The 71,173-nt window shown below is 46.9% G+C and overlaps 4 protein-coding genes across 4 annotated transcripts; 3 read left to right on the forward strand and 1 right to left on the reverse strand.

Annotated features, from left to right (window-relative positions):
* Window positions 1-11,056: 11,056 nt before the first annotated feature.
* On the forward strand, window positions 11,057-26,816 carry LOC8030724 (glutathione S-transferase). The gene is made up of 3 exons (XM_002402641.3): window positions 11,057-11,213; window positions 25,091-25,380; window positions 26,302-26,816. Exons 2-3 carry the CDS (start codon window positions 25,115-25,117, stop codon window positions 26,696-26,698), a joined length of 663 nt encoding a protein of 220 aa, XP_002402685.1. The 5' UTR covers window positions 11,057-11,213; window positions 25,091-25,114; the 3' UTR covers window positions 26,699-26,816.
* Window positions 26,817-38,630: 11,814 nt separating this feature from the next.
* Window positions 38,631-42,600, reverse strand: LOC121835718. Its single transcript, XM_042290167.1, has 3 exons — window positions 40,604-42,600; window positions 39,877-40,501; window positions 38,631-38,783 (listed from the first exon to the last, which is right to left on the reverse strand). Exons 1-3 carry the CDS (start codon window positions 42,598-42,600, stop codon window positions 38,631-38,633), a joined length of 2,775 nt encoding a protein of 924 aa, XP_042146101.1.
* Window positions 42,601-58,695: 16,095 nt separating this feature from the next.
* Window positions 58,696-60,066, forward strand: LOC8032803 (glutathione S-transferase Mu 4). Its single transcript, XM_040214638.2, has 2 exons — window positions 58,696-58,997; window positions 59,634-60,066. Exons 1-2 carry the CDS (start codon window positions 58,732-58,734, stop codon window positions 60,028-60,030), a joined length of 663 nt encoding a protein of 220 aa, XP_040070572.1. The 5' UTR covers window positions 58,696-58,731; the 3' UTR covers window positions 60,031-60,066.
* A 1,961-nt stretch (window positions 60,067-62,027) lies between these two features.
* LOC8032802 (glutathione S-transferase) lies at window positions 62,028-69,035 on the forward strand. Its single transcript, XM_029970261.3, has 3 exons — window positions 62,028-62,133; window positions 67,139-67,418; window positions 68,290-69,035. Exons 2-3 carry the CDS (start codon window positions 67,153-67,155, stop codon window positions 68,687-68,689), a joined length of 666 nt encoding a protein of 221 aa, XP_029826121.1. The 5' UTR covers window positions 62,028-62,133; window positions 67,139-67,152; the 3' UTR covers window positions 68,690-69,035.
* The last annotated feature ends 2,138 nt before the right edge of the window (window positions 69,036-71,173 follow it).

Here is a 71,173-nt window from a genome sequence, read left to right on the forward strand (position 1 = left end):
TTCTACTGTGGGTCTCAAGGCCAGGAGAGCGTCGACTTTTGCTGGCAGCATAAGAAGAGTGTCAACACTTTCTTTCAAAGAAAGTAGCATATCCAGCTTTTGGTTGACAGAGGCTAACTGCGCCGAGAAAGCAAGGGGGTCGTCTTGAGAGACAGCGTACGCAGCCCCTGCGCCCGAGCGACTGTCACCACTGCGACATCTCTTACATCTCCACTTCTCTCGTTTTGAGGCACCCATCGTCGTGAAGGTACCGTCGGCGATACCAGCACACTGCCCCAAATGAAGGACGCTATGACATTCCACCCACTTCATATGTCTTCCATCCGTCGGCACGGACACATCACACACACCACAGGCGGGAGGCGGGGACATTTTGTAGTGTCGAGTTCCCAGGCAGCAGCAAAGAGGACGACGACAAAAGTGCCGGAATAATAGAAGTACGGGCTTACCGGAAGCAGCCTGGTAGAGATGACACCACACGTCTCTTTTGAGGCGTCTCCGGGGACGACTCAAAAGTGTTCGGTGGAAATGATAGGGATCTTTCAGGCTCAGTCGCTCAGAGGCAGACAGAAGCGCACACTTGGCTGGGACTCAAACGGTGATTGACAGAGGCGATCTAGTAGAACAGCCACAGCTCAGCTATCTCAGCCAGTGGCGTCATAGATCCTGCGATTCCATTTACAGCGTAGATGGTTTGCACGGATTGAACAGGAACCATTGTCAGCACACACAATAGTAATAATAATAATAATAATAATCTTTATTTGCTCAGGAGAGCCGCGGCACCGCAGAAAGGCAACAGCCGGTACCAAGGAGGCCCGCGGTGCCGCGTCTAGTGAAGGGAATTATGTGATGATGTAATGTACAAGATGAAAGTGCTTATGATTAGGATGTGTGCGTTAGGCCTAATAGCATTCTTCGCGGTTGTGGTCTTCGCGGTGCTGCCATTGGCTGCTTACTTCTAGCAGGCCGGTCTCGAACACCTGGAGTGGGCTCCTCGCGTGTCCGACTTGCATAGTAGCCGGCCGAATTACCGGCGACGCAGGGAATCCATCACCCCTGCGGGCGGGCTCCAGGGGTTGGCACCAGTGTTGGCCGAGCGGCCGTCTTTACGAAAGCGGGCCTTGGAGTCTTTCAGCCTGCGGTCCAGCTTGTAACTGAGCAGCCTGAGCACCATGTCGATCGAAGACATGGTCTGTGCCACTGGTCCGGCTGGCTTTCGGACGATCGAAAAGACACATCTTACGCCCCCAGTTGGCTTCTTCTTCCACTCAAGCTGCCAATACAGAGACAACCACGGCCACATCGGCCCAAATAACGGAAGGCATCCAAAACATGCCGACCCAGAAAACCGTTGGCGAATTGGGCCAAATAGAAGTTGACAGGGAAGAAGGCACAGGTCAGCTGCAGGGAACCCAGCCCACCGGCCTTCAGACCGATCGAAGATTACCACCGCCGGAGGTGAGCCAACTTTTTCAAGTTCTGGCAGGTGTGATTGAACGCCAACCGGCGATCCTGAAAGCTCTGCAACAATTTGTTGTGCGATTTGTGCCGCTACCACAACAAGTCCTGAATGACCCGCCCCAGCATAAACATAGAGACCCAAGACAATACCCACGGTCTAAACGAAATAACGATAAGACCCGGTCGCCCATGAGACCAACCACTGGGGACCGCGAGGCAGAGTCCTATCAAGGAGTACAACAAATGGAAGATGATGGCCGCTTCCCATCGGCAAACCCGAAGCCACAAGATGACGGCTGGGCTTCTCAAGCTGGCGCGTCGACGTAGAGCAGGTCGCAAGGACCCACTCGGGGTCAATCCGTACCATCCGCACCGCTAACTGCGACGTCGGTCTCCCAGACAGACGACGACCAAGAATGGCCGCTCCCAGGCGCTTCCTCGCAGATAAGAAAACGAAGCCCACAGGCAACAGAGAAAGACGACAAATCTATACCGAGGTCACTTCCGGTACAAACTGTGGTGCTTCGCTCCGTGAGGAAGAAGGAAGTTGGTGCATTCACTGGCAAAGAAATCCGCGATCCTATCCAGCATGCCGGCATCCACGCTCAAGCAGACTTCAGCGTCCACCGGAATGAGAAAGCGAATGCCTTATTCATCACCACCAGGGACCCTAACATCACAGAAAAGCTCATGACAATAAAAAAAAATCCGGAAGGGGGACGAAGACAACACATTCCAACCTTACAAGGCCCTCGCCGGAAACGATTGCCGCGGTGTTGTGTACCTACGCGGTCAGGGTAATGAGGTGTCTCCTGCACAACTCCTGGAGGATATCATGTGCAGAACCCAGAAGGTGGTAGCAGCGCGCCCCTTGGGGAAGAAGGGCAACGTGATACTCGTGACATTTCAGGACAAGACTTGTCCTAAACGGGTGGCGTACATGCACGAGGTCCTCGCCGTTCGTGAGTACCACCCGAGACCGCTCGTCCGCTTTCAATGCCATGCAGTTGGCCACACAATGGACGTGTGCCCACGGAAAGGTCAGAGCTGTGGAACGTGCGCCTACGAGCACGATGGTATGGAGGAGTGCACGAAAGATCTAAAGTGCGCAAATGGTGATGGGGCCCACGCGGCCACGAGCAATGAATGTCCAAAGCGTGCAATGCCAACGCGGCGCACCCCGAAGAAAACTACGAGAACGGGGAAAGATGCAAAAAGCCCAAACCCCTACCACCTGCAGCTGTACCGGTGAGCCAAGATGCCGGCTTGTCGTATGCAGCAGTGACAATGGGAGCATTCCAACCCACTTCATTATTGACGCATTCACCCCAACAGATGAACATGCCGACGCAAATCCTACATCTTCAATCCGCGGGATTTGCGCGTGTTGAAAAACAACTGTCCGAGCTCACGGCGGCCATCCACAAACTCATAGGCACTCGTAGTGACGGATAGTAATTCTCATACACATACAATTACCCGAGGGGCAACACACATCCACAAACGCAACAAGCGTCGAGTGAACTCGCAACCACGGATTCTGCAATGGAACTGCGGTGGCTTACAACAAAAAATAATTCAACACGCGTCTGTCAATACTTAACAACAATTCACCTGACGTTATTCTTCTTCTGGAGGCTAACGTCATGAATCTTAAAATTAGGGGACAACACTTACATAAACCCCAGTATACAAAGACAGATATCAAATTTTGGTATTGTAGTTACACTTATAAAGAAAAAGCACAAGCAGGCAAAATTGAACTCCGAGGCCTCATGTTCTGATGACCCCGAAGTCGTCTCCACGCGGGTCAAGTTTGGAGACACGCCCATCAACATACATAACATATGCATAAGACCGTGCGGAGACTCGAAGGAGGTCAACTGAATAAAGGACTTGGTAGAAACGAACCAGCATATCATCCTAGCTGAAGACTTCAATGCCCGACATACCGCGTAGGAATACCCGAAGAAAAACGACCGGGGAAAACATATCAGGAAAGCATGCCTCGCAGGTGGGCTTCATCTATGCAACGACCCTGACACTCCAACACGGCTGGCCCAAGTTGCCAGCCAAAACGACATGTCCCCTGACCTCACTTGGGCCTCTCCACGGCTACAGGTACAATGGCAAGCCCAGACTGATCCATGCGGCAGTGACCACCTCCCCATACACATAAAGCTCCCCATCAGCACCTCGCCCAGGCGTCAAGTCACTTTTACAAAGTGGGACAACTTCCGCACCGCAATGAGCCGCCTTTCCAACGTCCCATTCACAGATCGGATTCAACAAGCCCTTCGGGAGTCCCGTGCAGAATACAATGTCAAGGAAGACATAACACCTCCCGACCTGCACCTGATCAAGCTGTGGGACAGGAGACTGGAGGCTCTCCAGCGCTACAGAGCCAGGAGATCACTCCGGAATAAGATCCGCCTAAATGGCACGACAGCAAAGGTCAAAAAATACACAGTTGAGCTCCACCGCACTATCTGGCGTAGCCTGCGCGACTCCTTTAACGAACGGTCAGACTACCGCAAGCTGTGGCAAGCCAACGAAGGTCTTGCCGGGAAAACAAAAATGTGCAACACCGGAAGCAATCTAGCACTCCGCCTTGACATCACGGAAAAGCAGCTTGCGGAAGATGCAGGAGATTGTTTCTTCCCCCAACAACCCGAGCCACCCACGGCCGAAGTCTACGCCCGGGAAACCATCGTGCACGAAGAGCCGGCGGACGCCCTTTTCACGCTCGCAGAACTCCTGGACGCTCTTGGTGCGACACGAGCAAAGTCGGCACCTGGACCAGACCGTGTAACCATCACCGCGCTCCAGAACCTTCCACAAGATGCCATGAAGGAGCGCTTTGACACATTCAACACCATTTGGGTGAAGGATGAACTCCCATCCGACTGGAAGAGGTCTACAATTATCCCTATCCCCAAGCCCGGCAAGACACCACACTCGGTGGCTAACCTCCGCCCGATCCTTGACGTCCACCCTTTGCAAAGTTTTAGAACGCATGGTCACAACACGCCTGACATGGATTCTTGAATCGACGGGTGCCTTCCATCCCATGCAAACGGGCTTCAGACCTCACCTTCCGGCACAAGAGAGCCTGCTCATGATACATCATGATCTCTACGAGCGCCGGCTTTTTAAAAGCCAACCGCGTACGCTCGTGGCCATTGACCTACGGAAGGCATTCGATTCTATACCACACAGCACAGTCGTGGCCGCCGCAAAGAAAAGAGGCATACAGGGCTGATTCCTGAATTTCATCAAAACATTCCTACAGGATCGCACGTTCCAGGTTTCTATCGGACAAACCAAGGGCCAACGGAGAACAAACAATATTGGTGTTCCACAGGGGGCAGTTTTGTCGCCTCTACTATTCAACACCTGGCTCTCGCCCTTGATGCCGTCCCACAGATTCGCTTCACCATTTATGCGGATGACGTCACCCTGTGGACGACGGCAGGTGGGGCGGATAGCCAACAACGCTACATGCAGAGCGCGCTTGACGTTGTCATAACCTTCGCCCTCCGATCAGGGTTGGAGTTATCTAAGGAGAAGACCACGTACATGGTTTTACCCAGCTGACGCAGGAGCGCCCGCACCGATATCCAACTGAGGGTGGATGTAATCCCCAGCGCCCAGAACAACTCCATAAAAATCCCCGGGGTCCCATTTGACCACAAAGGCGGTGCAGTCACCTGGCTTCGGAAAGTAAAATCGCAGTGGAAGGAAAGTCTAGACTTGCTCAGGGCTATCTCGAGGAAGGCCTGGGGTGCACACGATTATCTCCTCCGGCGACTCGTCCGTACCCTCCTAATCTCGAAGATGGTGTACGGACTGAACTACCTCCGCCTTACGAAGACTCAAGAAACCACACTAGTAACCATGCTGAGAGCGGCCATGTGGGTCGTTACAGGTCTCCCCCACTTCACACCGGTTGAACAGCTAGAAAGGACCTCGGCAATCCGTGAGATTGCCGAGGAGATGCAGATAAGCCAAGCTCAGCGGCTATCTCGCACTCCTCACGGACGAATTATTCTTGCCTCGATCGGCCGTTCCGACTTAATTGACGGCCCACTCATGCCTACACCGACGCCACCTTGGGATGCAGAGGCAGTCACTCCCATCAAGCCCCTCCCCAGTCATCAAGGACCTGATTACCCTGGACGACGTGCTACACAAGTAGCCATCCATCGCGCTGAAGTCAGTAAGCTTGCCGGGCACGTGGATGTCTTCTACACAGACGCGGCGAGAGACAACAACGGCCGCACTGCCATCGCCTGGCATTCCCCTACACGCAAAGAGACGAACCACACGCTTACCGCATGTACACGGAGCAGTTGCATGGCGGAACTTCTGGCAGTTTTGTTCGCCGTTGAAACAGCCACGAACATGCCACGAGCAGAAACTACAGAAACTCGAATATACACCGACTCCTAACAGGGGGTGCGTGCACTACATCAGTCGAGCACATGCAACGTTACAGTTGCGCGCATCCGCTAACTGGTTCGTCAAGCCGGGCTTGACAAACAATCACCATCGCGTGGATGCCGGCCCACGCAGGCGTTCCAGGGAACGAGCGGGCGGACGGGGCCGCGAGGGCACTGCTGCAGGCAAATACTCAGCACTCACAAGGCACGGTCCCCTCGCCTGTTCAACGGGACGTTCCATCTGACGAGGGCTTTGATTTAACCCAAAAGAAGAAAGAAGAAGAAAGAGCACGAAAAGCGCGCTTTGCAGCGCTCCTACCTTCTAACCCCAACCCGATTCCTCGCGGGCTTCCACGATGGGAGCAAGTGGCACTACACAGGCTCCAGACTCGGACTATGGTGACTCCATTTTGGCGTGCCAAGTTCTAGAAGCCAACAGATAAGAATGACACAGGTCCTGACCCTGGATGTCCACACTGTGGCGTCTCTGCGACTTCCTACCATCTTTTATGGTCCTGTGCAGGGACGTCAAGAACGGTTAGCGGCAATTAACACCTTACCACCGCACGGTAGACCAATTACCCTTCGGGAATGGACACATCCGAGAACCCCAGCACCCGCAGAACGAGATCTCATCTTCACATCAATCATCTCCTACCTCCGGTCCTCCGGGATCGGACGGTATGTCTAATCCATCACCATCATCACTACGCCTCTCCCACTTCCCCTTCCCCCATGCCACATGCGGTTCCATAGACAAGAGACATGGAAATTAAATAAACGTTTCAATCAATCAACCTATGTAACCAAGAATAGGGTTGAAATTACCGATCAATAAGGGTCTGAAGGAACAGCGTTCCCATGATTGTTTTAGCGCGGGCCGGGGCACTTGGGGGATATCGCATATGGTCTATTGGCGACGTGCGCGATCGAAAGCGTCACTGTGGTCGGCCTGCCGCAATTGGACGAATGCTGATTATGACGTCAGCAAAGGATTTCTCATCGACGGAAATTTATAATTGTAAGAACTTCAATTTTTACGGTGTTGGCAGTGTTGCTTTGATAGCGCTGTGACTTCAAGCTTTCATCACATTAATTACAAGCACCGTCGAACTTGTTGTCTGCAAGGTAATGACGTCACGAGAGGTAACCATAGGAAGTATTTGGGAGGGCGCTACCAAAACATCTCGCCGCTAATAGTTTGTGCATTCCGATTCGCAAAAGCCGTAAAAAGTAGGTTTTATAAACTTACTTTTTACATACTTTTTCCCCCTTGTGTGACACCGTCTTGGAGTAATTGAGTGAATCACAAAAAAACAGATATTGAAGTTGTGAGTAGACCCTTAAGTTATTGTTTCCATAGCGTGTCCGCAGGAGCTAATAGTGGCGAGATATTTTGATGGCGTCCTCCTCTGATTCCCTTTCGTGACGCCATTACCTAGCGAACAAGTTCGATGGTGTTTGTAATTAGCACGGTGGAAGCCTGAAATCATTGCACTCTGAAACCAACAACTGCCAAAATTAAATTTCTTCCATTACTGTTTTTTCCGTCGATGAAAATCCTTTGCTGACGTTATAGTCGGTATTTGACCAATCGTGGAAGGCCGACCACAGCGACGCTTTTGATCGCGCACGTTGCCAATAGTTCCTCTTTACAAACATGAACTTCCGCTGGCGTCCTTCTGTTCGCTACATTGTCTTTGTAAGCCTGTCGAGCTTGCATATATCGCCAGTTTTAAAATCCTAAGTGCCACAGGAACAACAAAGTTACAAATTGAACGAGGGCCTTCGGCTGTACAATATAGTCTTGAAGGAGGCAAGTTGTTTTAAAGGGGCCATGAAACGAATTTTGGGTTGGGATGAATGATTTTAAATTGGGGTTTTACTAATCGCATATCGTTTAGTTGGCCAAAAGAAAGAGGCTAGAAAGTCAAAAGCCAGCTTTTCGGTACGAAAATTTGAAAATATAGCGGACTCTTTTGTACCTTCTTGCCTTCGAAAGCTCTCCCTCCGCCTTTTCACTATGATACATCCGCGGTTCCAAAAGCGCGTCACCGGCGCCAAACTGTCGTCAGCAGAGCCAAGCTCACGCATTGGACACGAGAACTGCGTCACTCGGACGTATGCGCTCGTCAACAATCAATCCGTCAACGAATATTTGGATTCGCGTTTCGTGGCCAATGAGTGCCCTGACGGAACTTATTGTCACTGGAGAATGACAAGTTCTATGGTGTGCATAAAAAGAACGGTGGAAGCTAGGAGTCATCGCACCGGTGCCGAAGGAATGTCACGACCACGTGATTTCACAATTCGCATTTGAGTTGAGGATTAAAGCTAAGGAGGAAGAAGTGGGGAAATCATTTCATGACCCCTTCAAGAGAATATTCGAAAAATTTTAACAGATTTCGCGCTTCTTCGTTCTTTTGGCGTTCAATAGACCGATCTCACTAGCCAGTTTGACTACGCCACCGCTGCCGCAATGCATCGAGGGAGCTTTAGTCTTTCTGCACGTGCGACAACTTCGCTGGAGCTATGCGCGTGTGGAGCATAAGGCAGCAGGAGCCGTCTTGTGACTTTAGTGCACTGCTGCCTGCCTCCTGTGAACTAAAGTTATGGCGGCGTCACGCATGCGCCGAACGCTTGGTGAGATCGGTCTATTGGAGAATTCATGGTTAAACATTTCATTGATACTGCAAAATTAGCGTCTGTGTATGTTTATAAAGCCTGAACGTAGTCTGCCTCAACGGGCGACTTGTCTCTCAGCTGTAGATGAGAAATTTAGAACTGCGTTACAACCGCTAGCCTGGTGTATTTAACGTGTAACACGATGTAATGATACTCGACCGCACGCCGGCACGATGTTCATCCAGATTGAAACGGGCAGGGGTGTGGATCGAACAGAGGATCCCTGGATTCTGCAGCACGAGCCTTCGCTCTACGCTCTCCGATCTGGTGTGCGCTAGCCCACTTGGCCATCGATACCCCCTTTGATATTTCAAGCAGAGGTGATAAGGTGGGCTTTGTTCATTCTTTATCTAGATTTAAATTTATTTATGGTACTCCCAAACAACTTAACAAACTAAGTAGTGTTTTATGTACACATAGTCTATAAAATAAAAATAAAATAAACAAATATGGCAACAACCTAATTAGCAATTACTAATCGTACACATCTTTTTACATTTCAAAGGGCATAAAAAAAACGATATCCGCGTTATTTGACTTACATAGAGAAGTTGCATACGAATCACGGGAGTTTCAGATTTTGAGGAGCCTGAATAAAAAAAGTACCTTGTACATAGTTTGTCGTCGGGGAACATGAAACAAAATCTTACCAGCGGGCAAAGGGGAGAGAGATCGAGATAAAGAAAGAGAGAGATAACCTTTATTCAAGCCGCCCATGTCCGAACAGTGGCAACAAAGGGGCATCAATAAGAGCATTGAGTGCTTTGTGTAGGAACACTAAAACATGAATTAATCATCTCTCACAAAGAGGCGAGAGACAAATGGTTTCTGAAAGGCCTACGTAATCATAACAATGTTTACGTCCGATATGGCGATCAATTCAACAAGCCGTCGTTGCGCACATTCTAAATCATGGGTTTGGTTTACGGCTAGAAAATTTCATAGAGTTGAAGAAAGTTCAAACTTCGACAAAACTAGCGAGCGAAGAAGAGGAAGTTGACACGAGGGTGTAGAGCTGTGGATGTTTTGAGTAATGCGTGGTATTACGCCTATCAACCGAAACAAATACGCCCCCCCCCTTCCCCCCCCCCCCCTCCCCCCTCCCCCCCTCCCCACGAGAGCACCTGGTGACGCAATTTGTGAGTTCTTCTCTTTGCATTTAAAAAACACAGTTTTTCTTACTTTTTGTTTCGGAAACCTGTACACACAAAATTTGAGTGTGATAAATTTGCACCACCTACAGACACTTTGAAACTTTAATTGGGCATTGTTTTTTTGGCTTTTTATACCGTCCCATTTAGGACCAAATAGTATATGGGGATCTCTCTAGTATATTTTCACGGACTAGCGCATGTTCCTTTAGAAGTATTAGTTCGAGAAAATTTAACGGCAGGGGCGCTTACTTTCTCGCTACGTTTGTTGCTGCTTTGTGACTAACTTCTTATGACCTCCAAGGGAAATGTGCCCCACTCCCCCCCCCCCCCCCCTCAGACGCACTCAAACGCACATATTAGCTGCAGTTGCGCTCACCATTGAATACCACTTTTACATAAAGCACCCCAAGTGGTGTTCCCCCGATATTTTAGGGCGTGCCTTTATTTAAGTGTATATTACGTGAAACGGAAATATTACACTTGAACCCAGCAGTGCGCCATGGTTCGGCTATCGCTTTGTTAAAATCAATGCGTCGACAGACACTTTTTATCAGGTCCCTGGCTAATTAGTACGATGAAGAAAATCACGTCGCTCTATTAATGTAAAGGCAGCAGCCGAGATACATACCTTGTTAAATAAATATCGACGGCACCTGCTCACGATGGAGCGTATGAACACTTGTGACCCCGAGTTGAGGACGTTTCCATGGCCGAATATTATACGACGTTAATTTAAAAAACCATGCATGAAAAAGTAAAAAAAAAAAAAACAAAAAAAACATCATACAATATATTATGAACTTCGACGTCTTTCTATTAGCGGTTACCAGATGTGGAAGACTTGTTTTGCAGTTTCTTTAACCAGGCTTATCACAGTTTTTGTCTTTAACCGGCCACCAGACGGGGTGTTTAGCAACGCTCTAGTGCTTTAAGGCACCGGGGTTTCTTGCACAAAAGATGTTATAGATGCGAGGGTAATCTCGCTGTAAAGATTGCCATTGACCTCGACAGCTGACATCCCGACAGCTGAATGAGTGAAAGAGCAGTCACATTTTCGATAAATTTGTCCTTGAGCATAAAGCGGACAACTACGAACCATATAACGCCAATTTTAACGAACTTCAATGAGGAAACTCTTTGCGACATTCTATTGTTTCCTTTTTAGAGGAAACCAGAGGTAATCCAGTAGACCAAAAAACGAAAATAAGCCAAAAACACAGTATCGTATGATGAAGCAATAAACGAAACACGTTCTTTTCAAAGACGCACCCTTTTAAAGGAAAGAGTGCCGTGCTACCCCCTGCACGGTCGCGTAATTCCGCATTCCTCCGCGATGGCGGCTGTGGCGCCACCGAGTTCGCTTCCGGTCGAACTGGTTGAATGGGCGGTGGGCGGTCACGAGGAGACCGAGCAGTCGACGGCGGCACGCAGCAAGCAGACGACCTTCGCCCGACACCGCTCGAGTAGAGTAAGTGGCCTTCTTTTCCTTGTCTGGCTTTTCTTGCTTATTTGTCTACGCATTGTTGGTGATAATTTGATCGTGCTCGTTTGAGAAGCATACCACACCACTGAGGAGGGAGATCGCGAAAGGCATAAACGAGTTGTACCACGAATAGAGCAAGAGATAAGACGTTAATTAATGCGCACGAGTTGAAAAAGGTGAAACGATGTTTAAGGTGCAGAGAAGTGTGGTTGAAATCGATGCGAGTGTTACATCCTTTTTGCAAGGGTGTGGGAATAGTGGTTCGAATGAAATAGCATTGCGTCTTTTATTTACTTAGAGTGCCAGGAACACGAATACTGGCTCTCTTTGCGGCCTTGAAGCTAGGAATGACGGTGCGCTATTTGATCTCAAGCGGTATTCGCGCATTCCAAGGTTTTTACTTACATTTGCTTTCCCTCAGCCCGCAAATAATTGTAAACTCACTTCTATAAATGGTAACTATACCTTGCTCGCGAAGAAAGCGCACATTTTACTGAACAAAAAAACAATCAAAGGGCGATTGAAATATCGTGAAACTGTCATGTGAAAAAACACTAAGTTAGTTGGTACCAGAAGTTGCGGCTAGGGAACCGTGTCACAAAACCTGCTGCATGTGCGTGATTTGTTAATAGAAAGATTATTAAATCTTCCTAATAATAATCCTAAAATAATAATATTATTATTCGGTCGCTATTAGCGAGTGACATATTGGAGCACGTGGGGTATGTCGCCCTTAAAGAAGAGTTTAGTGTGTTCGAAAAGCATCAGCTGCAACTTTGTACTGGAAAGCTCGGTACTCGTACACGTTGCGTTAATTTTATTAGTGCATCTAAGACTTGCATGCTTCGTTTCGCCAGAAGGAATTGGGATCCTTTGGCATAATCTGCCAGGCTTGAAAGCTTACGATAAGGAATTGAACAAGCCAGTTACCCAGTTACATCATCAGAGATCCGGCGCAATTATGGGTAATAAAAATCCAGTAGAGTTCCTCTTAGACGGAGAAGATAAAACAAATGACCCGGACCGCGTCTTTTTATATTAAAAGGAGAAATAAAAAGGTAGATAAGAAAAGAGAGACTGTGTTGCCATGAACGACTGAATGAAACCGCTGAAAAAATGCACAATACACTCTAAAAAAAGGGTGTCGTCCTACACCCTTTTGTCCCATATAATGCACCCCAAAACTTCATTTCGACGTCCAGCGCTCTATAGTCGAACGGACGGCCCCAAAGTTTACGAGGGGCTTGATAACGGTGCGATATAAATTTTTAAAAAGCTAAAGTACGTATAAAAGAGCATAAAAACCACAGAATGAAACACTGAGATTTTGCGGTAGGGCAAAGAAAACCTCGATTATTGTTTTTGTTGTATGAGACGGCTATCAGGCCTCTTGTGAAAGTTAGTACCGTCAGGTCGACGACAGTGCGCTGTACGTAGAACTGAAGTTTTGGGGTGTATTATACGAGACAAAGGGTGTAAGAATACACCCCTTTTTTTTAAAGAGTGTACTCTACTACAAAAAAAAAATAATGCAAACGTCACTTTGTTTTTCTCACTTCGGGCGCCGTGAGAAATGTTCGTTTCCAACACAGAGAAGACTGCGTAGGTTTATGCTGTGGCTGTAAGAGGTTCTAAGTAGGCGATGGAGTTTGTTGGTAAAGCAAGAAAATAAAGTAACGGCAAAGAAAAACGCCCAAGCAGCGGAAAATAAGTTCACGTGCTTGTCTTTCACCTATATCAAAGATAAAGTCAAGGAGCACCCGCTAATCGTCTTAACAATCGACTTCCTTGCTAAGCGCCGTCACAAAATAGAAATCTGGTTGGGCATTAGTCATAAGTACACCGAGGGTTTGCGAAAAGACGCAAATATTACTCTTGCGCTTGGGCGCAAGGGAGCGGTTATGAAGTTCTCAGGGTACGGATATGAGAAAAAACGGCGTTCAAAGTCAAACGCATGCTGATCCTGCATTCTTAAAAAAAAAAAAAAAAAAATGTAGCTAGAGCGAAATATGTTGACAGAGTTGCTTTGCCAGGGGCTCGTTTTTGTTTAGGGAATGCTTTTCTAAAGTTTCTATTCGTAAACTTGTGAAAAAAAAGAAGGAACCTTTGGTTGTAGTTTTATAGCATCTGTAGTGATGCAACATTCACAAGTCCAAAAAAGATGTAACAGCTATCACACCTCCAGGCTATCTTAGAAAACTGTCAATTTATTATCCCTGCAAAAAAAAAAAGCAGAAACAGTTTATTAGAGTGCGGAATTCAGTTTATTTTGCCAGATCACTTTTTCCACACATGCGCATAAAAATAAAGTGTTTGTACTTTTCGGAGTTTAACATGCCCCACGGGTGAGTACCGGTAATTTAGCGAGTCACATTCCGAGTCCTATCCCTCATCAGGAATCACAAAAAGCGCGAAAGAATTTATGAACTGCGTAACAGCCTCCGCAAGGACTCGTTTCCTTCGTATGCATCGTTGAGCGCTCATCCGGGCTTTATTATAGCCGAAACAATGCCGCACGTTCATGGAACAGGTGCCATGATGAATAGGGCTTCCGTGAATAGGTTGCAGCCCAGAGCCGGACGTCTGCGTTAATTAGCGGGACCTGGGATCTGTCGCGTGTACCGTGAACCGTTCCGCCTGACGTGTACGGCTGTCACGAATGTCCTACATATTCGGGACAGTACTATGTGGCAGCGTGCTGTGGGCAGCGGTGCAAATCACGCAATGAAATCAACAGTGCGCTTGCGCGTTCTCAGTTCCGAACAAAGCTATTCACGCTCGCCTCCTCTATTTTTGTTTCACTTCCACTCCGGTAGCCTATTTAAGAGCTGATTTGACTGATGAAACAGGGTCTAAAATCGCAACGTCGTGGTGTTTGTCATGTTTCTGTACGTTCTCTAGATCCACTAAACTAAACCAATCATCTACAGAAAAGGCCCACGGTGGCTTCCGCTTTTGACTCGTAGGGTCCGCTCCGCCCGGGCTTAAGGCGAAGCAATATATAGAATAATCACAGCCCATGAACAACCTCGTCCACCTTTATGGAATGCTATTACACTAGGATGGGGCCGAGTTTGCAGTGGACCCCGACACCGAACGTCCCTCTACGCCTTGACTAGACACGATGACCAGCCGGAGGGTTACACAGCTCACGTGTCGAATTGGTGTCTGCATTTGATCTCACTGTGACGACATCAACAACCTATCACTCAGGCTTTGATTATTTCAAGTGTTTTTGGACTATAGCCCTGCGACCGTGACAAAAACCAACTGCGCGTTCGGCATTTCAAATTTTCTCAAGTCTTTTATGATACTGCGGCCAGCACTGCACTTCGTGGAACGAATTGTATGCCGCTTTGTGAAACATATTTGTGTGAGGGAGCAGTTTCTCACGTAATACTGGGTAATTGGGGCAAACCGCCAGAGTGTGCAAACTGCATCCGGATCAGAACCGTTGCCCAAGCTATTCGTGTGCGTGCCACAACGTGATATGCATCATGCCGGATGACACAGGGTGTGTGCAAAGCAAAGACGTGTCTCAAATACATCACAATACTGCGCTTTGTTTTGTTAAACGAACTACTCTGATACGAAATAGCACCGCGGTTTTGTTTTGCTTCTTTTTGTCGGGCATAAATGAACCGTTCTTGTAAACCAGACTTGCGCTTCTATGTTCAGGCTTTCGTTACATATATCAATACAAAATGTCTTCAAAGTAATTGAATTATATTTCTAAATATTCTTCCTTCTGACGATATGCAATGAAAGTAATTTAGTAGTGATCTAAATACTTTGTAAAGCAGGTATTTGGTAACAAGTACCTTGGATAATTTTGTCCTCTTTTCTGTCCAATACAGTCCTTGCTACGTTTGGAAGGTTTATAGAAAGAACAAGTTACAATACGTTTACGTTTTAGTCACGTAACCACGTTGGGCAAACGTAACGTATTGCAATTGAGGCTACAAAAACATAAACAAAGTGTGTAAGCGAGCTGGATCAATTCTGACATGGTAACCCAGGAGCGGGGAAAATCGGGTCGGACAACACGAAGCTTTCTGTTGCCTGTCCCGTTTTTTCCACGCTCCTGGGTTACCATGACAGAAACATCCACGTACGCATTAAAATCACAATATTAACATTTGATTGATATTCCCGCATATTTCCTCTAAATCGTGTACAGGCGAGCTGGTTCAATACTGACATGGTAAGTAACCCAGGAGCGGGTGAAAAATCGAGATGGACTACACAAAGCTTGTGTGTTCCGTCCCGTGTTTCTCCAGCTCCTGGATTACAAAAAAGAAACAATCATGTAAGCATTAAAATCGCAAAATTAGCATTCGATTCATATTTCTGCATATTTCCTGTCAACCGTTTTCGATTGAGCTTATTGAGCGATGCCAGGGCCATAGTGGCTATGCCAGAGCGCTCGAATCCGTAGCCAATGGCTACGGGCTGCCGGCAACTCTCAACGTGGACAAGGTGGAGGAGGCGACTGTTACCACAACAAAGCGCGTTCGATGGGAACGCACACAACGGGAAATGAAGGTCACTTCCTGTGGCACCAGTTTCAATGTAATACCAAGTGGAGAACGTTGGAATCAAAAGGCTTTTGTTCCCGAGGGGCAGAGACGAAACTTTCCTTGTCGGCGGCCTTGGCACCGACGCGGACGTGTGCAAAGGGACATATGCGACCACTCAGTCTCTACTTTCGCCGTAGTCGTGCCCTCAAGGGCAGTGGGCGGCGTGCCGACGTGAACGCTGCTTTCCTGGAGCTGCTACTTCACCGAATGAGCCGCAGTAGATCTCTGTCGGCTGGGGTACAAACCTGCCATTACGATTCTCATGAATTAGGAAACTGCGCGTCTTTCTTTCAGCATACGTAGGCGATACCGAAAGATAGGAGAAAAGAAAAGGGATAATGAGAAGTTCTGTAATATCCAGACACAATGAGGTTTGGTTTATATTGACTTCGTGGCCCACTTCGTTAAAGCACACAGAGAAAAAAAAAATTCAATTGAAGCACTGGCATGGCTTGTACTAAACATAATCATCCTGTGCTGTTTGTAATTTTGAGACATTCCTTCTGCGAAAATGCAAACTCAGCGTGCGCAGTGTATGCGGAAGAACGTACGTGCTCCGCAGCAAGGTTTGCACAATGAGTGCTGATGTGACGTCAGGGGAAACGATGTATTGTGCAGGCTAGCGCACGAGAAGAATAAAGCAGGGCGTGCACCATTTTCCCACTCGTGCACTAGCCTTGGTAAAGCGTTTTTCGATTGAAGACTCCAGCGAACTTGACGGCACTTTGCGGCTAAAACAGAAAACTGTGCCGGCAGACTCGCTCTCCAGCCTCCTCAAGCGAATAAGATATTCACAGCGCCTGGTGGTCTAAAGAAGAAGCTGTAAAAGTTGATTTAAAAACACGTGATGGTTTGTTTTACGAAGAGCAGCCTTGATGCGGGAGTCTGCTAGGAATTTTGGGACGGCGTCACTTCTAGCGTTTCTGTATTTCTTAAATACAATTTGATAGAACAACGAACAAATGCATGCTCGACTCTAGATTCTTATCACCGAAAAAAGAAAAGAGAATTCCATGCAGTAATTTGAAACTCCTTGTAATAATAAAAAAAAGATATGCGATTTTTTTTTTATCTCTTGGGCTGGCTGTTATAATTAAAGGAGCTGTGCAACGATATTCAGTTGGAATGTTTTTCTCTCTACACGAGCTTACTGGCACACCTGGGACTCAAGGATACTCACACGCAACGCCATTGGCCAAGAAACTCCTTTGTTGCGGTGTAATTTCAAGGACAAAAGCGATCATTTCCATTCAATCTCTCCTTTGCAAAATTTGATGACGTAACTCGGGGATCGCAGTACACCCAAGTGACGATATTTGAATGCGGTTCATAGATTGGACCCGAGCATTGCGTGGGCACTCGACTTGGGCTCGTGACAATTGCTAGCTCGAGAAGCATTCGGGTTGTGACCCGTGTCCAATCGCTGCAACGACGACAACAGCCGAGCCATAACAATGTCTGGAACTCAGCGCGTGTCCTCCGCTTTGCCAACCCCAGCGCGTGGCTATGATCAACACTGGCGGCATATAATCGGCTCCAGATCACATGGCCGCTTGTTCTGGCTGCGAGTTGAGGGGGTAAACGCTGCTCGTTTTTCTTTAATTTTTTTCTGGGACTTCTATTGCGTGGGGTGAAAAACGAACGCGTGTTTCATAGGTCATTAACATTAGGGATCCGTTTTAAGCGGTATTTGCGCAAAGTACAAAAATTGTTGCATTGCTCCTTTAATATTGTCATGGCAGAGGCGTTGTGGTGTGCTGAAGACATACCCTGTCGCATCGAAGGGTTCATTTTGAATGCTCTTTAAAATATATTATTAAAAGCCATAGCATGGTTTCAAATTAGGGCTGGGCGTGGATTAAAAGTTTTAACGCAATTAATTGTAATCCTTTAATTGATTAATTAATCGATTAATCGGTTGGTTTATTTTCCAGGTACAATGTCGCCAAAAGGGCAAGCGTACATTTTTATAATTTTCTTTTTTGTAATAAACGCCGCAATGCACATTTTCAGCTCTGGATAAATATGTTCGGTAAATAAAGTAAAAAAAACACACACAAAAAAAACTTGGATTGTTATTTTAGCTGCAAGGCATGGAAACTTTTCTGGTATTCTTTGACATGAGGAAATGTCTTGCGTCTTCATAATCATCGTTGATGCAGTATAGACAAAGGCTCCAGAGATGTTTTAGAAAAAATATATATCTTTAGTTTGTTTCCGCGTCATTGTATTTGAGTGACCGTGTTAATGATGTTTTAGCGAAAATTATGCTGTGAAATTGAGTAAAATGAAATAAATTCCCTTATTTTTTTAAAACACTGCTTTGGGACGCTTTTGCAAGCTACACAAATACCTTCGTGTATAGCTTGGAAGGGCAGAAGAAGAAATCGCGCAGCATTACATAGCAAGAAAAAGAAAATAATAAAGCGAAAAATGCAAGGTAGGGAAAATTAAGATTTGCGAAATTGCCGTTTTGAGAGCTGTTATAGTTTGCTACAGCATAAGATCAGCAGTAGATGCTCCGCCTCCAGGGCGAATTTTCTACCTTCCAGAACACTTCGGTGTACGCGACGCCAAACACACTGAAAGGCAACGAGCGCGTGCTGGATGCGTTTCATATCTACTACCGACCTCATGTTGCAACATAGAATAGAGTTCACTGGACGCCATATTTTCGAGCGATGCCTAGAGCGGATGAGTGAGTGAGAAATCGTGTTTATTAAAGGAATGGGATACATCACGCTTTCTTGCTCGGAAAGAGCTCACATCAATAGGCTGCTGAGACTGCCGGTCTTGATGGTGCGGAATGCATGTTGCAAAAGAACTGTGGAAGCTAGCCGTCAGCACGCGCTCGGCAGTCGCGCACACAGCTATGGCCGCCAATGACTACTCCCTATTGCCGACGTGAGCGATCGAAAGCGTTGTTGTGATCGGTCTTCCACGATAGGCCGAATGCTGACTATGACGTCAGCAAAGGATTTCCCATCGACGGAAATAAGAGGAATGGAAGAATTCAATTTTGACGGTGTTGGCAGTGTTGCTTTGATATCGCTATAATTTCAAGCTCCCACCATGCTCTTTACAAATATTGTTGTTCACAAGGTAATGACGTCACGAAAGGTAACCATAGGAGTGCGCCACCAAAAACTTCTCGCCGCCAGTACATAGTAGGAATACTTGCGTCTACGATATGGGGGGAGCGCGCGTTCAATGGGGGCATTCGATTCAAGTGAAATATTCGCGCTCGCGTGTGCTGCGCTCACGCCCCGCTCATACCAGAACTTTCCGAACCGGCGATTTGCGAACAAGGTTGATTGAGAAAACCGTCTTGGAAGGTGACTCTTATTTCTCCAAAGGGCCAGGCGCACGTTGGGAGACCTTAGACGAGCCTCGTGTCCGGCCCCTATGATGACGAGTTGAACTGTTCGATCGATCCCCTAATGGTTCTGAGATGCACAACTTCGTATAGACGTCTATGAGGGGCCTTGAACCGGGGAGACCAATTTCCGTCGGCAGTTTGCAAACAAAATTACATTATCAGCAGGCCGGATCAGTTTTTTTTTTCTGCTTGGCATTCCGCTACGGTAATTAGTTAATTCTTAAAACCCTTACTAATTCTTATCATTCTGGCCTTAGGTATTTCTCGTCATTGCTGCTACGTTTATTTATTTATTTTATTTTCATGAACAGTGACATTGCAAAGGGAAGCGGTGAGAAAACATGAAATAATAGTGGAAAATACAGGATGGCACAACAATTGGGAATCCATGGTTTGCAACATTTGAGCGAGAAGAACAAAATCAACATTTGACACAAGGGATTCAGAGAGATGATTCCATTCATTGGGAACTTTATGGATGAATTCTTTTATATGATTTGTTATAATATCAAAATGGGACCCCTTCTTTGTGGTGGTGATCCAGTTTGGGGGGGGGGGGGGGGGAGGGGGGGGACCAAAAGCGCCCAATCTCAAAAGCCCCACGTCAAATTCCCCCCCCCCCCCCCGCCATAAGCCCAGTTTTTTTTCCCCAGTATAAAAAAAATCCATTTTCAAAAGACCGTAACGCGAAAGCCCCCAATCTCAAAATCCCCGCGTCAGCACACATGGGCTGCTGACACGATTTCCCCATGTCAGTAGCTTATGTCTTCTATGTGTCATTGCGTTCTGCTTTGTTTTTTTTTTTTTTCTTCTTTTTTACTGTTTCCTTTTTTTCTTTGAGCGCACCCTGGGCCAGGGACAGCGGCTCGTTCGTCAAACGAGCCGCTGTTCCTAGCTTTTTTTTTTTGCTTGCTTTATGAACGAAGTAGGCTAGCGGGAGCGGTTCGTTCGTAAAAACACCAATCGTACCGTGACAATTCACCACCAGGGCAACCCAGAGCCCAACCTATTTATTCATAAAGTCTGCTTACAACACCTGCAGAGTTACAGGGGCACCAAGATTCCACAAAAACGTTGCATCTTCTGAAGGAAGCCATCCAGGTTGAGGGCACCGTCCCGCAGTCGTTCCTCAGATCTTTGATGCTCTCGCCCTTGTCGTTGCACCTCTTGAGTGTTTCCCTCGCCTGGCCACAGTTAGGCAGCTGGAGCAGGGACACCTAACTGGTGGCCTCATTTTTCTTCAGGAGATCGACGAAGGCGTAGATGTTCGGGTGTGCCCTATCGAGCATTTGGTTTATTTTCCTGCAATTAAAGAAACGTTTCTGCATATCCTCTTGAAGGCAGCGAGATATACATGCCCGTATAAATTCGACCTTTTGCTGCTTACCTATGCCAAGCTTCTTTCAGGTTGTTGGTGCGGGCTCCGAGGTTCTCATGTTGAACCCACTGTAGAATATTGAAATTATCCATAATCAAATGTATTGAAAATAAATAATTAAAGGCGAAATTTTGAGATCCGAAGGTGCAGCTAGCTACAGGTTGTTCCGTGCTACCCGCAGAAAATTCGGAGGTACGAAAGCGAGGCTGATCAGCTTTCTGACGAGGCCAGCAACTGAGGTGTACACCCGATACACCTTTGCGAACCCTAACTGTTCAACCTTTTGGCCAAATCGCTTGGGAGAAGTTGAAATGACACCCCCGGTGATGAGTTCCTGGAAAAACGAAGAGCAAGGTCTGTGCCGTTTCGAAGCCTGTTCGGACGAGCTCAAGCGAAATGGAGAGATTGCAACCAGTGAAAGCGTGTTTGAAATCCTCGAATGCATGAACGTACATGTCGCATTATTCTCCTGGCAGAAAGAAAGACGCAACATTGAAGCTGCATCCCTCTTTCACAATGCTCAATGTCATCATCTGGTAAAAAACAGAGGGACAGGAAAAGAAGGTTCCATCAATGAAAACTTCGTTCGCTTCAGAGAATTCAATGAGTGCCTCCGGTGTACCGAAGCAGATGATGCGGCCGGCACGGGCTGGCACATCAAAAAGTACAAATTATCTTCCGTTCATCGTTTTCGTGTATATGCAACCCAAACCTGCGTCCGCGGCACTTCCTGGTAGTGGAGGCTGGTTGTGTCTGTTCGCTCTGTAGATAGCGCTTCGTAAGCTCCAGAATGTTGGAAGCTGAGCTAAGACGTTCTCCGAGACCTAACGAAAGAGAAAAAAAAAATAATAAAAAAAGGTATATTCGACGTAGCTCCAACCAATATTTAAAGGTAAATACGTAAGACTGAATTCACTTGCTTGGCCTATAATGCTCCGTATTTGCTCAGAGTACATTTCTGGAGCGGGAGCGCTGGGTTCAGCAGCGGCGTGGTTTTTCAAGGCCGACTTAAAGCGTGTGCAGTTCTCGCTAGCAGCATTCGGCGCATGCGAGTGGTCGCCTTAAAATTGAAATCAATAAAACCATAACCCAATGCGCGGTGGTACAAAGCTTAGAAATTCCAGATGTGATCACCACGCCAGCATTTAAATGTATATTGGGTCATTAGAGAATTATTGGAAGCGCATGCAATAACCATCACCACGGGGCCAAATAGAATGGGGTCATTGAGTGCGGGGGTTTTGAAACGTGGGGCAAATGGCACGGGGCTTTTGTGATGATGATTTTGCGCCCGGGGCGATCGTGCTCACCCGTGATCCAGACGTGCGGAAACAAATGATGGTGGGGTTATCAACTAATTTTAGAGTACAGTGTTGTGATATACGATTTCGTGAAAGAGAAAAATACTACAAATTCTGCGACGACATGCGAGGCTAAATAGAAGTAGCGTTTTTTCTTTTTTTACTCTAGTCGTGCGATTATAATAAGCCAAAATAAAGCGCGCCGATGTGCTTTAAATAACTAAAATAAGTCAGTGAGGTAGGCGGTAACAGTAATCCCGGAAGGAGTCTGCATATTGAAAATTTTACCGCAAGAATAAAAAAACAAAGTTTCAACGATGAAGGGGTTACATAAAAAATACTTTTAAAGTAACCAAGCATACTTACTGTTCGCGTTATTGATCTCGTAATTAATCCGCAGATTTCAGGACATATCGGAACTTAGGATCACTCCTATATGCTTGTAAGAGTAATTCGAGCTCTAGTGTAGTGTTATTTAGGTTAGCCGTAGAAGTAAAACTAACCTTACGGATGATGAGCGCTAGCTTATTCTTGTTTATATTTAGTTGCATTTACCAGAGATCGTATCATTAAAAATAGAATTCAAATCACGCTGTAATTGTTTGGAGTCAGAGTTATAGATAGATAGACTCATAGATAATTTTATTAAGTGCCTGCCAACAGCTAAGTGGCCTGGGTGGCAGCGCGTTGTCCCATAAGTGAGTACATAAAATAAATGCATGCTTTTCAAATAAAATCAAACAAATACCATCGCCTAAAAACAAGGCATTATAGGTTTGTTGCAATCGTGTCTTCGGACAGATTGATCGCACGTTGGGTTAAAAAGTGTCTCGGCAGCTTGATCACCGCCCAGAGGGCACACGGAATCTAAAGGCCATCAACAACTCTGAACAGACAATAGCACTGTGCACAACCTGATGTAAAAAGTTCATATCTCTAGCAATGCTTTTATCATGCAGATTTAAATGATCGAGGTCCTCCAAAAGAGAGTTGTAGCCGTAAAAGTGGCAGCGGTCAATGTGTCTACCCTATGAAATTCGTATAAATCTACGCTGAACATTTTCAATTATATTGCTGTGTGACATCGCAATAGAGCTCCATATTACGGACGCGAACTCAAGACGTGGTCTAACAAGTGCAGAGTACAAGGTTAACAAACACTTAGGAAATCGAAACTTCCTTGTCAACCGCGAAATGACACCAAGGTAGCGGATACTATGACTAACAATACGAGAAATGTGTAAAATAAAATCAAATCTAGAGTCTACAATCACACGAAGGTCAAGGGCGAAAATATGAGGAGACCATACTGTAAAGTTGTTAATATAAATAAAAAAAAACGAAGAATTTAAAGCGGGCCCTTGAGGTACTCCGGAAGAAACAGATATAAAAGTAGAGTTAATGCCATTACAAGTTACAAACTGCGAATGATCTGTTAAAAATGCTACGACCTGGCCGAAAAAAAAGAATCTTAGTTTTTTTGTTGTTGTAAAAATCAGATAAATTAGAGTTAATTGATTTATATCACATTTAGTTAATTCAATTCAGATTTGTATGATATAAATCAGATCGAATATATTTAAATCACTGTAGCCGTAAAATAGTGATTTTTAATCACTTGATGTATCTTTAAAAAAATGTAGAAAATTGATTTATCAATTCGTCCAATCACGGAAAACCATGCAGAAGAAAAAAGTATTGTAAATCTAAAGTTCAACTTAATTTACAAATTGTTTTAGGGTAAACACCGCCATAGTAGAAAAAAAATGGCTTGATATTTTTGGGTTAACAGAATAGTCTCGAATTCCCTTTTATTTTTGCTTTCTGATTTTCTTTTAATAGGACATTACTTTTCTAGTGAGTTTATTTATTTAGTATTGTTATTTACTTGCAGTGGGAAGTTATGCAACTGACGAACGAACCGAGTGGCAAAAAGAAAGCTCAACGTTCCAATTTGCTCAAAAGACCACTGTTTTGTGCTGTATTGAACCTGATATAAACGTTTCTAGCTTGGTGACTTCCTTGATTTAAATACTAAACAAATGCACATTGAGCGCATCGAAGAATGGACAAACGATAAATAAAAAGATATTTTTGGGATCATTTTTACGGGAATGGCTTGATTTAAATCATCACAATAAAATGGGTCTGATGTAAATCACAATTTAAATCATCTTTATTTTTGTTTTTCATCCTGGATACAACACAATTAAATACATAAGGGTCAATGTTCAGTTTACTTAGTTTCTGAAGTAAAATATTATGTGGTAGCTTGTCAAATTCCTTTGCAAAATTAAGGATAGTGGAGTTCATCTGAGATGCTTGATGAAGAGCGTGGAAGTCGTTAGTTGTCTTCCCGAATAAATTGTTTTTTTCGAAGTCTATGTCGAGATGAAGAAAATATAGTTGGAGTCAAGGATGGCAACAGGTTGTGGGTAGACGACGTGTTCGAAGACTCTACAAGGAATGCTATTTGTCCAGATGGGCTTGTGATTTCTACGGGAGTGCTTATCGCCAGTTTTCTAACAAAGAATTACTTGTTCGTTTTTCAAATTATTAGGTAAAGCAAAGGTATTAAGTGACTGTTGGAATAGACTAGCGAATATGGAAAGATAGTATTAAATTCTTGCTTTAAAGAATTTGGAATTGATTTCGTCTATACCAGTAGCTGAGGACAGTTGAAAAAAAAATATTTTTTTTAGACGCCGTTGGGTCAAGAACAACATGGCTCATAGTGAAAAACGTGTTAACAAGAAACAAAGAAAGCATTATAGGGCAATGGCACGCACTTCGACTTTTGGCAGTCTCAATTATTTTTTTTTGTTGAAATTATAATATGCAATTATTTTCGTTGACATCTAGATCCACAGTTAGGCAAATGTGAGGAGGGACGAATAATGAGTATATTTATGTGAAAATAAAATGTAGAAAAGAAATGAAAAGGAGATATTCCTACTTCATTGGAAAACCCTTAAATATGACTTCACACAGAAATATATTTATATCAACATGCCACGAATTGACTACAATACATGCTGCTGTTGGAGTGTTTCGCGCAAGTATTCGAGTTGCTTTAAATGCGACCCACTACAAAAATGATCACAAGCTTACAAAAAAAATCGAGAAGGCCTGTTCTTGTAGCTTTGTTGCTTCTTGTCGTGCTTTTTCAAGAGATTCGACAGGTGTTGACTGACAATTATGGCTTGTTTTATTTTACCCCGCAGTTTTCTTGACAAGTTTCGAGAGCTATGGCGCCGATCCTCGGGTACTGGGATGTGCGCGGATTGGCCCAGGGCATCCGAGACCTGCTTATTTACAAGGGCGTCCATTTCGAAGATAAGCGCTACAAGTTCGGCCCGGAACCCGAATTCAGCCGGGAGGAATGGTTCAAGGAGAAGTTCAACCACGGACTTAAGTTTCCCAACTTGCCCTACTACATTGACGGCGACGTGAAGCTGACGCAGAGCATGGCCATTATCCGCTATCTTGCTCGAAAGTATGATCTGGCGGCCAGGTAAGATAACGCAAAATTACATTATCCAATAAACGCGGAACGCCCACCACCAAACTCTTTACATGCGGTTTAGCCAACTATTTTTGCACCACTAAGACGTCGGCGATGGTGACTTCTTTGGGATATAAAAGTTTGTATTGCCAGAAGTACAGCCATTGGTAATTAAACACATAGTACAGCAGTACAGTACAGCAGAAATCTATCGCATGGCAGAAAGTAACAGCTTTGGAAATCCTACACAAAAAACACAAAAAAACGTATACCGATTTCAGTCGCCAAGCGTGCTGTTACTTTGTAATATAGTTGTTAATAGGTGGCACTATAACCTTGAAGCATGGCTACACATTTTGACACCTTTGTACAGTCAAATTCGCTGGTATCGAACTTTTCGCTTATTATTCACTTGTTTTTTCTTGACGTGATGTTGCTTTTAGTTATGGCCTACAATGGCCTACAGCAGATACATTACAGCCACATTAATACTCTGTCCACACTGCAGGCAAAGCGGGACATACAAGCACAATAAGTATACCGTGAACAACGTTTCGCTGCACGAGCAACGCAAAGTTCCACTCAATCTATGAAGCTAGCTCGCTCTTGTAGGTTTTCTTTTACCCACACCATGTTGGGAAATGCAGAACTGTATCAACTAATTTGTATTATAGGATTGAGATCTCTCCAAAACAAACTATAATCTGCAGTCATTGGGGTGTTTCAGCAGATCGTATTTTTAAGGCTTTGCAGTGCGCCAAAAGTAATGTCGGCTTGTTAATCAGTCCTGGGGTCAACAAGGACCATTTCAAAAGTTCTTGCTGATGAGTTCCAGCTAAATATTGCATTAGTGAAGTACTCTTATTTTGATACAAGTTCTTCCTTCTAGGGAGTAACTTCAGTCTTTTTTTTTTTTTTTTTTGTTCTAAGGAACGAGGATGAGACCACAGAGTTGGACGTTTTGGAACAGCAAGCCAGGGACTTGGCCTGGGGACTTGCGATGGCCGTGTATTCTCCCTCCTACGAAGAGTCTCGCAAGAAGTACGAGGACAACTTGGAAAGTGTGCTCAAGGCCTGGGACGACCACCTTCAGGGCAAGCTTTGGGTCTTGGGGGACAGGCTCACCTACGTGGACTTCCTTTTCTACGAAGCCCTGGACTGGCACTATGAACTGAAGCCTGAAGCCTTCCAAACTTTCCCCGTTCTTGTGGCCTACCTCAAGAGATTCGAAGAATTGCCCAATCTCAAGCAATTCTTTTCTTCGCCGAAATTCAGCAAGTATCCGATCCTCGGTCCCATGGTCAAGTGGGGTTACAAGAAGGAATAATTTTTGCCCGATATTTTTTCAATATTTGTCATTAATAAACATATAATTTCTCTTTTTAGGGCATGTATCGATGAAAATATGTCGTACGCAAAGCAATAAAATTTTGAATGAGTGTAGACTTGGTGTCCCGATACCTTCGAGAGTAGCTTGACACATTTTACATTTCACCAGGTTGATCTTCAAAATCAGGTTAACACTGAGTAATAGCGTTTCCTAAATTAACATTAAAATGATATTCAGAAAAGAGGAGTTCACATTGTTTACAGTGAAAAACACCAGGATGAAATACAAGATACCACTATTTTCGGCGACTGACGAGCGAAACATTCCTGAAAAATATATTTTCTATTCTTTTTATAGATTGCGTTTTGAGGATTGTGTTCTGAGAATTGTGTTCTGAGGGTGTGCAAAGACTCCCTCGTGTGACGAAGTGTGTACCGCTCTTGGATTCATAGACATGTGACTGCATATTTTGCCTGCGCGATAAGCTATGGAAGGTATGAAATCTCGAACCGAATTTCTCCTCCCTTCGTGGAGGTACCAAGAAAGTACTTTTTCCAAAAGAAAAAGGTTGACTGGTGTTTGCTGGTTTTTTGGGTTATCCGGGTTTGATAGTACACAGAAAGTTTTCAGTTTGACGCCGCCCTTTTGATTAAATTTTGGGAAATAATTTTTTCAAAAGTGTTTTTCTATGAAGGTTGTCAAAAAATGACAAATTACAACCCAAAACAGCATCCCAGCCACGGTATACAATCGTAAAACGCGCGGTGAAACTAATGCACATGTACATAATGAGGCAGTAGTTTTGGTTTTAGAGCAGAGGTATCTAATAACTCTTTCCATTTGATTTAAGCTGGCAAAAACACCAAGCATAAAGACATTTCACCCAAGCAGACAGTAATTTCGTAAATGGCGTCCTTGGCACCAATCTGGAACTTTCCGGAGCTACATGTGTTATCACTGAGCCTATACTTTCACCTCAGTCGCGTATTCAAGGGCAGTAGGTTGTGTTGTGTTGTGTTCATCCCCTTCGGCGTTTCCTGAGTCTCGGGTTTTATTACCGTGAATCACTATCCGCTAGCTTTTTCTTTAAGTGGCAGTAGGCGTTGCTACTTTCCTCAATCTTATGGTGGGAGGCCGCAACAGCTGCGCCCGAACCATAAGTGGGAGCGCAGCCGTTACTAGGGGACGATGACAAAAGTAGCAGCGCTACAGTTGCAACGACATGTCATTTGTCGTCTTTTAGTAACTTCGAAATATCCAGCTAATTTAATCAAATGAAAAAGTTGCGCTGCTGCCTTGAGCCTTTAGACTTTGTCAGTTGTTTGAAAGTCCCCTAGCCATTTTAACGGAGCTCTGACAAAGGAAAGTATGCAATAGATCATCAAGCAGGGTATATAAACCACCGCTGATTGCCGGCCGCTGCGGGATGCAGATATGCCATTAAATTTCTATTATCCTTGAAGTGTTTGGATGGCGTCCTCTTATGTCCCTTTTTCGTGACGTCATGACGTGGATATACCTCGCCGTGACGTAACGAGTGAGTGAGGATACATATTTATGAAAGGAATGGCTACATTACGGTCTTTTGATAAAGAGATCGTGATGTATTCGCAACTCCAGCAAAACGGACGGCCCCTAGCGGGAAAACAATGAACTGGTCGGAACAGGTCCTTTTGCGATTTCTGCTCGTCTCTTGTGGCGTCCGTGATTACATGTTGTCGGTGGCTTGCGCGATAGAACTCTTCTCCCAGTGAGTCTGTCGTAAGTGTATAGCGTCATCTTTTACTCAGGTTGCTCTGAACGCAACCACCTAACCGCGTGAACCAGACAATTCGCATTTATCAACGTTCATCAGCACCGTACGGAAGGATAGTATAGCAGTCCTTTTATCGCGTCCTCAACGGAAGTCAAGCCTCTGGAAGCTTGATTACGCCAACACCCGCCACAGTTCTGAAAGGTGGAGGATTAAGGTCGGGGCAAACCATTTTGAGTCGAAATGCTTTTGCTTGCTGATGCCCAAGCGTTGTGCGTTGAGCTTGCACATGGCACGGCGCGACCTGTTTTCGACCGCCATATTTGCCCGACAGTGGCGTCCTCTATGGGTAGTTGGAGTTGCGAATACATTCCTTTCACACGAATTATGATACTTATATTCAGATGTGAACCACAAGTTTGATGGAATGCGCAAAAAAACACAAAGGCAGTTTGAAGTAATTGCGTTTTAAAACCAACACTGTCGGTCGATGTTGATAGTCTGATAATGCTAATGCGTCCGTTGTTTGGCCACTCAAGGTAAGTTGAATACTGCCACGTCTTTCGTCGCACACGTCGCCAAAATGTCTATTGATAAATTACCCACGCATCACGAAGAATGCTGCCAGTGTAGGTATACGCGCCACACGCTCTCTGCTTCTCCGTATAAAAGGTTCGAAGCAAATGACCAAAATAAGGCGTTGACAAACTCACCTGGAAGCTGGTTTTAGGCTTTTACTTTAGAACAGTTACTGCTGCAGGCTCCAGCGCGAGTATCCTGTATAACTGCACTCTCAGTATGCTCCCTGGTGCATGGTACTTTAGCAAAAGGTCTATGGCGACGTGCACGATCGAAAGCGTCGCTGTGGTCGGCCTTCCACGATTGGCCGTATGGTGACTACGACGTCAGCAAAGGTTTTTCCTCATCGACACAAATAGAAGGAGTGTAAGAACATCAATTTTGACCGTGTTGAGAGTGTTGGTTTCAGAGTGCTATGATTTCAAGCTTCCACCATGCTGAACACAAATACCATCCAACTTGTTCTTCAAAAGGTAATGACGTCACGAGAGGGAGCCATACGAGGGCGCCACAAAAATATCTGACCGTTGCAAGCAAGGCGACTGGCCGCCGCCATATCTCTGCTCGTTCGTACAAGCCCGTGCAATCGCAAGCCTGCCAAGGCTATGTTCGAGCGCAAGTTGCACGTGCTTGCACGCGTGGGGCACCGGTCGGCGCGCCATGCTTGCAACTGTTTATATACAATTGCAACCATGGAGCTGCGACTGGTGCTTTATGTCTGCTTGCATAGCCCCCTCTATACTGATAAAGCTTGGTGGATCGCCACGAGACTCGGCCGCCAAAAGTGAAAAGGTAGAGCGGCATGCAGACAACGGATGAGTGGAGAGCCATATAACAGGCTCCCCGCTGCGGCGAGACGCCGAAACACACTTCTGCTGAGCGATGGAATATCCGCCCGTGCTCCTCGCGTTTCTCACGCTACCGCTTCTTTTCTCGTCAGGTTGGAAAACCATGTTTAGGGTCCTCGCGGCTGCAAAAGCTGTGCGCAAAGCAAATTGTTGTGTGTACGTTTATACAGTCGGAAGTTAGTCTGTCTCAGTGGGCGTCTGGTGTCTCAGTTGTAGATGAGCAATTTAGCCAGTGCGGTACAACCGCTAACCTGGGGTCTTTAACTTATACAATCTTGTGCGCAGCAAGGACGAGCACAAAAGAAGAGAACAGGACACAATATGCGCAACTTTCAACTGAAGTTTATTGAATGCGTGTTTCGGTATTTATAGTCCGTGCACCACGCAGTAGTGATGCACGACCGCACGCCGGTACGATGCTCATCCAGATCGAAATGGGCAGGGGCGGGGATTGAACCCAGGGTCCCTGGGCTCTGCAGCGCGAGCTTTCGCTCCACGTGCTGGTGTGCGCTAAACCACTCGGCCACCGATCTGCGCGCTGAATACCAGATTCCCCTAAAGCCCCTTGATAAAGGCCGTTTTTACAAGTACCGCCAACCATTGTTGTGAAAACGCGCGAGATACGTGCCGCGAGCGCGTGCTCCGCCGCCATTCGCTTCCAAAGGCCGCTCATTTCAGTGCTGCACCGCCATTTGCTTCCAGGGGCCGCTCGAGACATGGGCCTCGTGCGCTCGCGCATTTGACGCTACTTGCAAGACACGTAAACACATGAAGGGGCTTTAGATTCCCCGAGAAATTCTTCCTGCTACCAGATTCTCGCACTCCAAATCTGCGACCGGGCACTCTATGACTCTGTCGTCGAACTGCCAGGCTTTGTGAGTGTAAAGGGGGCTATAATGCATGCACGTGCAGCGCGCGCGTGAGCGTAGGTTTGCCAAGCTTGCATTTGCACGGATTGGTCCGCACGAACAAAAACATGGAGGCGGTCACACAAACTTTTCGGCTAAGGAACCGGATTGGGTATCTTCTCTCACTCTCGAGGGCTGGAAAATAAAAAAAGATATATATGATGAAATACTAGATAAATAATCATAGATAAGCATTTAAATAAGAAAACATATAGGCGACTGAATACACTTAGCTTTTTTGGAAATTAAATGTTTAACTAATTAGGACATTACAGAATAAGTGTGACCCAGAACGTTCCACAGCCATAATTGAAAGTGCATAGGAAGTTCGAGTATTCAAACGGGGCAGAAGCCTGATAAGAACGGTACGCCTGATGATGATTATATGAGCTTATGACACAAGAAAAAGAGAACGATATATAACAGAACGCAAGATTGTTTTTACAGAGTTACTCAGACGTGAAACGTGGGACTATGAATAGTAATGCTGGCGCACGATGAGCAATAAATATTATTGGCGAGAAAAAACACTTTTCAACGCAGTTTTCACTCGTTCTTGCCTATATCCTCGTTAGCGTTTTTGGTACGCATCTCGGTGCCGTTTTTTTATGTATTTCTTGTTCTTTTTTTCGCACGCTTATTTCTGCGTTGGCAGGAGCCATTCGCCGGGCGTCACTGCAAAGACTGTGGCCATCTGCTGGCCAGCTCCAGAAGGCCTTGGCCGGCCGGATCTGGCTCGCGGTCCGGGATTTGGGGGCCCCTCCTGGATATACCAACTATGACAATACTTAGTTTCAAAGTCAGCGTACAAAACTGCCAAAACTACTGGCACGAACGCCTATTAATATACGTCAATTTTATCTCAAGCCTCATTTGCACGAGAGCAGGGGCGAAGGAGTCGATTTACTCCTATTTACCTGACGATGTACCGCGACGGGCAAATCGAGCTACCGTAGCCGATTCATATAGCTCGGAGCTTGTCACGCAACTTAGCGTGACCCCGCGTCGCTCTGCCCGACCTGAAGCGTTCGTGACGCCCTCCGAGCTGTGAATTGGCTCTGACTCGTAAACGAAGTCGCACGCTCACCCGAGTTGCCATGACAGCGCTGTACACTATGTAGGAAACAGAGTATATTGATATCTTCCATACTGCAGGCGCAATGTCCATCGATCCACCCTTCTACCCTACAAAGATCCATACACGATAGGCCGTAAGTTCTGAAGTTTTGAGCAGCGCTTCAGGAAGGTAAAACAGAATATTTCTAGGTCGCGTTTCGAATATGCGTTATTACGCTACACCACTACAGTTATCTATACTCCATTTGATTATAACTGCCAGCGTAGCAGACCTACAAGGGCGAGCTGCGAGTTTTCAGTGTCCCTGCCAAGGACGCCCGCTCGTGCAGTACGAGCATCGTTCAGAGGAACACGCTTTTCCTTGTAGTACAGGTAACTAGAAGATAGGGGTAGTGGAAAAAGCGTCGGCGGCGTCCCGTCGGCCGTGTGAAGCCAAAAGTGCAGACGGCCGCGAGTGGCGCTGTTGTAGAAATCCAGAGGACATGGCTAGTGTAACATGGCATCTGGCGTCGCGTACGTTCTCCGATGGTTTGGGTGGTGTCTATGGTCGTTTTCGCGATTTGTTTTCGTGAATGTCAAGTGCATAACATTGTGAATATTCATAGGTCCGGGGCGTGTCTCTAAGCAAAAAAAACGAAGAGAAAGAAGACAGATGCCCACCGGTACGCACCAGGATAGTGTGCACTAGAAGGTAAGAGTGGGACGAGCTAAAGGCTCCGCTCATGCTTTCAGTTGCACCTCAATATGTGGAAAGCGATAAGGTGGAACCAAGCCACTTTGATCGCAGCGCCACCTTCGCTGCGATCAAGCAACGACACAGGTCAAGGTCCAATGGTCTTCAAAGGTAACATCAAAGCACCACAACACGACGACGCTACGTCGTCATCGTCGACGACGTTACACGACGCCAAGATGCTGTCGTAAGGCCGTCGTGAGATCGCGTCGCGTTGAAGACGACACCGTGTGGCGACATCAAGTCGCCATCGTATCGCGGTCGTGACGTCGCGTTGAGGACTGCGCCGTTACACGACATTAAGTCGCCTTTGTGACGCGGTCGCGACATCGCGTCGCGTTGAGGACGACGCCGTTACGCGGCATCAAGTCGCCGTTGTAACGCGGTCATGACGTCGAGCGCCACATCGAGGACGACGTGGACGTGGTCATCGATGCCAACGTTGACGTCGACGCCCAACGCAACGTCAAACATCGCTACAACGTCACGTTAAAGTCGTCCTGACGTCATCGTGAACGTCAACGTCACGACGAAACCTTGACGGCGTGTAACGTCATCGCCTTCGCCAGCATCAACGTCGACGCGCAGTCACGACGAAGTCTTGACGTCTTGTAACGTCGTCGACGATGACGTCGACGTCGTAAAGCTGTCGGGACGTCGTCGTGACGTCAAGTTGCGTCATGTCTACAACTACGTCAACGAACTGACACCAATCGTCCTTATGACATTGCATTGACAAGGACGCCGTCATCTTGACATCCCGTGACGTTGTCGTCGTCGTCATCAACCTCAACGTTGACATCGTCGTCGTTGTCAACGCAATATGACGTCAGAACGCAGTCTTGATGTCGTGTAACGCACGCCGTAAACGTCGATGACGACGTTGACGTCAAGGCGTCGTCCTGATGTCGCATGGCGTTGTGACGACAAGTCAGGTCACGGTGACTTTATGTACGTGACGCCTGACGTGTAGGTTGCACAAAAAGCATTATCCGGCGTTTTTATGACCTTGACCAGTGTTCCGGTCGAGCTTGGCGTTAAAACGAAACGCGTTTTTTTATAAAAAAAAGTCTAATCCAAACCACTTCGCTCGTAGCGCCCGAGAGGGAGCTACGAGCGAAGTGGCTTGGATTAGCCGGTTCTTCCACATGCGAAGGTACAAATATCACTCCGGTGGCCCCACTCGTCCCTTCTAGTACACTCTAACCAGGATGCAATACTGGATACCCCGGTTTTCACTTGATCCCAAGTAAGCTTTAAACATTAATTTATAGACGTTGCAACACCCATAAAACATACAAAGGCCACGCTCATGAACAGTTAAGATAGAAAACAGCCACGCTTGGCACGAACTTCGCTGGTAGCGTTACCTGGTAGGTTCTACACAAAGCGCCTCAACCGGAGTCAAGTTGGGAAACTCACCCTTGAAACGTGAACCGCTGGCGTCCACCGAGACCAAACTAAATTAGGGTGCCTACATGTCTGTCTGTCTTAGGGTGAAGACATCCATTGTTGACCTGAGTGTGCCAGCGCGTGGCGATCTGAGGCACTCGGTGCGTCACATGGGCGGCAAGATTGCGTCTATGCATTAGCCAAAGCTACGCGCTCGTGCTGAGTGACACCGGATGACGGACCCTTCAAAATACATTAAAACATAACGATTGGTCGGAAAAATGGCTGAGATGTCACCACTCAAGCAAAGTGTGTACGACACGCGTACACGCGTGTCATGCACACTTCATACACGCGTGTGTATGAAGGCACTCTAAACTAAATACGGATAACAGCGCCACCCTTTAGAGACAAGCCAAAAATAAAAGTTGCTTTATATAGATAATGCCAGATGACCCTGCGAGAGGGCACCACCAGCCCTTGCACGAATTAGGAAGGCTCAAGTGAGGGTGGGTGCAACTGCTAGATCGGCGATCACGGGACATGGACGCCATTTAATTGCTAAATTTTGCTGGGAGTCTATGAGGCAAAGGGTCGTTTTCTTTCCTAACTCGGGTCATAAATGCCCATTAAGGTGCTTGAATAATATACACAAGGTATAAATGATTACTTTTCCATAGCCACCAGTTTTGTTGCGATAGGTTAAGTATTTTTTTAACGCGAAAAATGGTAAATTCCGCCATCTTGGACGTTGCTGCTTGTCTGGCAACTTTACTTTCACCGCTCGACGTTTGCAATTCTCGGAGCGAGGAGGAAGCGAGAGAGGCTGCATTAAGGCGCTCGTTGCTTGCAATGGGAGGCAAGAGGAGGAAAGGCGCATGGAGCAACAGAGTTGCAACAGAGCGGGCGCCTGCTCTCGTGCAGGCAACACTGGCGCATACCCTTTCTCGAATCCTCTCCCTCAGGCGCCGCCATTAAATTGCAAACGCTCCCCAGGTTTTGAGTTGCGCCCACCCTCACTACAGCCTCCCTAGCACGAATAGACCCTTTCCGAAATTCAGTCTGGCCACTTTGATCGCTATCATCATCTGCGGAAAGGCATCTGTGCCATACCAATGACGGCCTTCTAGTGACTCATAAAGGAAGACGTTGAAGATGCTTCTAAGCGGATGATGCGAGGCCTGTACATTTGGGGGGTCAGTACGATGCGACGTAGGAACGAAACACAAGAGCTACGTAGGCGTTTATTTCTAATAACTTAGATTCAGTCAATCTGCGGGCTGCACGGAATCGGCTTTAAGGCATTTCGGTGTATAGAATTTTCCCGAGGCATCTGAGTGGGTTGGAGCTTTGTTCTGAATGCAGGTTCTTGGTTACCATCAAACTGAAAGTGATCGAGAAAGAACTCGCTCTGAGGAATTCCTCGCGTGCCGTTGACTTGCAAAAGTGACGGTGCCAATACAAGTTCATTTCCACCATTGATATGGCAAAACCTAAACTGCTTTACGAAGCACTAGATGGCACTGAATTTCGGGAAGGGTCTATTGACTTGAACCAAAAGCTTTGCAGTTCCCGGAGTGGCCGCTGCGGGGCCAATGGCGGCGTTGCGATCGTGTTTAGTCTTGTTCTTGAGTACGGATCCAAGCCCCTTTTTCAAAGCAGGCTCCTATGGCAGTTTCCCAACTGCGCGAAACGTTATTCGCGGCCATGCCAGTATGTTACGTGCCACGAGCGTTCGGTTAACCGTGTTAGTTTCCAGTATCCAGCAATGGCGACGCCTGCAAGCTATGTATATAAGGTATTCACTGGGTGCAATCTTTGAGCGCGTTGTTCACAGTGCATCCCCTGTTTGTGTGTGCGTGTGGGGGGGGGGCACTGGTATTGTTGGCCTGGCAGAAGTCATCGCATCCTTATACCAAGCTCCTACCTAACGTCTGCAAAGAACGGCGATCTTGATGGTGTCAAATGCCCGTCGCGGAAACACTGTGGAACTTAACATATACATAGGGTTATTCGTTTTCGGGTAAAACCCGATTTTACCCGATTTTTACACCCCGAACATGTTTCAGGAAAATCGGGTTAAACCCGCTTTCTCCCCGAATTCCAAAACCACATAACCAACCTCTTTATTTTTACGCCGCACGGAGTTTGCCGTGCACACACGCTATCTACCCTACTTCGGGACAGCAGTGACCTGTAGTTCATTTCGCAAGCTGCGTGCAACACTGTGGACGCTACACGGCTCTCAACCAACCGCCCAACGAGCGCGCCTAACTCACCGTGGCATTCTACGGAGGCCGGCTGAGGAAAAGCGACAATAGGCGTTGGGGCCTCGGAGGGACATTTCCGTCCCCCCGCTGTGCAGGTGGAACCGCCTCGGCGCGCCACCTAGCTTCGGCCCTGCTGCACGCAGCTTGTGAAATGCGCTATCAATCCCCCTTCGATCTCTGAGGTGTCGACGCCCAACAGGGTCTCTCGGGTAGCATGGCCATCGCGCTGACGTCCAACCTTTCTCACGAACAACGTTCGAGCCAGTCAGTCGCGTAAACAAATCGGGAAAACTTAACAAGTTTATTTCATAGCGAATTATCTGACCGAAGACGACCGTCCCCGAACGGTCGGGACTTTTGTTGGCACCTGAGAGAGAGGAGGATTCCTTGGGCGGTACTTCCCTTGAAGCGACCGACGGCATTCGAAGCTGGAAAACCCTGATGCCCCCCCCCCCAGTTACCAGCTTGAAACACATCCCTAATTTTAACGCGTTAGCAATAAACAGCTCGTAATACCCTCCAATAACAAAAAAAACAGCTAATGTATTATTGAGTACATTCGTGTATTTAACCCGAAAAAACCCGAACTTCCGAATGATTCCTAAAAAAAAAAAACGATTTCTTCCCGATTATCAGCCTGAATAATAGCACCCGATTTTTACCCCCCGAATTTAGAAAAATATAAAACCCGAAAAACGAACAACCCTACATATACAACTGTCGCAGAAGTGGGGAAAAATCTTCAGTAAATGAAAATAATAGCCCACTCTGAGGTCAACAAAAATTACTTTAAAAAAAAATAATAATAGAAGTGTTAGGTTGGACCGATGGCAGGCGATAGGTCCACGCCCGGTTCAATGTCAGGTAAGGAGGCGACGACACGCAGATGGTCAAAAACAAAACACAAATTTAATCAGACTTAACACCAAGCAGTCGGTGGAGCGCGGCGACAAAGTAGACACAACATAGAAATCACTTAGTAAACTATCCAAAAAACCTCGGGAGTACATGCACTAACATCCCGGTTAGAAACGCTGAAAACGTTCCCGAACAACCCTCGATTAGGCACACTTAAAATTGATCGAACACGTTGGCCCTAGCCAATCACAACATAAAATAAAAGTCTTATCTGTAGTCCAGACGCTGCAGAAGCCTGTCTTGGAGTCCGTGGTCGATGAAGAGGAGTCGTCACGGAGCCCAGAATCTTCACGCTGCTTGCAGGGACGACCCGACGCCTTACACGCGCACGCACACGCACCGCAGTGCAAACACGCCCGAAGGCTAAAATAAACCTCAGGCCCGCAGGCAAACTAGGGTCACAGCCTTACGTACAGAAAATAAAATCGAGACTCAAAAAGCAAGGCAATGACGAGTGGAGTCCCGGCCAGCTCCGGGCACTCCTAACCCCAAAGACGAACCACACCCTTTGTCCCTCCAGTCCACGTCTTTATATTGAGACTAGCAGCATTTTCAGGGCTCGTAATCTGACCAATCAGCAATGAGCTTCTTAGCGCCCATCGCCGGTCTTTGTTTTAGCGAAGCAACTAAAAATACAAAAGTACCGCACCGAGAAACAATCCGCGAGAGACTTTGCCCGTCTGCGCGGCGGTGAACGCAATTCAAGATGCCTGGCAAAGCAACTAAATACAAAAGTACAGTACCGAGAAACAATCCGCGAGAGAGTTTGCCCGTCTGCGCGGCGGTGAACGTGATTCGAGATGCCTGGTTGTGAGCACTGCCCTCAGTCGACAAGCAAAATTAAAATAAAAAATACAACAAACCAATGCTCTCGGTCGGCTTCGACTTTCGAAGAATATAGGCACCATCCGGCGCTCCCATATCCTCTCTCACCTGGGGAGAGGGTTCTTCCGCCCGGTTTCATAAACAGCCGCATGGAAACGGACAAGACCGAAAGTTGACACCATGCATCTTGCACCCCTGGCGCGCCCGAGAGCTCTCACACAAAGCTTGCAAGAAAACCCCGCGATTCGTGACACGACTCCCCACTTTAAAAATATTCACTCGTGAATATTTCACAATAACAAAGAGCGAATCGCAAGAACACATCTCTAAACCCACAATGGGGCACTCTGTTCACATCAAATTCAAGAAAATGCGGAAGCAACATCTTCAAAGAACACACACTATGGCATAAAAAAGAAACAATCACTCTTGTTGTGGGCAACAATCTTGACATATCCAACGGTACACGATATAGGCAATTTGTGCGTAGGTGCCATTTCTGCAACCAAAATGCACACAAAATCAACTAAATGTACCCAAGATCAAATAAAATACAAATGTGACGAAAAAACCCTACTCACACGCAGGACAGCTGTAACATACAAGTTCAAACTATTTCTCACTGTTTACATACGACTCAAATAGTCCGCCCCCACATTTTCACTTCCCTTGATATACTGAACTTTAAAATCATACTCTTGCAGCTTCAGACTCCAACGCATTACCCGGGCGTTAGCGTGCCGGGTTTGTTTGATGTACTGGAGCGGTTCGTGGTCTGTCTGGAGCACGAATGTTCTCCCGTAGAGGTAGGGCTTAAATTTGTCGATGCCCCACACTACGGCTAATCCCTCTCGTTCAACAGTTGCGTAGGCTTCCTCCCTTGGGAGAAGTTTCCTGCTGGCGTACGCTATGGGGTGTAGCGTGTCATCATATTCCTGCAGCAGGATTGCGCCAATGCTGTGATCGGACGCATCCGTTCGTAGCACGAACTCCCTCTCGAAGTTGGCAGCTTCCGAATGGGGGCCTCCGTAAGGCTCTTCTTCAGCTGGTCGAAGGCTCGCTCGTGTTCCGGTGTCCACTTCACGGTGTTCGACTCTCCCTTTTTGGTTAGGTTAGTGAGGGCGCTGAGATCTCTGCGTATCCAGAGATAAAATCTCGGTAGTAGCCCGTGAGGCCTAAGAACGCTCGCACCTGACGCTTTGTCTCGGGTCGTTTTGCGTCCCGGAATTTTTCGATGGTTTTCGGAAGGGGGGCCACTACTCCGCGGCCGATCTGATGTCCTAGAAAAGACACTTCCTCTAGGCCAATCTCGCATTTGGTGGGCCTCACAGTCAACCCCGATTTGCCAATTCTGTCAAACACCTGCCGTAGAGTGCTCAGGTGTTGTTCCCAGGTGTCAGTAGCGATCAGTACGTCGTCGTAGTAGAAACTAACGCCCGGTATGTCTCCCAACAGGAGCCGCATAAGGCGCGTGAACACTGCCGGCGCCGTCTTCAGTCCGAACGGCATGTACTTGAACTGGTACAGGCCACTGGCCGTGGAAAAGGCAGTCTTTGGTCTTGATTCATCTGTCAAGGGGATCTGCCAATACCCCTTGCTGAAGTCGAGCTTAGAGAAGAACCGTTTCGTCCCGACCTCTGCGAAAAAGAGGTCTGCTCGTGGCATGGGTTCTGAGTCGGCGGCCAGCACGTCGTTCAACTGCCGGAAGTCGACGCAGAGGCGGTGAGTCTGATCGGGCTTTTTGACCACCAACACAGGGGAATTGTATGCGGAGTCTGCCCGCTCGATAATTCCCATCTGTAACATGCTTCGTATTTCGTCTTCGATGCTGTCGCGCACTGCAAATGGTAACGGATATTGCTTCGTGTGTACCGGCTTGTCCATTTCCAACTTCAAGTGACACTTGATAAATTCGGTTCGTCCTGGAACGTCGGAGAAGATGGCCCTGGACTCTTGAACCAAGGCCTCGGCCTCTTTTCGACACTCCGATGCGAGCCCAGGTGCGAACATGACATCGCTCGCAGTTTCGGTGCTCTGCAATCTCAGCATGGGGAAACCGCCCTCTCCTTCGGACTCCTCCAATGCGACAACCGTACAAGCCGCAGGAACCTCGTCAGGTGCTCGTTCTTCATACTTTTTAAGCATGTTACCGTGGAATAATTTTATGCCATGCCCCAGGTCCACTTCGGAGTCTAGGAGGCCTTTCTGCCCGACTACGGGGTATGGTCCCTTCCATTGCATCAGCAACTTGTTCTGGTCGGTGTGGAGCAAGATTAGAACTAAATCGCCAACACCGATGTGCCTGTAACGGGCCTTCCGATCGAAGCAACGACGGTAGCGTTCGCTGGCCCGCTCAAGTTCCTCGTGGGCAATCTTACAGGTGTCCTCGAGCTTGTTGCGTAGCTCGAAGACATACTCATACGTTGTCTTGGTCTCCTCCTCCAGCGCCTCATTCGTCCACAATTCTTTAAGTACAGAGAGGGGACCTCGTACGTTCCTTGCGTAGAGCAGCTCAAAAGGGGAAAATCCCAGGCTGGCCTGAGGAACTTCTCGGTACGCAAACAGCAGCGGTGCCAAGTAGCGATCCTAGTCTGCTGGCTTTTCTTGACACATCCGCTTCAGCATGGTCTTGAGCGTTCCGTTGAATTTCTCTACAAGGCCGTTTCCCATAGGGTGGTAGGCCGTCGTGAACAGTTGTCTCATGGAGAGCAGCCGTCCCACCTCTTTCATGACATCCGACGTAAAGTTGGAACCGCGGTCACTGAGCACTTCTCGGGGAACCCCGGTTCTAGTGAACATCTCCACGAGTGCCTCGGCTACTCGCTCGGTGGAGATATTGGGCAACGCCACAGCATCTGGATACCGCGTCGCGTAATCGACCATCGTTAAAATATACTTGTTTCCCCTCTTGGTGGTCGGTGAAATGGGGCCCACGATGTCGATGGCCACGCGTTGAAAGGGCGTCTCGATGAGCGGCATACTCCCCAGGGGCATCTTGGGGACCTTTCCTTTCGGCGTCGTGCGTTGGCAGCGGTCGCAGGACTTCACGAAGCGTTTCACGTCTGCTCCGACGCCAGGCCAGAAGAATTCTTCGAGCACTCGGTTTATTGTCGTCTGAGCACCCTGGTGACCCGCCAGAATCCCATCGTGCGCCATTTTAAGGACGGTGGTCCTGTACTTCTTAGGCACCACCAATTGGTGAACTTCTCTTCCGGGTGACGTTCTGTAGGACCGGAACAGGATTCCGTTTGTTACCACAAACATGCAGGAGTGCTTCCGCTTCTTGCCCGTCATAGTTTTTCCGACGTTTTGGAAACACGTTCTCAGGCTCGAGTCGTTGTGTTGTTCACTCTTCAAAGTGTCTGGTGTAACTGCTCCCTCCTGAACTTCCGATACTCTCAACGGTGTAGGCACCATGGTCTTGTGTTCAGCCGCCTTCTTTTGGAGTCTTGTTGCAACCGCCGCGGTCAAAATCGGTTCTTCGATCCGTACGTCAGTCTCGGGCCTGCTCTCTTCCGCTGCTGGTTCAGCGTCCCATTCGGGATCGGGATCTGCTGCTGCTCGAACGCCCGGAATGTTGCCTAGTATTATATCATACAGAGGACTTTCCATGCAGAGAGCCGTCACCTCCCCACTGAAGAATGGAGACCGCACCAGCAGTCTCGCCTCCGGCAGCATCTTAACGGTGCCATCAGCAAGGTAGACCGCCTTGGAAGTTCCCGTGAGCTCCTCTTCCGAGATGAGATTCTTCCGAACGACTACCGTGTTGCAGCCGGTGTCGCGTAGGACGGTGACACTGCGTGTTCCTACCCTACCGGTTCGCACGGGTACTCCATTCGTCAAATTCGTTTCCTCCTCCTCTATCGTGGAGTTTACCACAGGGAGACGGTCACCGTTCTTGAGTTCCACGTATCCGTCCTGGACGACCACTTCTTTCTTCTTGGTGGGCTCGGTAGCTACACAGCAGGAAGCTTGAGAACGCCCTTTTGATCCTTCTTGACAGGAGTTGGCCGCGTGGCCCGTTTGTCCGCACCTCCAACAAGATGCCTTAGTTGTGACTTTATCCCGGCAATCGGCGGCACGGTGCCCAAGCCGGTTACAGAGAAAACAACGCAATGGTGGCCGCTGTCCTGTACTTTTCTTGTCGACGGGCCGTGGGGGTTCGGGAGTCGGCTTCTTTTCCTCCACCTTCATTCCAAGCGACTGCGTTCCTTGCGCCTCCAGGTATCGGTCGGCCAAGTCTGCCATGTCGGCCAGTGTTTTGGTTGTTCGCTCTTTGATGAAGAGGGCCAGCTTTGGCGAGCAGCCCTTGAGGAATTGCTCGGCTAGGAGCAGATCTCGAAGAGTGTCGTACTGCTTGGCCGTCTCAGAGAGCTCAACCCAGCGGTCGAAGAGACTGGCTAGACGCGCTGCATATTGGGCCCCGGTCTCTCCTCCTTCAGGTTTGGCGTTCCGGAACTTTTCGCGGAAGCCGTCCGCGTTCAATCTGAACCTTCTCATCAAAGCCCTTTTAACGGCATCGTTATCCACTGACTCCTCTGGGCTGAGACGTCCAACGACCGAGAGCGCCTCACCTTTCAGGCACAGCGCGAGCATCGTCGCCCACTGGTCGCGAGGCCACTGTAGGCCCATGGCTAGACGCTCGAACCTGAGGAGGTAGGCGTCTAAGTCGTCTTTTTTCTCATCGAAGGCCGACATCCAACGCTGCGGACTAGTCAGCACTGCGCTGCTGGTCACAGAACCTTCGTTCGAGGGACTGTTCGTCCTCGCTCTTGCATTTTCCGCTTCCGTCAGCCGAATCTTCAGCTCCATCATTTTTAATTCAGCTTGAAGCTCCGCTTCTCTAAGTTGAGCTTGCCTCTCTCGTTCGCGAGCGCGCTCCTCTCTGTCCTTATTCTTCTCTTCTTGTTCCCTGTTCTTATCTATTCGATTCCTTTCTTCTTGAACCCAGGCTTGCAGTTCAGCCCCGCCTAAACCAAGTTCTTTCCCAAGAGCGTACAACCTCCGGGGTCCATCTCAATACTTTAATAGGGCGCGAGCATGAAAAAAAAAATTATCGCAAGTCCCCTTAACTTATGCACGCTTGCTATGACTCTCCACGGTGAGGTCGTCTCACTCCGACATTACACTATCGCCACCGGTCCTGTCGCGGACGCCAGTTTGTCGCAGAAGTGGGGAAAAATCTTCAATAAATGAAAATAATAGCCCACTCTGATGTCAACAAAAATTACTTTAAAAAAAATAATAATAGAAGTGTTAGGTTGGACCGATGGCAGGCGATAGGTCCACGCCCGGTGCAATGTCAGGTAAGGAGGTGACGACACGTAGATGGTCAAAAACAAAACACAAATTTAATCAGACTTAACACCAAGCAGTCGGTGGAGCGCGGCGACAAAGTAGACACAACATAGAAATCACTTAGTAAACCATCCAAAAAACCTCGGGAGTATATCATGCACTAACATCCCGGTTAGAAACGCTAAAAACGTTCCCGAACAACCCTCGATTAGGCACACTTAATATTGATCGAACACGTTGGCCCTAGCCAATCACAACATAAAATAAAAGTCTTATCTGTAGTCCAGACGCTGCAGAAGCCTGTCTTGGAGTCCGTGGTCGATGAAGAGGAGTCGTCACGGAGCCCAGAATCTTCACGCTGCTTGCAGGGACGACCCGACGCCTTACACGCGCACGCACACGCACCGCAGTGCAAACACGCCCGAAGGCTAAAATAAACCTCAGGCCCGCAGGCAAACTAGGGTCACAGCCTTACGTACAGAAAATAAAATCGAGACTCAAAAAGCAAGGCAATGACGAGTGGAGTCCCGGCCAGCTCCGGGCACTCCTAACCCCAAAGACGAACCACACCCTTTGTCCCTCCAGTCCACGTCTTTATATTGAGACTAGCAGCATTTTCAGGGCTCGTAATCTGACCAATCAGCAATGAGCTTCTTAGCGCCCATCGCCGCTCTTTGTTTTAGCGAAGCAACTAAAAATACAAAAGTACAGCACCGAGAAACAATCCGCGAGAGACTTTGCCCGTCTGCGCGGCGGTGAACGCAATTCAAGATGCCTGGCAAAGCAACTAAATACAAAAGTACAGTACCGAGAAACAATCCGCGAGAGAGTTTGCCCGTCTGCGCGGCGGTGAACGTGATTCGAGATGCCTGGTTGTGAGCACTGCCCTCAGTCGACAAGCAAAATTAAAATAAAAAATACAACAAACCAATGCTCTCGGTCGGCTTCGACTTTCGAAGAATGTAGGCACCATCCGGCGCTCCCATATCCTCTCTCACATGGGGAGAGGGTTCTTCCGCCCGGTTTCATAAACAGCCGCATGGAAACGGACAAGACCGAAAGTTGACACCATGCATCTTGCACCGCTGGCGCGCCCGAGAGCTCCCACACAAAGCTTGCAAGAAAACCCCGCGATTCGTGACAACAACGTAGTAGACTCGTTAGCGCTCTCCGCCCAGTCACATTCAGGACTAACTTATCGAGACAGCCATACTACCGCAAACTGGCGTTGTTTCTTAGAGGCCGATGACTTGACGACATTCTAACGGAGCTTCACAGACCGCCACCAGGCGCAATATGGAAACTTGTTCATTCGTTTTAAAATGAATTTTCTTGACTTTTCGGCCGACAGCCCAGAAACAATAATCTAGAATAGTGCTTCTGTGCAGCCACCACAACATAGACCGCATCCACACAAAGAAATAGGAGAAAAAATTTGCTCTTTAAAGTTGAGTTATCTGCGGTTAAGCCTGCACCCCGTATAACACTGGCATAAGTGCGTGAGACCAAGAGACGCCGTTTCACACCTTGAAAAGTAAAAAGAGAAAACAAAAATAGTGAGAGGACACTTAAGCACTTGTTATGAGTTGTTTATGCAAAAATATGCCGCCTGCGACGTATTGCTTCCGCCTCGAGTTGTCGAAGCCTCGAAGGGCCTCGTCCTCTTGCCGCAAGACGCTTTGAATCGCTATCCGCTAGCGCCTCACGCTTTCGAAAGCCTTTGTTCTGTCCCCTATCACGTTGCGCCACTGCTCGTTCCGCCCGTAGTGTATTTGGAGGCTTGACAACGATGGTGGATTTCACTGCTTGCCTCCGCGCTCGTTGCGCTGCGTTATTCTGCTCTCTAAAGCGCGATTCAAACCAACGCGTTCCTTTGCGCGCGTAGGCCGCGTGCGCTTTCGGGAAATTGCGTATTTCGCGACGTCGCGCTGATTCCGTGCGCGTTCCGGGCGCGGATAAGAAATTTGGATGATTTTAACTCTTTCTGAAGGCTCAAGAAGACGCGCTGTGACGTAGTAGGGCGCTCCCTACTACGTGTTTTTTTTTTTTGGTTTTTGAGTAACACAATTATGTATAGGCTGCAATTATGCGTTCTACTCCCTGATCCACAGCCTCCTTCCGAATTTCCCCGATATCTCGTGCTGACTTCCGCCGCTTGGCATCGGGCGCTTGCGCGTGCGCAGAACGCTTCTCCCCAGGCAGCACAGAGACGTTGAAAAGACGTCGAAAGAGCGTGATGACGTCAGGAACCACATGTCGAAAGAACGTCTAGAGTCTGAACGAAACGTCCCTTCGACGTAATATGGAAAGGATAATGTCTGGAAAAACGGGTGGATTTTACGTCGACATAACGTCCCATTTAAGGTGTATGCACATGAAGGAGAACTCCGCGGACGGATGTCATGACGTCCACAACCCGGAAAACTCCGTCTTCGGCTCCGCTGCCCACCTGCGGAGCTTTCGTGCTAAGAGTATGAAGTTTCCGCGCCTCCGCCACGGAGGAGAACGGCGCCGCGAGGCGTCAATAAGGGATGACGTATGTCTCACGTGGTGCGGGCTCCGTGGAGGAAAGTGGCGGATTTCTCCTTCGTGTGGATACCCCATTAACGACCTTAGAACGCTGAGTGCACGTCTGAATTGGACGGGAAGTCAAATGATAACCTTATATAAACGTTGACGCAGTGTCCCATTCAATATGTCTAAATTGAACGGGATGTCAATTGAGAACGTCCTATTAACGATAACGTAACGTCCCATTTAACAACATAAAATGTCGAGGGCACGTCTGTGATAGCGTCATGTCAACGTTGAAATAACGTCCCATTTAATGTCCATGAAATGTCGAGCATACGTCTAGACTGAACGGGGTGTCAATTGATAACGGTCTCGACATGGGTCACCGTAGAACAATGGAGTCAACCCGATCTGGCTTCGTTCCTCGAAGGTATGTTCTCGAAAGCATATATATTCGGACGGAAGACACCATTTGCGAAATCCCCCAAGCGCCGCGGCCCGCCATCCAGGAATCATGGGAACGGTGTTCCTTCAGCTCCCTACTGATCGGTAATTTCGACCACTTCCATGGTTACACAGTTTTGGGTGTAATTCGAAGTCACCATAAACAAGCGTCCTATAGTGCCCAAGGACCTGTCATATAACTTTTAACATTTCTCGTTGATGACAACGTTTTCGATACTGTGCATGCTGTCCACCCTTCAACGTGGCTCAGCTGCAGAAATCTCTTACATTATTATCATTTTCTTACAGCTTCAAAGACGCCGATATTAAGTTAGAAACGCTAAAATTGCTATAAAGAGCCCCGCTGACTCCGAGCTAAATCCTGCTTTTTGTTGTTGTGCATTCTCGGCTTTTTAAGCAATTCCTTCTAAAACAACATTCGCGACAATGATAATATTGTAAGATTTCAGCAGCTCAGCCAGGTTGACATGTGGATTGCATGCACAATATCAAAAACGCTGACATTGATGAGAAATTTTAAAAGTGGCATGACAGCACCTTGGACTGTATAAGGCGCTTCTTTAGGGTGATCCAGGTGTTCACTCTGACATTCTTGGGACGTCTCGCGCTCAACGTTCAAAGAACCTCCCGAAAAAAAAATGTAAAACTGACGTCGAATAATGTCGATGACGTCAAGGCGTTGCTCAGGACATTGTTGGTACGTCTCGTGCTCCACGTCCAAAGAAATTCCCGGAGAAAACGTAGAACTGACGTAGATTATTGCCGATGACGTCAAAGCGTTCCTCAGACATTGTAGGGACGTCTCGCGCTCAACGTTAAAAAAATCTTCCAAAAAAGCGTAGAGATGACGTCGAATATTGTCGATGACGTCAAGGTGTTGCTCAGGACCATGTTGGGACATCTCGTGCTCAGCGTTCGAAGAACTTCCCGGAGAAAACGTAGACCTGACGTTTATTATTGCGAATGACGTCAAGGTGTTGCTCAGACATTGTTTGGACGTCTCGCGCTCAACGTTCGAAGAACCTCCGAAAAAAAAACGTAGAACTGACGTCGAATAATGTCGATGACGTCAAGGTGTTGCTCAGGATATTTTTTAGACGTCTCCTGGTCGACGTTCAAATAAATTCCCGGAGAAAACGTAGAACTGGCGTCGATTAATGTCGAAGACGTCAAGGGGTTGCTCAGGACATTTCAGGGCATTTTAGTGACGTCTCGTGCTCGACGTTCAAAGAACTTCTCATACAAGACGTCGAACAGATATCGATTAGTGTTGAAGACGTCGAGGTGAAGCTGATGACGTTGTCACTACGTCGCGTGTTTGACGTTATCGGAACCTCTCATGTGAAGGTACCAATGCCATCTATAAAAAGCTTGTTAAGGACTTCGACGTCGCCCAACGTCTAGGACCGTATTTCGACGTCATCTTGACGTCTTGCGCTGTCTGGGTCGGAAAAGGTCCATTGCGGCCACCGGAAGTTCCGAATCAGCCATCTTGGGCATATGTAAATCTGGCGGGTGAAGCGTCGCAGAGGCTGGGCGGCTGCGTGCTGAAAGACATGTTTTCTGCTCGTTCGTCGACATTCGTCAAAGAAGTTTTGTAAGGCCCCGTGTAAACGGTCGTAGCTTCCTTTGAGAGCCCGGGAGAATTTGTGAAAAATCGCAGTACCGCAGGAAGAAATCAGAGCTCGTCGAAACAGAAGTCTCGCGGTCAGGCGGCGTGATTGAAGGACATGCCTTGCACGCCGAAGTGCTCTCACCCTGGAAAACATTTTGTTATTGGAAGTGACTTTTCAGGCTTTACACATAAGGCTAAATGCAGAACTATTCACGGTTACATTGTGGCCTCTAAACGATTACGTTGGTAGAGCCTCCTTGTCTCATGGCACGAAATTTACATAAAAGAAAATATTTTAACTTTCGTTTTTTTCATTGATATTACATAGATCTTCAAGGGAACCCCTAGATCTTCAAACAAACCCCTCCTTCGGTATACGCCAAGCACCCAAGGACAACAGCCTTCCGACTGAGACCTGCGAGGAGGCCCTCACACAACTTTTAAAATTATGAAAAAACCAGCTGTACTAAGGAAAAGGTAGAGATAGAAAGAAAGACACCCGATCGCTGGACTACCAACTGTTTTTATATATAAACCTCCTCTTCATCCTCTTCCTCTCCTTCTGCATAATTCACTTCGTTCCCCCCTTTTCCCCTTTGTTTTACGTTTTATTTTACAAGATGTTGACCCCCTCGGAGAAATAGTTTTTCGGTGCGCAACAAGGTGATTGAAGGTGCACTAACACACCCATCTCCTCTTTCTTCTATGGCAGCAGCTTCTAACATCTCCCGCGCGAGCTGGCTTTTGTGGCGTGCTACGATGTTAACTTGCGCGAGCTTCGCCGTGCACTTGCATGCTCGGCAATGCGCAGATAGGTGCCCCGGCGCTGTCAGGTTCTTTAGGTTGGCTGCGTGCTCACGTGTACGCTCGTTGATGCAGCGTCCCGTTTGCCCAATGTAGCAGCGCCCACATGTCAGTGGTATGCTGTAAACAACCTCTTTTTCGCACGAGGCGAATTATGTCTTGTGCCTGGTGTTACATTGATTGATCTGGTTGGTCGATGACTGGTTGATCTTCCGGCACTAGTTGACTGTGGTTAGTCATTTTTGATCTAACCAGATCATTGACTGATCTGGTTAGTCATCGACCAACCAGATCAGTCAATGTAACACCAGGCACAAGACACAATTCGCCTCGTGCGAAAAAGAGGTTGTTTACAGCATACCACTGACATGTGGGCGCTGCTACATTGGGCAAACGGGACGCTGCATCAACGAGCGTACACGTGAGCACGCAGCCAACCTAAAGAACCTGACAGCGCCGGGGCACCTATCTGCGCATTGCCGAGCATGCAAGTGCACGGCGAAGCTCGCGCAAGTTAACATCGTAGCACGCCACAAAAGCCAGCTCGCGCGGGAGATGTTAGAAGCTGCTGCCATAGAAGAAAGAGGAGATGGGTGTGTTAGTGCACCTTCAATCACCTTGTTGCGCACCGAAAAACTATTTCTCCGAGGGGGTCAACATCTTGTAAAATAAAACGTAAAACAAAGGGGAAAAGGGGGGAACGAAGTGAATTATGCAGAAGGAGAGGAAGAGGATGAAGAGGAGGTTTATATATAAAAACAGTTGGTAGTCCAGCGATCGGGTGTCTTTCTTTCTATCTCTACCTTTTCCTTAGTTCAGCTGGTTTTTTCATAATGAGTAACCAACTAGCTCAGATTACACCAATCGTAACTTTTAAAAGCTTTTCTAAAGCGTATGAAATGCTTTTTAACGGAACTCTTTTATCCCAAACATTTCCTGTGCGTCTTTCAGTGCATTTTCCCTCTAAATTTAGCTGGGAAATTGACGTCACATGTCCTATTCACAAATTCAGTTTCCCCGCTACACGTAACGAGAAAATCGACATCACATGACCTAGACGCCGATTCGGTATTTTCTCTATATTTTGCGGGATAATTGACGTCACATGAACTAAACCACGACCAACTCTATTTTACTTACGAACACTTCACCCTCGAGTTCCACTTCGCCCGCTTCGGTCGCGCCCTGCTTTGCACTCCACCCGAGAGATGGCGGTGCATCTCAGCTGTTCCTAGGGTGCCTACATGTCTGTCTGTCTTAGGGTGAAGACATCCATGGTTGCCCTGAAAGTGCCAGCGCGTGACGTACTCGCGCACTCGGTGCGTGACTTGGACGGTAAAATGGCGTCTATGCATTAGCCAAAGCTACGCGCTCGAGCTGAGTGACACCGGATTGCGCGCAGTTCAAAATGCATAAAAAAACGATTGGGCGGAAAAATGGCTGAGATGTCACCACTCAAGCAAAAGCGCGCGTGTGTATGAAGGCACTCTAGCTGTTCCACCGCTCTTGTCGTCGGCTTCTCAATGCTCTTCGGATGCCCTTTGCATGTATCGCATGCTTAGTTCTCTTTCGCGTTTGCCTTAGTCTTACCAAGTCGCATGTTTCTTTCATACTGTAGTCACGGCTTGTGGTTTGGGCGCCGTGGGACCCGGGAAGGCAGGGAGCCAGCCTTTGGGGGGGGAAAGCGCTTTATTCGAGTGTTGCTTGAACCAGCTCCAACCCAGAACTGCCCGTCTCGTCGATTCTTCCTTCCGTCGTCACGTCGCCTTTCCTCGACGCGCCAAACAGCGCACACCACGTGTAACAAAAGTATAACAATCACACAACCCGATAACCCGTCGGCGACGGCTCTGAATCTGCTGCCTCATGCATGCCACATGCATGACACGCCCCCCCCCTTTTTTTTTTCTTTTCCAATTAAAAGAAAATCATAATTTGTGTATCCCTTTACGATCTTAGCATTTATAACCAGAAGCGAACTGCGCTCACATTCCCGTCCATCTGGCGTGAATGATCACAAGAAAGACTGACACGTACTGCTTAAGAACGCCTAAAGTATCTTAACCACAAACAAAAATCCACCCCACTACAGCCTTGACAAAAAAATTGGGTTGTGTGTGTGTTTATACAGCCTAGAACTTGGTCTGCCTCACAGGGGCGACGAGTCTCCCAGCTGTAGATGAGAAATTTAGCCAGTGCGGTACAAACCGCTAGCCTGGGGTCTTTAACGTGCATCACGCAGTAGTGATACACGACCGCACGCCGGTACGATGCTCATCCAGATCGAAACGGGCAGGGGTGTACAGCCTTGACAACGCATCAGCAGGGATGTTTCTCGTCCCTTTCACATATCGTACTATCGGGGAAAAATGAAATGCGAACAGAGGAGCGCGTGGCTCGCGGTACAGGCTGCGCCGCCTGGAAGTGAGCCTAGGGGCGAGGGTGCGTGGCCTACTTCAATGTGTTCACGCCTTTCGATTGGCGCTCCCCAAGCTTCGGCAGTGCGCCTCTCAGTGCGCTGAAAGCTGTCACCGCTATATTTGCCTGCTCGGTGAGTGCGGCAAGCTTCTTTGCACCGCACGCGCCGAGCGAGCAAAGATAGCGGTGATAGCTTTCAGGGCACTGAGAGGCGCACTGCCGAAGCTTGGGGAGCGCAGAGCGAAGGGCGTGAACACATCGGAGTAGGCCCCGTACCCTCGCCCCTAGGCTCACTTCTAGGCGGCGCAGCCTGTACCGCGAGCCACGCGCTCCTCTGTTCGCATTTCATTTTTCCCCGATAGTACATTCAATATAAATTTTTGCAACGCAAGCGCCCAACGAGTCAGCCTCGCACTATTTGGTGCTGCTGACGCCAAATACTGCAAAGGGTTATGATCGGTGCGAATTTCGACCTCCGCCCCAAATAGCCACGTTTCCAACTGACCCAAGGCCCACACAACCGCGTAAGCTCCACGTTCGATTACAGCCCACCGGGTTTGGGGAGCAGTAAGTTTTTTACTGAGAAAGGCCACCGGGTACTCTTTCCCATCATCTGCACTTTCGGCAAGACATGCCCCTATCGCTCTATCCGATGCGTCGGTGGACAGAACGAAGGGCTGGCTGGCATCTGGCGCTCTCATAACTGGAACTTCTATCAGGAGACGCTTTGCCTTTTGAAACGCTTGCTCCTCCTCGTCAACTCACGGTAACACATTCGGAGTCCTGTCGCCAGTTCGCGCGGTCAGTGGTAACACCACTTCAGCATAGGTCGCAATGTAGTCTCTATAGTAGTTCATTAGTCCAAAAAGCTCTTCAGTTCTTTTTTCTTCTTTGGCCTCTCCATGGTCTGGATCGCCTTGACACGAACGGGGTCAGGAGCATGCCTCCCGGAGCCGTTCTGGTGGCCGAGGTACATGACCATTCCCTGGGCAAACGTGCATTTGGACAGCTTTACCGTAAGTCCCACGCGACTCAAGGTTTCGAGAACACTCTTTACGTGCAAAAGGTGGTCTTCCCACTTAGACGAATATATTGAAATGTCATCGATATATGCTCCTGCATATTCTTTATGTGGTTGCAACACTTCATTCATCACACGCTGAAAAGTGGCCGCTGAATTTTTCAACCCATAGGGCATAACTTTCCAAGCGTACTGTCCACGATTGGTTACGAATGCCGTGAACTTTTGAGACCGTTCTTCGACTGGGATTTACCAATACCCGCGGGTTAGGTCCAGTACTGTTATGTACGACGCCTTCGCGACCATCCAGATCATTTCGGTTGAATTATTCATAGGAAAGGCATCGACTTCAGTGATCTGGATGGTCGCGATATTTCTGCTGCCAGTGCCTCCGACTGCCCATCGACAAAGAAGAGCTGATCAACCTGAATTGGTGAGCGCATATGCTTGTCTATTTGGGTTGAATGATCACTCGAGCAATGGCGAAGAACTATGAGTCGGGCAAAGGAAAGGGTAAAATGCCTGATAAACTTAAGGATCCTGTCGACTGCGCCAGTCACGGCTTGTGGTTTGGGCGCCGTGGGACCCGGGAAGGCAGGGAACTAGCCTTTGGGGGGGAAGCGGTTTATTCGAGCTCTAAGTGTTGCTTGAACCAGCTCCAGCCCAGAACTGCCCGTCTCGTCGATTCTCCCTTCCGTCGTCATGTCGCCTTTCCTCGACGCGCCAATCAGCGCACAACACGTGTAACAAAAGTATAACAATCACACAACCCGATAACCCGTCGGCGACGGCTCTGAATCTGCTGCCTCATGCATGCCACATGCATGACAACTGTTAAAGCACGAGCATCCTCCGACCACGGCACTTATTCTATACATATCGTTTGTTGGGGATAAAAGTGAGCCGTGGTTTTCCTGCTGTAAAAACAATATACGAGTGGCGCAACGCTCGTTCTCCCGTTAGGAGCAGACGGCAATGTTTTACAACTTGTCGCTATATAATTCAAAGGTTATAAGCAATTTTCGTACAGTTTTCACTAAGAAATGGTGGCTAACGGAGTCCGCACACGCATGGGTGTGAGGCGTCTGCTACCGGGAACGTGCCCCAATTATCATATTCGAAAATGTCAGAAAATCGCTTATAACTTGACAATCACATAACGATGAGTTCAGAAACATTGGCATCTGGTTTGAACCGCTAGCGCGTAGTTTATTTTTGCGGTGAAAACTTAAACGCAGTTCTCTTTCTATCCTGGTGGGTTCCATACGTGTGTCTGCCGTTCGTATGGTAAGTCATGAATATGCAGAACGCTGCAAATGTTCCATTTAGTGTACACCTCGAAATATAGCGGTTATGCTGTACAGTTGTAATCAGAAATTTATCGCCCTTCCCCCCCCCCCCCCCCAAACGCACACACAGCCAGTTCATCAGCTGAGTTCATTAGGCCTAGTCCACCAGACCTTCTTAGGAGACCGCAGACCGACATTTTTCGAAGTCCTTCATATTGTGTTAGAAATCACCTGTTCGAGGTGTTTTGGCAGAGAATGCGCGTGCACTACGAGCGCTGGCTGACATAGACCTCTCGCTTGAAAGTCTACCATTGTCTCTGGTCAGTTCATGGAAGGCGAACATCTCGACATCTTGTAAACCCATCTCAGGGTTTACAAGATGTCGATTGATTACCAGCTCGCCTGCACTCTCTCACTGCGAACATCTGTTATTATTGCAGAATCTCTAGAACAGTGATTTCATAAAATGTTGATTCAACAAAATCTTAGACACGCGTATGTTTTTTCCTCTTCTCATTTTCCATTTGCAGGTTGTTCTCAAGACAATTGGGGCGTAAAAATACCGTATAAGTAAGCGAGTGAACAGAGAGCCATGAAACTTTTACAAAATAGTTCTTTTAAGGTAGTGCATTCTTCATACTAAATAAATGTCTGAAAAAAAAATTGCAAAAAAAGACCTTCTTTCTTTTTTTTTGCGCGGTTGGAAAATAAAAGCAAACCTACGAGTTGACGCTGCTACATACACCACATGATACAAAAACAAGATCTGACCGTGTGTGGCACCATACATCGTCAACCCGACGGTTTGATTCTGCATTTCTCCCGCGCATAAACAAAAAACAGGCGGTTTTTTTTTTTTTTTTTTTTTTTAAGGTTTTTCCGTTATTTTACACTAGCGAAATTTTAGTATGATTAAAGCGCCACCTAAAGGCACCTTTGTGAAAAATATCATGACACTCTGTTTCATGTCTTATTTATGCGATTTCGTTTACGACAGCGTGTAGAGTAATATTGAACTCAGTTTAAGTGCTGTTTTTTTTTGCATTTATTTTAAGGGATGCTTTGATTGTAATGTCGTTCATTTAGTTAATTCGTGTTAAATAATGGGGCGATAGGAAACCATTCATAAACAATTTGCGACACCTCCGGGCACGTACTAGCCCATTATCGGGAGCATTTCTAGCACGCCATGAACGGCTGAGTTAGTGCGCCGTCTAGTGGGTCGGTGCGAAATTATAGGGGTACTATCATGGGAAAGCGCTCCCCTAGGCGCGCTACGGGTGACATGGTCGTATATATAGAGTTGGTCGTGACCTAAACAACAATTGATTTTTCCCGATAAATCTAGCGGGTAGATCTACGCCGCGGCACCTACACAGAAAATTAGTTCCCCGCTAAATGCAGGGGGAAATTTATGTTACGTTACCTATAGACCAATTCAGTGTCTCCGTTAATTTTAGCGGAAAAATTGACGTCACGTGACCTAATGACTAATTTCATTTCCCAGCTTTACTTAATTCATTAAATATTGAAACCGTGTGTAAAATTGTGAGGCTTTATTTGCAAATATTGATCGAGGTAACTTTCTCATATGTTCACAAAAAGAATGTACACACCACCTGTTAAGTTTTGTAGCAATCTTGCTTATTAGTTAAGGTGATTTTTGTTAGGAAAGTTGTCTTTCCAGAATTGCGTCGGCATTGTTTTTTTTTTTTTAGCTTTCTATGTTTGTGTCGGCGGGGCCAGAGCGTCTGCGATGCGGGAGCGGTTCCCCCCGCGGTCGTTAAGAGGCGTCTCGGGTTTCGGCAGCCTGCTCGGACCGGGAGCGGGACAGCCCGCGCTTGGAGAGGCTTGTAGCTTTTAGCCGAATGTGCCTGTACATAGAGGTTTTTGCCGCTTAGTATCAAATTGTCGCCTTTTACCCGTTGTAATAATTTAGCTGTTGGCGCCAGTCCGTCTGCGTAAAATGCAGGGGTTGATTCTAGAAAGAATTTGGATTTGGCCGTTAGAAGTGCCAGGCTGACAGCTCGCCGACCATTGGAGAACAGTGTATCACGTGGGAGTGGTGAAATTTGAAGGGATTGGTTGGACCCTGAGGGGAAAGGAGGCCCCTACGAGGCTACAAAAGGATCCCCGAGAGGGATTCTGGAGGATTGGCTTCGATTCGATTTTGGGAGACTGGGAACAAAAGTACGGGGTTTAATTTTTTTAACTCACTGTTGAGTTGTTTTGTTTCATAATAAACGTGGCCACACGGGCCACCGTAAAGTCAACCAACGTCGCAATGTGTTCAGCGGGATCGAACAACTTTTAGTATTTCTTTTTTTTATTATCAACTTCCTGGGGGGCTGTCATCGGGCGAACACCATCATCGGTCGTCACCATCCGGACCAGGACGCGCCCATCCCCACGGAAAGTTGACTCCACCTGACGACGCTTTCGATGTGAATATCCGAAGCGCAAGTTCGTCTGCTTCTTGCACGAGTGTGTCAGAACGCCGATCTCTTATTGACTGATTGAAAACAAAGATAGTGAGTAGACCCCAAGGCATTTAGCATTGAGGTCTACCCACTATCCTTTCAATCCGAGCTAATCAGAACTAGTCGTCGTTCTCACGCCACCGCAAAACCTGCGCTAGAAGCAGACGACTTGCTCTCCGAATTCCTGTCGTAGTACGTGAAGTTAAGTTTTTGTGTTTCATTTAAGGTAAATTAAATTCATGCGGTAAACGCGGTACCGCTGTGCCCGACGCGAGGTTAGATAGCACGTAGACCCGCGAAGTCGCTCGGTGGCCATGGGGGTATAATTTGCAGACGAGGCAAACGGGTCTGCTCGAAGCGGCCGTGAGCGCTGGCGCCAAAGTCACGTGACTCATAAGGCCGGCCGGCTCTCCGGCTCGGCCCCGACATCCCGGACGACGCGGCAGGCAGTTGCTCGACGCCTGGGTCAGCGAACGACTCCCTGGCGAAGACATCCGCTCGTTCGTGGCATCTGAAGTGACGGGAACAGCGGGTAAGGCGGGCATGTAACCTTTGTTTTCTGCTTTGTCTCGCACGTTGTGTGCAAATGCGGCTGCTGAGTTTCATCGTAATCACCGACAGGTTGAGAGCCTAATAGTTGCTCTGCATGTACTGGGTCCAGGCAGGTAACCAGGATTTTGTTTCGGGGTGGGGGCAGAGGGGGCCCGCCCATGACAAAATGCCGTAAGAGGGGGAGAGGAGGTCCCAGCAAAATGGAAGATATGGGGGGGGGGGGGGGGGCCCATGCCCCCCCCTCCCCCCCCCCCCCCCAGCTGGCTACGTGCCTGACTGGGTCCTTAATTTGTCAACGACTACAGGTCGTTGACAAATTCTACGCAACGGACAACGTTCGTGCATACTATGCACGAACGTTGTTCGCGGTAGCAATCGTATCTCTGAAAAGGTGTATTCTGGGATTTTTTTAAGAGGGCGATTTGGAATGTGTGCGTTTGAAAAATTAATACCTCGTTATTTAGCCCACCTATTCAATAACTTTACGTAGAGGAAACAAAACAATGTACGAGACTTGTTAGTTTAATGCTTGCATTTTCCTGCGATCCACACCTGCAGGGGCCTGTTCGAAAGGACTGCTGCATGATATAAATAATAACAGACAAGTAAAATATAGCTTATAATGCTCATAAATATATCAGCATTTACTCCTGTTAAAATGCTGCTTATGAGGCTAGATGACGGATGTGAAACGTGTGCACGTTTCAGTTGCACAGTGCATGCTCTGAATGAGTACTATTAAGTATTTTTTATGAGAGCTTAAAGGCTGCTGACCCTAATCCAGTTCACGGAACTTCTTATCAGCGTTCCAACAGTGCCGGAGTGTCGCCGTTTTATTATGTGGCCTAAATAGGGTAGCTTTACCAATAAAATGGTGTTACTGTTAACAAAACGTTTATGGCACAGATAGCGGAAACCACCAGGTGAAGAACTGAAATAAGGGTAATGGCGCACGCTAGCTAATGAACGATCATGCGTAAACGCTAACCCCCGAGACTCTTCGTTTGTTTCCTTGTCTCAGGGTTTATTAGTATAAGTACGCGAAGAAGTTTCATTTGAACATGTTTTTATTAGAAACCGTTACCTACCTTTTTTATTTTTTTATTAATCTTGTTTGTTTTTAGAATAATAATATAAGTAATGGGAAGCACATAAAAAAAAAAGCTTTCAGCTTTTTCTCTCTGGTGAAGAAGGAAGACTAGCGAAACTGTACTATGGTGGGAATGATGCAATGGCCGGCCGCAAGTCGGCAAACCAGGATGGAAAAGCTCGAAAGGTTTCCGTCATCTATGAACGACGGCGGCAATTAGACAACCGACAAGCCGGTTGTCTGGTTGCCGCGGTCATTATTAGATGGCGCTAGCTGTCCAGAGTTTCGTGTCGAGATTGGTTTTCTCACAGACACATTACAGAGGAAACTAGCCCTTAAGAGCTCCGCTGTGAAAGACACAGGAGCGGACAAGACGATTTTTCCAACTGGTAGCATGGGACGGAGAATGCGATTTCCCTACTGGCAGCATGACATTTAAACGTCTGCTGCCAGTTGGGATATTGTCTTGGCCGTCCCTGTGTTTTATCCTTGCCAGCATGCTCGCCATTTCAAGTATATTTTCTAGAATAATTTTCGCATCATATATAACCAAAAAAGGCTTATAAATTCGCTTACGCAATATATCTGTAGACAAGACTTTTTTGTATTCGTAGAGTTTGATTAGGGTTCATATATGTTAAATTATTGATAATAATAGTTATGGTATATTAAAAGGTAATATATGAGTTTCCACTCTGAAATTAACGTTGACGCAGCGATTGCATTCAAATCGTTCATTGCATTGAACTGAGCTCCAGAATGTCCAGGCATTGTATTATCCACAGGCTGCATGTCTTCAGCATCCTTCGTCAGCAACCAGAATTAGCCTGCCACATATGTCACGCACTCGGATGATGATAGTCATCGAAAAGACAATACTGAATTTCCGAGTGGGTCTTGTTAGCAGCTAGTATCAGACCGTAGAATAAAGCGGACATTGTAATCTTCATAGCATAAGGTTAGTAATCAGATCTCGCGGCAAAACCCCACAGAAACGAGGTTATGTTCAATCAATCACTTCTGGTGTTTACAGAAGTTAGGCTTGAATTACATTCAAAATTAAACATTAAGAGCACAAACAAACGGTGGTAATCAGTTCTTTTTTCTAGGATTCTTACTTCAAACAAACCAATATCTTGATTATTTTTTTTTCATGCTTTTAGAAGAAAACATTCAAAGCAATGGCCCCAACCTTCGCCTACTGGGATTCTCGAGGCTTGGGCCAAGTGACCCGCAACCTTCTGGTCTACAAGGGCGTGCCCTTTCAAGACAAGCGCTACAAAAAGGGACCGCCTCCCGAATACAGTCGCGACGAATGGCTGGCCGACAAGTTCTCCCTGGGCCTCAAGTTCCCGAATCTGCCCTACTACATCGATGGGGACGTCAAGCTCACACAGAGTGTGGCCATCTTGCGTTATCTCGCAAGAAAGTACGACCTGGGTCCTAGGTGAGGAGACGTAAATTGCATAGGAGCTCCTGTTCTCTTTTTCGATTTTCCAGAAAACACAATATAATTTTACCGAGATGCAGTGTCTTTCTTTTATCTATCAGATTATATTGTGTGCCATTCGAAAGTTGGTAAACTTCCCCTTTCACTACAAGGTGTTTTCGAGGGAATTTGAGGCTAGTGATTTCTTATATTCTTTTTCTGGGGCATTGGAGGAGTGAGGAAGTCAAAACACTATAACGAAAGCGCTTTGCTAGGGTGTACGAACGGCTCGATCACTATATTTAGACGCTGTAGGACGTTAGTTTGACATGTCTCTGCCCAACGTGTAGTATTTTTTAGAGTATCAACAGGTGTAATATAAGCGTTTACGTTAAAGACGTAGATTTTATTCTCAACATTGTCTGTGTTTTGACTATAGATTAAGTTGCGTAATTTTTTTTTTAAATAAATAGAAAATCTACAGAAGTCCAAATCCACACCTTTTTAAAGCTGTGTTAATGTTTGAATCTGAGTTATTCGTACCATCTTCCTGTGTATCTGTAATTCACGAAGGACGATAAAGAGCCATTTGATATCAATATTTAACGCTGCTGGTTTCTCACTCATGATAGGATGCATTTATGTACTCACCAGGAATGAGGAGGAAACCAGAGAGCTGGACGTCCTCGAGCAACAGGCTCGGGACCTCGCCACCAACCTGATCCGCAGTTTTCTCCCTGGTGTCAACTTGCAAGAAGCCCGTAAGAAGTACGAGGAGAACATGGGGAACGTACTCAAACCCTGGGCGGACCACCTGGCCAATCGAAAGTGGGCCGTGGGCGACAGGGTCACCTACGTCGACTTCCTGGTGTACGAGGCTCTAGACTGGAACCACGAGTTCTGCGCTGCGGCCTTCAAGGACTTCCCGGCTCTGGAGCAGTACCTCAAGAGGTTCGAAGCGCTGCCCAACATTAAGGAGTACTTCGCGTCGGACAAGTACAAAAAGTGGCCCATCACGGCCCCTCACTTTCTGTGGGGTTTCAAGAAGTAATAAAACTGTTTCACAGGCTGCACTGGCTTAAGAATACGTCAACGCAGATGAGCGAATGATCGGGTTAGTTGGCGAAACTTGATGAAACAAACCTAAATCATTTAGACATAGGTAAGGAAAAATGAAGACGGAGTTGCTTTCTCGTTTTACGCACCCTTGAGAATGATAATTAAGTTGTCAATATATTCCGTTTCAACTCACCTTGGCAAAAGGTGAAGGCTACGGCCCCAGTGAGGCAATCAGCACGTCGAAGCGAGGCAAGTGACAATGAGTTGTCGGAGCTCTCTCTTTTTGAGGAGAGTTATCTTTTGTTTTTTGTTAAGTTATAGTTTAATAAAGTTTAAAATAAAGCATTACTTTTTAACATTGGTACACCCTGCACATACTTTTATTTCAAAAGGAGGTGGGTGTTCTAACCCAAATCACTAACAATCATGGAGCAACGCTGAAGTAACGGTGCCTGGGTCAGCTTCTCGCATTGTTCCTGTTCTTCTTTCGCTTACGTAAGGCTGTGTCCTCTTTTTTTCACGTATAAATCAAACTGTAAAGTCTGCCGATGGGGTTTCGACCCATTAAATCAATCTTACATTGACAGCGGAACGATAGAGCGGGAGGACCCTGTCTTTAAAATAGTGGTTAGGGTCTTCAGCAACACATTGTTCTCCAAGACAACAATCAGACAAGTTACTGCTCCATGAGTAACCGCCTTCCCTTTCATTCTTTCTTGAGAGTTTCAACTTCCAAATAGCCACGCACTGTAGTTACTGGGACTCGTCGAGCTTCATCACTTTCCATGACGACCGGAAAGCTTCTTTCGATCGTTAAAAATCTTTAGCAACGAGAAATACTGTTCCGAACAATATTGTTCAATTATTTCCGGCTGCCTAATGAACTAGTGAAGTCGTTTCATTGGGAAAGAAAAAAGAATTCGAAGATATACCGAAAGCAAAAAAAAACGAACAAGTATTTCTATTTTTCATGCAAACATGCTGAGAACGAAGGGGTGCCTGCTAAAGCACACGTATACGATAGACCAGGGGTCTCAAACACGCGGCCCGCGGGCCGCATGCGGCCAGCAACGCGTAGGGAGGCGGCCCGCAGGCCCAAGCGGCTACGAGTCCCGTATCCCATGTCTCGAGCGCTAGAAATGGCATGCGCCATAGTGATCTCATCGCGTCGCTTACTTTTCGCTCCAAAAGTAATTCTGCTCTTTTAACGTATTCACATAGCTTATACTTATCTGTATTCATTTGCCTTTTGTTTTGATATAAATATTGCTTCCCGGCCTTTTTGTAATGTGCGACAATTCCGCTACTAGGTTGCAAGCGCAAGCTATTCGTTGAAGGATGTATCTCAGCTGTAAGGCTACGAGCTCGGGAATATCGCCGCCTCCAAAAACATATCACCATTAAAAGAGCAGTATTGGTTCGAGTGTTGTCGTTAAAATCATCAAGAGAGCAACAACGGTCATATTAATTGATCGTTTCTTAGCGACATGTTGAGCTTGGTAATTCCTGGGTGAATTCATCAGCTGGAACGACAGTGTACGTGTTCTATTAAAATGCTATATTCGTTCTATTAAACATGTTAAAAATGGCAGCACGTTTGGCGATGCGGTGTCATTTTAATTCTTATCGCATCAGGTCAGGGCCCAAAGTAGTCTTATAAACAAGTCAAATCTAAAGATACCACTGGCAAGGCTGTGAGTTTACAAAAACCATAAAGCACAAAGTCTCTCTCCCCCCCCCCCCCCCCTTCCCTCTCCCCATCTTAAGTTGGCCCTCGACATCTCGGATGTGGGATGTCTGGCCCCCACACTCAAATGAGTTTGAGACCACTGCATGCGATAGACGCTTCGCTACGACGAAGGCAAATACTAAATACATACACCAAGCGGGGCTTGTCCTTCCCCCGACCCTTACGTGCTCGGCCGGCTTGACTGGTTCGCGCGTAAGCCACGTGACCCGCGTGCGCTGGAGTTGCCGACTAGAGGCGCTGCCAGCGTGACTCGAAATTCCGTTCTCCAGACGGGACAGGAAGCCGGCCGGCACCAGACAGACGGACAGCGGCCGCTGATCTGAGGTCGTTGAACGACGTGGTTATGTGAGTAGCAGCACTTATCTTTTGCGAACCCTGTTTTGCACGTTTTTAGTGCCGCAATCGCGCTGCTTCGCGGTTTGACAGAGTGGTAATAGAGTCGGATGTGCGAGCAATTCTTTGTTCAGCGTCCGCTGGTGCCTGGTGGGCGTTTGCGTCGTGCAGTGCTAAGCTGAGAACCGGTTTTCGCTGTCGCCCGCTCCACGTGTCCAGACGCCGGCATTGATAGCTCTCCGACAGGTGCGTGTTCCCTTGCAAAAATCTGCAGTTAAATTCTCCTGAACTTCCGTTGAAAATTTTCTGAAATCGTATTGAAACTTTTAAAACTTTTTTTAGGTTTCCCGAGTTTATTTCGACGACTTAGTTTATTTCTGGTTAAAACTGGCCACTGAACGTTTTCTAGTATTTATTTTAAAATAAATCTTGTTGAATTATTTTTAACAAAACCGCGGAATAACGTTGAAACAAAAAAGAAGACTCGAATATATTTTAAGTATATATTTCGATTTTTGTTACGGTCAGTTACAGGTTAAGAAAAGTTTTCGAGGGAAAGGCGGGCAAGGTAGGATGAAACGGAACGAATGCTGGAATGCCACAAAACTTTTCTTAACCTATGAGTGTCTATAGGAAATAGTGTCCCTGTGGTATTTTAATCCAGTATACACATCCCACAAGTACACATTAAAATCGAACAAAAACACAAACACCATGAAGCACTCAACACCAGAATCACAGCCCCGTTAACTGCTCCAGAGCCTTATATCGCCTACATATCAAAGGTAATCATTTGGCCGGTTACCACCTCAGCACTTATTAAGGTTCCAAGTGTCTGATCTGCTTCTCAGGAGTCTGTCAAGGGGAAAACAGCGTTTCGAAGTTCGTGAACTCTATCTCTTACGAAAAAGAATTGGTACAACTAATAATAATTCGGCGCAGTCGCTAAAACGACATGTACAAAAACTGCTCATAGAATAAATGTTATCGCTTTTCAGTGTTTAGGGGTAAGCAAAAGAGGGGGAGGGGGGTTAGGTTAGCGTATTTCAACCTTCCGTTAGGACGTAACGCTAGACAGAGCGAACTTTTATTTGAAGTCGGAAGTAACTTTAATTTAATTTTTGTTACGCCGGACGTAACGCTATACACTGCCATACAATGCAATTTTTCGACGTTTGTTCAGAGTGTTGTATTATCAGAGTGTTTTATTAAACAGAAACAGGAAAGGGAATGAAAAAGAGTTTTACTTAATTTGCCTTTGTCCTTTGATTCTAAAATAAACAATCTTAGATTAAAAGAAAAAGAAGCGCAAAGCAACTTACGATCATTTTTAAAACTCTTACAAAACATCAAAAGGAAAAAAATCTGTAGAAAATGTATTATAATGTAAATGTAAAATAACAGCTGAAAAAATTTGAGCTGTTATTTTTCAAAACGCTCTTTCGAATTATAAAAAAAGATGTCCTCATTATTTTAATTAAAAAAATGAAGATTTTTTCTTCTTTTTTATAAAATAATATAAAAATAATGTCAATATTTTTTCTTAATTTTTTTTATACAGTCGTTTAAACAAAAACATCGTTAGTTTTTTTAACTTTTTAGAAAATAGCCTACAAAAACGCCTTACTTCTTTTTTTAATTTTTTTATAATAAGCCTACAAAAAACATTATTTTCCTTTCAAAGTTTTTTGACAATAATCAAAACAAAGTGCGTTTATGGAGTAGGATCCCGGAAAGTCGGTAAGGACCCCCCAAAAAAAATTAAAAATAATGTTTAGGCCTGTTTTTGTAAGGTCTGATATTACTAGTTGAATTTGAAGAGAAAGCGAGGTTTGCTAAAGTCCTTTGTTCGATGACTCCAAGGCAGATCTATAGATAGCATCTTAGACAAAATAATTGAATAAGTTTACGAGTATAATCGATCAAGATATTAACTGTTTCTAATCTATATTCCGTCTAGTCGTTCATACGTCATAAAGGTTCAACAAATATGGTTAAAACATCAGCCTATTAAACTAAGCGTGCATTGCTGTCACGATTTTGAAAATAGGGTGATGGGTAACGAATCGCGTAAGCGATTTTTTGTTTCGATAGACTTCACCAAATAACCAGCATCTTTTTAAGTGGTCAATTATAAATATATTTTGAGGGGGTGTTGTTCTCATAAGTTTCTTGACTTGAAAAGGTAAAAATATATTTATAAAGGGACACGTTTCTGTATGGTGCGGAACGTAGTAAATAAAAAAAAAGGTAAATGCTACAGTACTTTTATGTTCATCGGTAATACCTAGTGAATATAGCGAACTTCTCCAATTTTATCAATGTGTAGCGCCGTAAAACCACGTGAGTAAAAAAGTTATGTCCGTTTTCTAAACAAAAACAGGTGACATTATTTTTTGTAGTGTCAGCACGTGTGCAAGAATATCCTGACAGAGTATTTTTTCCGGGTGCCATAGTATTAGTTTCGTTTTTAGCATCGGCCTTGTTTCTAAAAATACACATTTTAAACAATGTAATATTTACGGCGTTAAACAGAACCAGAGCATTAATTTTATTATACGCGTATAATATTATAGTGTGAACAATGTGTCCCCTAGAACACCACACAGGCAGCACGCCAGAAAAAAGGCCTAGCTTAGGACAAGCTTGGCAAAGTTGCCTAACGTGGGCTTAAAATAGTTTTAATCTCAAGGCCCAACCAGATGGATAAGGAATTTCTTCACGCGCTTCGGCCGCGTCAGCTACGCGGCGCGTTTCCCGAGGTCACCCAACGGAATTCGACGCGCGTGCCGGCGCCGAAATCTCGCAGAGACAGCTATCGGCGCGGAGCGACGCGCGCCGCCTCGAGATGATTCTGTCGCAGTCGAAGCGCGTGAAAAGCTTCCTACGCTGCCAATGGCGTACATAGGGGTGATGGCTCCCATGGAAATAGTTTTTTCGCGCCCCTAATGAGGGTGATGATGGTGATGATGATGATGATTTTATATAAAATCCATTGTTTCCACGGAAATGGACTTGCTGTGTCACAGCGCATTCATTCTATTGCATGCATTGTACTGAACACGCATGTTAGGAAAATACGAAACAAGATAAGCTCCTGTCAAACAACCACGTAGTCATTGCGTACGCACCCATGTTTTGTTTTAAAAGGAAATAATATAGATTTTTAAAATTGAATGAGTTTTAAATAACTCGGAACCACACAGAACAGAAAAACCCATCCGAAAAGTGCTCCTTAGGTTTCCGACATTTTATTTCCCACCTTTGACCATCTACGGAAGAAATATGAACCTGAAATGATTAGATCGTGGTGCTGCATAAAAAATTGCGACAAAAATTCTTGATTTCGCGGATGCGAATTGGTCTACACCGTCAGCCCAGTCAGTTTGCTCAGTTTCGTCTCTCTCTACAGTCTACTGAGCGCAATCAGAAAGTCTGTCGGTGCCCTTGGTCCATTCCTAACTCAGGGGCTCGTCTAACCTAGCGTAGCCCCCCCCCCCCCCCCCCCCCCCCCCCCCAGCACACAGAAACACAGTTTAACATCCGTGTCACATGTCCTCCCGTACCACAATGCCACACCCTAGGTACGATACTGCATGTGGCGTGGCTTTAAAAGGCAACTCCGGTTCATTTTTAATATCAAGAAAAGAACGCAGTTGTCTTTAAACGTTACTACAGTGTCGGTGCAGCCCACCCTGTACTACCTACGTTATGCTCAGGAAGATTTGTTTGCTTGTTTTCTGGTCTTTTAAGCAGAACCTACAGGCGGCTTTAGCAGCGCGCTCAATGTTGACCTTGTGATTCGCGGGGCGCGAATGCGCTTGTTTGCTCCCGTGCGAGCATGCGTTATCAGTGGCAGGCTGCAGCACCCGTCGAGTGCTAAAGAGGCAGTTGGCGACGTTAAGCACGGCATACTTCTGCGAACCCGTCGCGACATATTTACCTGTGGTTTACTGAACTCCCCTTTCTACTATGTACTGTTTTTAAAAGAAGCCCTGGGGAAAAAAAAAACCTGCTTTTTTTGCTGCGCTAAAACTCAAGCTGCAGCCGTGGTGGTGCAGGCGTCGTCGGGTGTAGCACTTAGTGTCTTGTGCAACTCGATAAAACATTGCATTAATTGCATTAACATCAGAGTACTTTTCTTAATCGTTTTCGTGGCATTTTTGTGGCTGGCCGTATAATTTCCAAAATGCTAGACTTGAGCTGAAGATGTCACCTATGAACCAAAGAAACAGCAGTAAAACCTAAATTTGGCCCTTTCTTTTTTTTTTTTGGCAATTTGGGCCAAAAGTTGCAGGTGAAAACAGAAGAAACAGCAGTAAAACTTAAATATGGCACTAGTTTGACGATTTATGCCTGAAGCTGTCGGTTGACGGCCAATCTACCAGCTAACTTCGGCACTTTCTCGGCGAATTAGGGCCAAGGTACCCAGGCTCAGCCCCCAAAAAGTTATGTTTGTCTCCACCTTGGCCTCTCCTGGCCTTTTAAGGCCCTAAACACCCATAGAAAACCTCCATTTTGGCTCAAAGAACTGTGCTACCTGGGTAGGTTCTTTCTTGAAACCGTGATTGATCATATAATACATCAAAATATTGTCTGTGTCAGTATAAGAACTACACAACACGATCTGCCTCCGGGTTCCTAGAAAGAAATGGTAATATTACGCACTAAGAACGCACCAGTTTTATGACGTCGCAGAAATCGTCACAGAAATGGTGGAAAATCTCAGTGGAAACTCTACACAACATTATTTATTTTATTTTCTCCGTTGCTCCACCAGTACCCTTTATATTTAAAGGTAGGAAAAAGGACAAAAACACAACCCCGCCTCATCCCCTATGCAGCTTGGCGCAGTGAAGGGGAGCGTTGTTTTCCATGGGCGGGGACTCTTCAGTAGATATGCTGCAAGAACCGGTAGTTTCAATTTTACCTTCGAACTCAAGGCGACACCATGCTTCTTGCCTCACCTGAGTTAGCATTCCCACCTAAACCTTACCTTCGCGCTCTCTCTTCACAGACATCTCCGAAACAATGGCACCTACTCTCGGCTACTGGAACATCAGGGCCTTGGCCCAGTTCTGCCGAAACGTGCTCGTGTACAAGGGCGTGCACTTCGAGGACAAGCAGTACAAGTTCGGGCCGGCCCCAGACTTTGACCGCTCGGACTGGCTCAAGGAGAAGTTCACGCTGGGCCTGGAGTTTCCCAACCTGCCGTACTTCATTGACGGCGATGTGAAGCTGACGCAAAGCCTCGCCATTCTGCGCTACCTCGGTCGGAAGTACGACCTCGCGGCAAAGTGAGCAATACGCTTTTCTGAAGTTAGAAACAGAAATCAGCTTAAAGAGCATCACTTTTTAAAGTCTAGGAACCAACTAACCCATCTATTCACTTTGTTAAAGAGATGGTGGTGTAAACAGGTTGTAGAACAAAAACACTTCTGCAGTGGAGACGGTGCCTTCAAGTGAAGCCGGCATACAAATGACAAGATGGCGGCGAGCCGCCATCTTGCCAGGTGAATATAACAAACATCGTTGGCTTTTCCGTTGCACACGGATAAACAAAAGGAAGTGCAAACCAGGATTCACCCCTCCTATCGGTAGGTATATTGGCGGCATCCGCTCGAGCCGATCTTTGTTGTAACCGCCTTGGTGTTAAACAAAGTCGAGGCAGGCTGTCAAGTGGGGTTTGAAGAGGCACGAAACATTTGATGTGCTCTCAAGATGATTAGATAAACTAGAGAGATAGGAATAGACCATAAGTAGAAAGCAAACTTGTGAACGAAAGGCCTCGGATTCCATAGTGACCCTATACACGTCAAGCTGTGGTGCCACGAAAATAGGAAAAAAAAGTTTGCACTACTAACTAGGTGCTGAAAATTCTAGAATATTTTTTTATATAGAATTTTCTATATGCAGAATATATTTTCTAATTTGGTATTTTTGCGTTACATTTTCCCGGCTATATCACAATAGTTTCTCGTCGTTTGACGGACTTATTACTTGAGAAAAGCCAAGTTTTCATATTCACGTTCACATTTGATACAGAAAGCCCACACAACACGGAAAGCTAAGTAGAATTTGACGAACAGCTCCCTGCCCCCTGAGGGACATACGCGGAGACCTTCAGTGTGAGCCGCCTCTATGTCCGTAAATGTCTACTGGTTCCAGGAGTGACGAAGAGGCTGTGGAGGTGGATCTCTTGGAGCAGCAGGCGAGGGATCTATCCACGGGTCTCCTTATGGCCACCGCGCCGAGCCCCAACTACCAGGAAAATGTGAAGAAGTACGAGGAGAACGTCATTAACTTGCTCAAGCCCTGGGCCGAGCACTTGAAGACGCGGAAGTGGGCTCTGGGAGACAGGCTCACCTACGTCGACTTCCTGCTCTACGAGGGCCTTGACTGGCACCACGAGTTCAAGGCCGACGCGTTTGGCGACTTTCCTATGCTCCTAGAGTACCTCAAGAGATTTGAGGACCTGCCTAACCTTAAGGAATATTTTGCGTCAGACAAGTACGGAAAGTATCCGATTGTGGGCCCCCATCGAAAATGGGGTTTCAAGAAGGAATAAAACGAGCTTCGAGAGCGAAGAAGCCGTAAACCAACAAAATTCGTTGTTAATAATTAAGCCGTAGTATTTCGATTTAAATCGAGGTTGGGGATCTCATATATTAAAATATCGGCGAATTGAGTGACACTGTAAAAGGTCCTACAACACGATAAATTATATTTTAGACGGTACGTGCGTTTGAAGTTGGCCCAGATTTTCAGTAGTGATGAAATAAACTTGAGAATAAGTACACACATAAATTATTGCTTGTCAAAATGAAATAAATATCGCTAATAAACTTGAGAATAAGTACAGATATAAATAACTGCTTTGGAGAATGAAATAAATATCGCAAGTAAAAACATGATTTAGTTGTGGTTTTTTTCTCTCGGCATCACCACGCAAGTTTCCTGAGCACGATATGCAAACCACCCCAACAAGTCTTGTTAACCTGATTTATAGAATGAAATCTAGGACAGCATGACGGCAAATAATGAGAATTGAAGAACTGACCTATAGAATAAAGACTGGGACAATTTAAACGCAATAATAATTTTTTTTTTTAAATTTTGGTGGACGCACAGGTTTGGCCTTTAAGATTGGAACTCGACAAGCGTGACTTGCATGGCCGAGATTCCACTTCCGGCCGCCGATGCGTACGGAAGTGCGTATCGACGTGCGCATCGCGGTATCAGGAGTGCTGATGCTGCATCTCAGGATTACGAACTTCTTTGGCGACGCTGCCTTCAGGACCTCCGTTTAGAACACCATTTGTTTACATGCGGATGTGAAAGCCAGGTTGTACCATCTGGAACACTTTTGAGGCGCCCTCGCACTGGCGGCATATCACCCTGAGGTGCTTGCCTTGGGGACGTATCAGTATGACCATGTATGGGCAGTAACCTTTAAGAGCCACGAGGGGAAGAAGAGGCTGCTTGCAGTTGACTACTTCAAAATTAAGGACCGTTGCTGCGTCATGGTAGACCGGAATAACAAAGACGTCCGTAAGAAGCTCCACTGGCTGCTGCATCACGTCGAAGACAAGGTACGTGCAGCCCTTGTGCCCTACGGAAAGGTGACGGTTGTCACACGGGACAGGTGACGCGTCTTAGGATGCACGGACATGGCGTCAACGACGCACTCGGTCTCCCTCAAGCTGAAGCCCGGAGTCACGTTGGACGACCTCTCCCACCAGCTCCACACCACCGGTGACCTGGCGCTGGTGGTGGTGCCCGGCAGGACGCAGCTATTCCTGCGGTTTAAGGGCGAGGGCCACATCCGACGGGAGTACCGAGTGCCGCCTTGTGTGCTCTGTCGCCGCTTCGGGCACGACGAGAGCCAGCGCAGGACCCATGGGGAAAGATGATAACTCAGAGCCCCTAATGGACGGGTCAAATGCCGAGGAGGCCGCATCGGTGCTTCGGACGGGGACCCAAAGGCAGACGTCATATCGGCATCGGAAGCTGAAGGGAAGCCAGGCAAGGCCGACGCGGCATTGGGTGTGGCCTCTACGCGGCACGCTGGACAGCCTGATGATCCACCGTCTGAGAGGGCTCAACTAGCGGCGTAGAAACCAACGTCGCCGAGGACTCTGCCGTCGACGCAACCATGCTTGACGCAGAGGCCTCGGCAAGCTACCCTAACATCAAAAGGTCTCGAGAGGACGACGGCACGGACCCAAGCGCAGCAAGCCACGAGGAGCCGCTTCCGAAGGCGACACCGCTCGAGTGGCCACGTCTTCACATCAAGCCAAAGGTCCCTGTTGACGACGCAAGAGTGATTAAACCACCCCCGTGACTGTGTGCGCCTGCAGCTGGTTTTTGGACTCGGGACGGTTAGACACCAGCTCCGCGTCGACACGGGTCAGAGGGCCTTCGGCCTGAGGTAAGCACCATGCGGTCTTTCTCTTCATGGCATGGCACTACGGTTAGAATCGCCCTACAACAGAACAGCCCTGCCATTTTTTCAACTTGAAACCATCGGAACGCCTTTCCCGCCAATCACGGAACTCAGCGCAGACCTTGGCTGGCAACACTGCTCTACTACAACAAGCCCGCGACTACTTAAACAACAAGCTCCGGACCGGCATTTCGGGCACGTCACCTCTCTAGAAATGGAAGGCTTACCGCTCGCTCTCGTTCAGGTTGGTGTAATTCACCTTGATTGTTACAAAAACGATGACCTCTTGTTAATAGCGGTGTTGTGCCCGACCCATTGGTATCTGTTCATCATTGATAGCATTACTTACGCCGGTGGCTGTTGTAACCAATTACTTCTCTTATTATCCGGTGATGTAGAGACTAACCCTGGAATGACTAAGGCTCAGGAAGCCCAATTAGAGTCTGTCCTGGCCATTGTACGAAACCTTAAAGAAGGGCAAAATGAAGTTTTAAGCGAACTAAAAAAACTGAGAGAAGATCAGTCTCGTACTGAATCAGCCGTGACTGCCCTGACTAAAAGAGTAGCGAATGTGGAAGCATGCGAGTCTAGTTTGGACGAAATACG

This window comes from Ixodes scapularis, unplaced genomic scaffold, assembly GCF_016920785.2.
Source record: "Ixodes scapularis isolate PalLabHiFi unplaced genomic scaffold, ASM1692078v2 PGA_scaffold1__304_contigs__length_218370807, whole genome shotgun sequence".
Taxonomy (NCBI): Eukaryota; Metazoa; Arthropoda; class Arachnida; order Ixodida; family Ixodidae; genus Ixodes; species Ixodes scapularis.

What these genes read in the sequence shown, in the direction of transcription:
- LOC8030724 (XM_002402641.3), top strand. Translation starts at nt 25,115, where the DNA reads ATGGCGCCGATCCTCGGGTACTGGGATGTGCGCGGATTGGCCCAGGGC. An exon ending in AAGTATGATCTGGCGGCCAG is followed by an intron (nt 25,381 to 26,301) that starts GTAAGATAACGC and finishes TTTTGTTCTAAG; the next exon opens with GAACGAGGATGAGACCACAG.
- LOC121835718 (XM_042290167.1), bottom strand. Translation starts at nt 42,600, where the DNA reads ATGCTCGCGCTGTGCCTGAAAGGTGAGGCGCTCTCGGTCGTTGGACGT. An exon ending in AAGCGGATGTGTCAAGAAAA is followed by an intron (nt 40,502 to 40,603) that starts GCCAGCAGACTA and finishes GCTCTACGCAAG; the next exon opens with GAACGTACGAGGTCCCCTCT. An exon ending in AGTTGGAAATGGACAAGCCG is followed by an intron (nt 38,784 to 39,876) that starts GTACACACGAAG and finishes TTCGTGCTCCAG; the next exon opens with ACAGACCACGAACCGCTCCA.
- LOC8032802 (XM_029970261.3), top strand. Translation starts at nt 67,153, where the DNA reads ATGGCACCTACTCTCGGCTACTGGAACATCAGGGCCTTGGCCCAGTTC. An exon ending in AAGTACGACCTCGCGGCAAA is followed by an intron (nt 67,419 to 68,289) that starts GTGAGCAATACG and finishes TACTGGTTCCAG; the next exon opens with GAGTGACGAAGAGGCTGTGG.
- LOC8032803 (XM_040214638.2), top strand. Translation starts at nt 58,732, where the DNA reads ATGGCCCCAACCTTCGCCTACTGGGATTCTCGAGGCTTGGGCCAAGTG. An exon ending in AAGTACGACCTGGGTCCTAG is followed by an intron (nt 58,998 to 59,633) that starts GTGAGGAGACGT and finishes TGTACTCACCAG; the next exon opens with GAATGAGGAGGAAACCAGAG.